Source organism: Ascidia mentula, chromosome 7 (assembly GCF_947561715.1).
Source record: "Ascidia mentula chromosome 7, kaAscMent1.1, whole genome shotgun sequence".
NCBI lineage: Eukaryota > Metazoa > Chordata > Ascidiacea > Phlebobranchia > Ascidiidae > Ascidia > Ascidia mentula.
The window spans coordinates 8,902,900-8,973,634 of record NC_138572.1 but is presented as its reverse complement, the minus strand read 5'-3'; the positions used below and the strand labels follow the sequence as shown (position 1 = coordinate 8,973,634).

At 39.0% G+C, this 70,735-nt stretch overlaps 6 protein-coding genes, 1 long non-coding RNA gene and 1 pseudogene across 11 annotated transcripts; 3 read left to right on the top strand and 5 right to left on the bottom strand.

Annotated features, from left to right (window-relative positions):
• Positions 1 to 3,798: 3,798 nt before the first annotated feature.
• Positions 3,799 to 7,710, bottom strand: LOC145907995 (uncharacterized). 5 transcript variants are annotated; one of them, XM_082995164.1, is made up of 10 exons: positions 7,599 to 7,710; positions 7,349 to 7,479; positions 6,961 to 7,194; positions 6,572 to 6,701; positions 6,256 to 6,357; positions 5,892 to 6,076; positions 5,471 to 5,593; positions 5,088 to 5,216; positions 4,566 to 4,708; positions 3,799 to 4,256 (listed from the first exon to the last, which is right to left on the bottom strand). In XM_082995164.1, the coding sequence occupies exons 7-10, from the start codon at positions 5,496 to 5,498 to the stop codon at positions 4,125 to 4,127; spliced, it is 432 nt and encodes a 143-aa protein (XP_082851290.1). In that variant the 5' UTR covers positions 5,499 to 5,593; positions 5,892 to 6,076; positions 6,256 to 6,357; positions 6,572 to 6,701; positions 6,961 to 7,194; positions 7,349 to 7,479; positions 7,599 to 7,710; the 3' UTR covers positions 3,799 to 4,124. The 5 variants fall into 5 exon arrangements, with proteins under 5 accessions (XP_082851290.1, XP_082851291.1, XP_082851288.1 ...); XM_082995165.1 differs by having other exon boundaries at positions 5,910 to 6,076; XM_082995162.1 differs by having other exon boundaries at positions 5,471 to 6,076; positions 6,572 to 6,715.
• A 5,438-nt stretch (positions 7,711 to 13,148) lies between these two features.
• LOC145909505 (coadhesin-like) lies at positions 13,149 to 17,117 on the top strand. Its single transcript, XM_082996893.1, has 2 exons — positions 13,149 to 13,158; positions 15,127 to 17,117. Exons 1-2 carry the CDS (start codon positions 13,149 to 13,151, stop codon positions 17,115 to 17,117), a joined length of 2,001 nt encoding a protein of 666 aa, XP_082853019.1.
• A 72-nt stretch (positions 17,118 to 17,189) lies between these two features.
• LOC145909504 (uncharacterized) lies at positions 17,190 to 21,460 on the top strand. The gene is made up of 10 exons (XM_082996892.1): positions 17,190 to 17,357; positions 17,423 to 17,517; positions 17,697 to 17,827; positions 17,953 to 18,186; positions 18,390 to 18,518; positions 18,711 to 18,833; positions 19,111 to 19,233; positions 19,474 to 19,596; positions 20,289 to 20,431; positions 20,878 to 21,460. The coding sequence occupies exons 1-10, from the start codon at positions 17,190 to 17,192 to the stop codon at positions 20,965 to 20,967; spliced, it is 1,359 nt and encodes a 452-aa protein (XP_082853018.1). The 3' UTR covers positions 20,968 to 21,460.
• On the bottom strand, positions 21,458 to 26,401 carry LOC145909502 (coadhesin-like; annotated as a pseudogene).
• A 4,361-nt stretch (positions 26,402 to 30,762) lies between these two features.
• LOC145907973 (SCO-spondin-like) lies at positions 30,763 to 37,398 on the top strand. Its single transcript, XM_082995120.1, has 10 exons — positions 30,763 to 30,885; positions 32,741 to 32,901; positions 33,488 to 34,970; positions 35,189 to 35,271; positions 35,341 to 35,485; positions 35,643 to 35,773; positions 36,052 to 36,285; positions 36,518 to 36,646; positions 36,879 to 36,994; positions 37,222 to 37,398. The coding sequence occupies exons 1-10, from the start codon at positions 30,818 to 30,820 to the stop codon at positions 37,324 to 37,326; spliced, it is 2,655 nt and encodes an 884-aa protein (XP_082851246.1). The 5' UTR covers positions 30,763 to 30,817; the 3' UTR covers positions 37,327 to 37,398.
• A 2,025-nt stretch (positions 37,399 to 39,423) lies between these two features.
• LOC145908012 (uncharacterized) lies at positions 39,424 to 40,910 on the bottom strand. Its single transcript, XR_014402910.1, has 3 exons — positions 40,810 to 40,910; positions 40,354 to 40,529; positions 39,424 to 39,919 (listed from the first exon to the last, which is right to left on the bottom strand). It is a non-coding gene; the product is annotated as an uncharacterized LOC145908012 (long non-coding RNA).
• A 4,798-nt stretch (positions 40,911 to 45,708) lies between these two features.
• On the bottom strand, positions 45,709 to 46,941 carry LOC145908013 (uncharacterized). The gene is made up of 3 exons (XM_082995183.1): positions 46,808 to 46,941; positions 46,255 to 46,430; positions 45,709 to 46,085 (listed from the first exon to the last, which is right to left on the bottom strand). Exons 1-3 carry the CDS (start codon positions 46,873 to 46,875, stop codon positions 46,063 to 46,065), a joined length of 267 nt encoding a protein of 88 aa, XP_082851309.1. The 5' UTR covers positions 46,876 to 46,941; the 3' UTR covers positions 45,709 to 46,062.
• A 4,786-nt stretch (positions 46,942 to 51,727) lies between these two features.
• On the bottom strand, positions 51,728 to 52,898 carry LOC145908005 (uncharacterized). Its single transcript, XM_082995177.1, has 3 exons — positions 52,771 to 52,898; positions 52,321 to 52,502; positions 51,728 to 51,889 (listed from the first exon to the last, which is right to left on the bottom strand). The coding sequence occupies exons 1-3, from the start codon at positions 52,875 to 52,877 to the stop codon at positions 51,828 to 51,830; spliced, it is 351 nt and encodes a 116-aa protein (XP_082851303.1). The 5' UTR covers positions 52,878 to 52,898; the 3' UTR covers positions 51,728 to 51,827.
• Positions 52,899 to 70,735: the final 17,837 nt, after the last annotated feature.

Below are 70,735 nucleotides of genomic sequence, written 5' to 3'. Positions count from 1 at the left end.
CATGTTGTTGTTGTTGTAACGAAACATCCGCATTGGATTCACTTCCAACTCGCATGTGACAAACTTTCGGTTCAGAACTTCCGCCATACTTTGTGTCGTGGATGAAGAGAAAAAGAAAGAACCGTTAGCGCCTGGCGGAACTAGGATTGAAATGTTGGCGCTTTACGTGCTTCCAGGAAGCGTGATATGAAGGTAAGTGGGGCAGTTTAAAGAATGATTGTACGGATTTCTTTAGTTGTCAATTGATTTAAACACTTAAATGACAAAGATTACAAGGACCTTAATTACGTAGTTATTATGGTTATTGTTTCAAACATTTATATTTTATACAAATTATAAATTCTATAAAAATCTTACATACATTTAGGCTAATAAAGCCCTCTATTTTGTTACTATCTATTCCAGTACCTTTTTTGCCGACTTTAACAGCTTGTAATTTTGTAGGCCAGGGTCATGTAGTAGTGCTTTTAATCAATATATTGTATAAGGTATCATAGGGCAAATTCAAAGACCGAAAGTTTGATAAATCCGTCTCACCATGAAGACGACGCGATAAACTTGAAATTCGAATACTCCGGTTTCGTTGCTAACGAAATTACTGACAATGATCTTTAACATCTGATTGGGATACTTCTGGCATTGAAATATTGCTTTACATGTGTTTGTTTGTCAATAAATCTTTGAATTTTTTTCGCCTATTTCGTCACTCTTTAGACTTTTTTATGTTTTCATATCAACCAGTTCCTTATCGACATTGACTGAAAGTTATAATGTGGTAAAATAATTTTCGCGAAAAATGTAACTTGATACGACCACTAGATTCTGAGATACAGCTGATCAAACTTACATTTAAACCGCTGTGATCGTGCAAAAGCTAGATAATTATTGTGTGACGTCATAAAATGCGCTATAGTTGTGTAGGAATGGGAGGAAGTGTGGGATTAACTAACAGTAAACAACAAGTGAACAGTGTAATGAACGTTGACATCATTAAATTTTGGAAATCGTGCACAAAGCTTGAAGTTCAACTTCCTGAAAATTTATGTACGTGACCCAAAATGATTAAATCGTTAAAATATTTCTGGCCCCTTGCTCGTCACGTTCAGGTCTCCATATTAACTTCGCTTGCTTCACTTGTAAGTTTACATGGAAAATATTCTGGCTCCACGCTCAATAGGCCAGGTACTCAGCCAGAAAAAATAGTGTTCGAAAACATTTTGGCAAGTTTGATCAGATAGATATGAGCAACAGCAATGCTAACGTTCAAAGCAGGTTTTCATTTGCTTAACGTCCATTATTCAAAGTGGATTTTCATGGTGTGCCTTCGATTGTTTTAACTCGTTGCTTCAAACGAAGTTACGACAAATCTGATTTGTTTTGTGTAGACTTACGCTTTAAACAGTCCTTTGGAAAGCTATGTTATCACGCGAACGTAAACTGAATACAATAAACGTAGGTTCATTAGGTTTGCAGGCTTGGCAGCCCAGGTATTGCAGCATAGCTGGATCAGCCACTGTTTTGTAGCGAGATCTGAAAAATCAAGCTTCCGGTGAGGTTTGAACTAACGACTCTGGGCTAACCAGGCCCAACGATCTACCAACAGAGCTACAGGAGCTTGCATAAATGGAAATGCAGCCACCTTGACCGCGCGGCTCCAGTTCTTCGCTGTAATCCGTTAGTGCTGAGTAACTTGTTTACCAAATTGGGGTTGGCGACCCTGCTTGGGTTATATTTCTCATTTGCTTCAGAAATACAAACACTTAGCCAAGATTTTATTAGCTTTGTATTTCCTTAAATATATGCTTCAAAAGAAAGAAAAAGTCCTTGAGAAGACCTGAAGTTAGACATACAAATTCCTGGAAACTTGCGTATATCCACTTCGTAAGCTACTATGGCTTTGCAACGTGACCAAAGAAAGAATAATTGCTGTCGCATCTCGTATGTCACGATTTTAACTTCACTGCTTTGTGTGCTAAATCCTGTGTGATTTTTGGAAAGTTCCTGGGTCATCGTCAAATGCCCGAATAAAAATAAAAAAAAACAATCGTCACCAACTAATATCTGTAAACATATGCGCATCGTTTAATAATTTTCTGTTGTCCCTAAATTGCGTTCTAGGTTTATTGTAGTAATATTTCATGCAATTACATGATTGGAAGGATTGCCCCAATGCGCAGGTCCTAACTTGGCGATATTAGCTATCGTATCAAGATCAACAGGTTTACAGGCTTTGCAGCCCAGGCATTGCAGACCACAGGGATAGCTCAGCTGGCCTGGCTAGCCTAGGGTCGTGAGTTCAAACCTCACCGGAAGCTTGACTTTTCAGATCTCGCAAATAAGTGACTGATCCAGCTATACTGCAATACCTGGGCTGCGAAGCCTGTTAACCTAATGAGCCTAAGTTTATTGTACTTAGTTTTCGTTCCACACGTTTAACCGCGTGATAATATAGCTTTCTGAACGACTGTTTAACTTTGACGTTTAAAACGTTGGCCAAAACAGAACAATTTTAATTTGTCGCAGCATTGGTTAAACAAACGATTTAAACCATCTAGGGCTCACAATGAAAATCCACTTTGAATAATGGACGTTAAGCAAATGCAAACCTGCTTTGAAAGTTAGCATTACTGTTGCTCATATCTTTGACTTACCATAATGTTTTCGAACACTATTTGATCTGGCCAAGTACGTGGTCTATTGATCGGTGAGTCTGAATATTGTCCAAAGAAACTTACACGAGAACAAATCACACAATCAAGCAAAGTTAAAATGGAGACTTGAACGTGACGCGCACGAGACCATAAAGTGACGATTTAATCATTTTTGGTCACGTACATAAATTTTCAGGAAATTAAACTTCAAGCTTTGTGCATGATTTCCATAGGTTATATTCTATGATGTCTTCAACAACATTCATTTCACTGGTTGAGAAAACAAAAATTTAAAAACACGCCTGCTGGTCCATTCAGGCCACAAACGTTCTTAGGACTTTGTAATTTGTTGCATCTGTATTATACAACAACCGATTTTGTGTAGGCGCTAAACCTACTTCCACGTTACCAAAAGTACGAAGTATGGAGCAAATAATATGAATTATGTGAGCTGTAGACAGATAGCCACTGTATCGACCTATTAGGTCCCATCATTACCAATATTTTGCCAGGAGTGGACAAAACGACAATCTTACTAAATGCGCGATGAACAAATAACTGTTTGTCTGCGTCTCTCTAAGTCGTAATCTTCGAATGCAATATGCGTGGCGTTAGCAATCATAACTGCCTAGACTAAAATCCACAAAAATACCCTATCCCAGTAACAATTTTATTATAAAGTAAGTAAACAATCATGATCCCTCTGCTACTCTTGTCCATGCAACGATCTACCAAGCTTAATTATAAAGTATATCCTGTGTCCCATGTGAATGGTTAAAAGCTGGTTCATGTGACAGCGTAATTTGTTTTCTCTTCTCTTGACTGTCTGCGTTGCAGTTGGTCATTCTAGTCTGACTACTATCGTGTGACAAGTGCACGGTGTGCCTCGGTCCACCGTAAGGGCCGGTGTAGGGCATTCTATTCTATACTCTATAGGTTGCCGCGCAAACTACTTATGTGAAAAGCATTGAAGTTAACATTGCTTGTCTTGTGTCTTCCTAATGGCAATTGGTAAGAATAAAATTGTATATACAAATTGGAAGATTGATTAGTTCGAAACCAGAAGAATAGAGATTGCCAAATTCTAGCCACAAGGCTCTTGTACTCACTAGTGGTGGTGTTTGTTTTATTGCAATAAAAATCTACTATGATCGCAACGGTTTGAACGTAACGTTGATCAGCTGTATCTTAGAAACAAGTGGCCGTATCAAGCTACTATTTTTGCGGTAAAAGTTATGATCGTTTAATAGTTTAATTATTTTTTGTTCAAAATTCCCATACCTTATGCACTTCAAACTTACAGTAATATTTTACCATGTTATATGTTTCAGTCAATGTCGATAAGGAACCGGTTGATATAAAAACAAAAAAAGGTAAAGGAGTGAGGCAATAGTTGAAAAAAATTCAAAGGTTCATTTACAAACAAACACATGTAAAGCAATATTTCAATGTCAGAAGTATCACAATCAGGCGTTAAAGATCTTTGTCAATAATTTCGTCAGCAACGAAACCGAAGTTATCGAATTCCAGGTTTATCGCGTCGTCTTGATGGTGAGATGGATTTATCAACAATTTGGTCTTTGAATTTGCCCATCTTTTGTACACCTTTTACAATATATTGGTTAAATACACTACACGACCCTGGCCTACAAAATTACAAGCTATTAAAGTCGTCAAAAAAGGTACTTGAATTTATAGTAACATAATAGAGGGCTTTATTAGCCGATATGTATGTAAGATTTGTATAGAATTTATGATTAGGGTAAAATATAAAGGTTTGAAACTATAACCATAATAACTATGTAATTCAGGTCCTTGTAATCCTTGTAATTAAAGTATTTAAATCAATTGACTCTTCAACAAATCCGTACAATCATTCAAGTACTATTTATGCCCTTAAAATACCCCATTTACCTTCACTGCAGCAAATACGAGCAGTAGGACTCCCACACTTCCTGAAAGCACGTAAAGCGCCAACATTTTAATTCTGGTTCCGCCAGACGCTGACGGTTCTTTCTTTTTCTCTTTTGTTCTCGACGCAAAGTTTGGCGGAAGTTCTAAACCGAAAGTTTGTCACATGCCAGTTGGGAGTGAATCCAATGCGGATGTTTCGTTGCAACAACAACAACATGTGATCCACATCAGTTCGGAATAACTCGGGTGTAGGCTAGTATTTAATTAAATTTGATAATTTTGAACAAGGTTGGAATAGGTTTAGGTTGCAAAATTGAACATTTGTAAAGCATACTAACCAATGGTAAATATATGCGTGTGACACAATTGAATTAATCATCAATGCTGTTTGATTTATACTCGTAATATCTCTAAAAATTTTAATCTATTTGCATTAGTTTATGTTAGCTTTGCTCCGTAAATTTTAACGTTCATGCCAAATTATTCACATATTTAAATGAAAATTTGCAAAGTAATTCTTACCAACGCAGTTTCCATCCTGGAGGCCCATATAGGAAGGACAAGTACATTGAAAACTTCCCACTGTGTTATGGCATTCCATGTAATCACCAGTGCAAGGTTTCTTCTGTGGGTCGCTACATTCGTCAATGTCTTAAAGGCAAAAGTGGTTGATTAAATTATAACTTAGGTCAAAGAGAAAAACCTTATTAAACCATTTTGAAAAAGACTGGTGCCATAGGTGTGACATACCAGACTCTATTTGCATAGAGTGATAACAACGTAATATATATATTTTTTGATGAAAGAACAAACGCAATCTAAACTCAAGGATAATGTGTGTTGTTGAGCATATGTTTACAATGTCAGTCACCGAACAAGCAAACACATGCAATTTTAATTCTTACCAACACAAGTCCTTCCGTCCCCGGACATTCCTTCATTGCACAAACATTTGTACGAACCGAAAGTGTTTTCGCAAGTTGCGTTGACAGCGCACCCGGCATTCGCTTGCTGGCACTCGTTAACATCTGTTGGATGAAAAAAACTATAGCAATAATTAACAAGCAAGTAGGCTGTCGTAGAATGCATACTTTTGTAAGCTACAATTGTGTCACCCACAAACGCTTTACTGCTTAGCCATGATTTGGCATGGCAGACAAGCTGATTGAAGACACTATATATATATATATATAAACACCGCATAAAAAAAATTAAATCCTGTTAATGTTCAAACCCCTACAACGCTACCGAAAAGTGCATTGAATGCTTTACACAGTTATAAATATTGTATTTATTCATATAATGGAACTACGACAAAAAGATTACCATTTTGCCAGTACAAACCAAGGCATTGTCCGTCTTCAGACGAGAATCCAGTTAGACAAGGACATGAATAATTTCCTTTAGTGTTAACACATATGCTGTTGTCTGGGCAGGTAGCAATGCACACTTCACACTCATTCACGTCCGCACGATAAAATATAATTCTCACCTTGTCTTGTAAACATAACCTATGAAATTATTTTGCATTAACTGTGGAGATATACCAACAAATTAAACCAAGTAGAAATGTTTGAATGAAGCATAGATTTCCCACTGACGAATTTGATCGAATCGTACACAAACAGTATTACAAAGCAATTAAAAATTATTTTATGGATGTCATAATGTTCTATCAGTTGTGATATACCTGAGCACACTGTTCCATTTCCTGAAAATCCATGCTCGCACATGCAAAGGAAGCTCCCCTCAGTGTCAACGCATCGACCGTTTTGATGGCAATTGGAAAAATCTGGCAAATTGAAAAAAATTTGTCATTAATTATTATTAACTTGACATAACATTAAACATAGAAAATGTTGGTTTATTTGTCGCACGTAGCACAAACAACACATTAAATTCCTAAGACACCAAGTAACAAACTGTAAAAATAAAATCTACTGTGATCAGTTCCAAAAGGTTCTGACCCTTCCTTTAAAGTATTGGAACACAAGCCAAAATCCTACTTTCACATTCCAAGTCGTTGTTATTCCTATAGCCAGACTGGCAATCGCAGCGATAACTTCCCTATTGTGCTGACGCAGTTCGACGTCTCCTGGCATGAAGTACTTCCTGGCTGGCTGCATTCGTCATCGTCTGCCAAAGCACGCCTGTCAAGTTTTCTCAGCATTGCATTGATACACTTGTTTTTATTTAGATATTTGCATTCCCTCTTCATTGTAATGAACGAACATGTTTATTTGCTCGATGAACCACGTAATATTCTACATAACTGGTGGCTATTAGTAACAAATCTTTGCATAAATGTATTTTCAGAAATATTTTAGCTTTTAGTAATATTTGGCTCAATGTAATTTACCTAAGTCACAGCTACCACCGTTGATTTTAAACTTACCTTGATCACAACATAGACCGCCCCACCCTGGTTGGCATAAACAACCTGTAGTAGTCGCAGTGGCTCCATTGTAGCAAACAACTTCACAACCCTGGAGTTCCTGTAGGTTTGGACACTCCTTCCCTCCACACGTGTTATTAGTGATCACTGATCTGTTCCTGACCATATTGTTCGTCACACCACATGTTTGTAGACAAGAGCTCCAGTTGCCCCATTTCGAAACAATGCAGTCCACTTAAAAATAAAAATTTATCCTTCAGGTTCAAGTTTCAAGTCAATCACGGTTTCTAACAGCAACTTTTAGACACAGTAAAATGTAATACGACATAACAATATACATTTAACACGAGATTCTGAGGTGCTATTTAAATATTCCGAGACAGCTTACCTGGGTAACACTGAGAGTTGCATTTTTGTTCATCCCAGTTATCACCAATGCAATCCGCCCCGTTGCAGGTCTTGTTCAAGTGAATATGTCTTTCCCGTACCTTAGAGCCCGTGCCGCAAGTTTGGCTGCATCTGGGCAAATTATCAATCAGTTTTAGCATAATTACCGTTAACTTATACATCGCCTCGGACGGAAAAAGAATCACTTTGATATCATTTTGATAGATACAACATCCAAAATCAATACTTACTCTCCCCAAGCTGACCACTGGCCCCACACACAATCTACAGGACAGCAAACATCATTGCACGTTCTCTCTTCCGTGAAGCTGCTAATGCAAGGGGAACCACCGCATATTTGCGACACGCTGACACTTCTAATTCTTGACTGCGTTCCTTCAAAAAATATTTTGTTTATTTTTAGTCGATACTAGGAATCATACCATATCACTACAAACCGTTTTCACACGTTTTGGAGCAGATTGTCCAAACACTCCAATTGTTCCAGACACAGTCGACTGGGCAACAATTTTAATTGCAGATTCTACAAAAAAACTTTTTTATTGTTACAGAAAGAAGCAATGAGCGATGAACTTTACTAGATTTACCGAACGTGGAACGGAAAATTTAAAGACTGAGAAAAAAACATGTTTAGTGGTATCTGGTGTCAACACAAAAATAAGCGAAATGAAATTATGTTGTTGGCAAATCACCACCTTCCCACTTAAATATGACAAGAACCAAACACCACAAACCTATTCAATAAATAAACACTTACTCTGACTCATATGATTGACCTTCACATTCGAATCTCCCATGCTGAGCTTCCACCTCAACCGTTCTTGATCTGAACCTGGATCCACCACCGCAGGTAACATTGCAGTTGCTCCACACACCCCAGTTACCCCAAACACAATCCACAGGACAAGGGTGTGTGTTACACGGTGATGAATCAATACCTGAACCATTGCAGGATTTTCCGCCACACGCGAGCTCCACGGAAACTTGTCGTTGACGGTGTTTTTTGTCACCACCACATTGCACAGAACACTCGTCATAGTAGCTCCACTCTCCCCATGTGCAGTCGACGGAACAGCAGTGAGTGTTACAGAATTGTGACGAGGTATCTTCGCCCATACATGGTTGACCACCACAAACAGCTGCAAACAGAATATGTCGATTGCGAAACTGTGTACCATTACCAAATTCAACAGGACAGTCGTTAAATTTACTCCACTGTCCCCACTGGCAGTCCACCGGACAACATTGGGTGTTGCATCTCTGCGACTCCTCGGTTGGTCCTGTGCAATTTAAACCTCCATGCCTTACGTATCGAACAATTTTCCTAAGTTTTGTTTGAGTTCCCGCACCACAACTTACAGAGCATTTATCGTAATTGCTCCATTCTCCCCATAAACAGTCAACAGGACAAGGCCGAGTGTTGCAAGATTGGGTAAAGGATGTCTTGCCCGCACATGTTGTGCCACCATGTTGTTCCTTTACTTGCACCGATCTTGTTTTCATCTTATATCCACCGCCACAACTCACAGAACATTTTCCAAATTCGCTCCACGTTCCCCAGATGCAGTGTATCGAACATGGGTGGGTTCTACAACTTCTTACGGATGTCGACAAGCCGGAGCAAGTTACTCCTCCGTGTCTAGCACCCAACGAGATGTTTCTTGATCTAACCTGTGTTCCCCCTCCGCAAGAGACAGTACATGTCCCGTATTCACCCCACGAGCTCCAGCGACAATCAATAGGACAAGGCTGAGAATTACAAGTACTTGAAGAAGTTGATGGCCCAGAACAAGCTATACCTCCATGTCTGGAACTCGCTGCAATCTTTCTTGATCTAATCTGTGTCCTACCTCCGCAAGAGACAGGACATGTCCCGTATTCACCGCACGAGCTCCAGCGACAATCGATAGGACAAGGCTGAGAGTTGCAACCACTTGAAGACGTTGACGGACCGTAACATGATACACCTCCGTGTCTAGCACTTACGGCGACAACCCTTGTTCTCCTCTGCGTTCCTCCACCACAAGTTGCTGAACAATTACCGAACTTACCCTATGAACCCCAACGGCAATTCACAGGGCAAGAGTGAGTATTACACGCGCGAGAAGAATACGAAGACCCAGAGCAAGAACCTCCGCAAGAATGAGATCTTGTTATAGAGCGAGATCTAGACTGCGTTCCTCCGCTGCAATTGGCGGAACATGATCCGTAACGGCCCCATGGTCACCAGGAGCAGTTCACCGATCAACATCTTGTGTTGCAAGGCTGTGACGATATTGAGCTACCGGGACACTGACTTACTCCGCAACTTGCACTCGGGCTGTGTACCCGGGTCCGTGTCCTGATTCCACTTCCACAGCTCACAGAGAATCCTCCCCAACTCTTCCATGATGCCCAATAGCAGTCCACTGAAACAACCATGATGTTAATAGTCGAAATGCGATATCTTCAAACACAGAGGTTGATTAAAATTTCATTACGGTACAATTCAATGTGCATTTATCCATTAAGAGTACTACTAACTTCCACTCGGAGTGTAGATTATACTTGTTATATTGACAACTACTCTATATTATGTACAAGCAATGAGCCAATGATGTTCGTGATACCAAGCCGACAACACTATTGGATGCTAAGCAGTTGCTTATGTTCCATAGAAGTTCGTCTCTGGTCGCTCGTATCTAGTTTAGCAACTAAAGCAACGACACCCAGTGCAATGAAACCGCAAAGTGAGATTCTTTCTATCAGCTGATAAGAATGTTGTCAGTCACCAACTGCACTGATGTGAATTGATAGTTCGAAGCAGTTCTCACAACGGTCTGCAGTTAATATCTGTATCTCTATGATTTATTCAAAAAGTGCCAACACTCTAAAATGATTTGGTAATCACGTTGATTAGTTTCATAAACTTCAAACAAACTTAACCACGATATCTACTCAACATCAAATAAGGAGAAGCCGGTTCTTTTTTTTACCTCGACAACAATGGGTATTGCAAGATCTCGGGCTTGGCAAGTTGCAGGAACCGCACTGTCCTTTTGCTGTTGTTACCCGGGGAGATTGGGTTCCACCACCGCAACTCCGTGAGCAGCTTCCCCAGGTCCATTGGCAAGACGCTGTGCTACATCTGCGTCTTCGTCGACGCCACCTGAAAAAAGTACGTCAATCAAATGCATATATTTCTCAAGCAAGAATGCTCATAACCGAACGTGTTATTTCAAACAGTGTCATCATTTAGCTAAAATTTTTACAAAATAAATACTAGCAACACAAATTCTGTCAACACTTAATATTGATAACAATCACATAAATTTATTCTACGTTTAACAGCTTTTACACATACAAACAAATGCATTGGTTTAATTTCACAAATTACCACTAAACACATCTAAATTCTAGCGTTATTGAAAATGTTCTCCAAAAAGGGTTGTCACTGACTTAACCAGCATGAATGCTTGGTTTTGCATCCTGGCCATTTAAAACATTCCAACCGAAAATCTGAAAACCATTTGCCGATAAAATCGGTTTATTATTTTGTTGAATTCAAAGAGGCAAAAAAACGTACCATGCCGAACCGCCTTGAATAATCGTGAGTAAACATATGCAAACGCAAACAACTCTGAAATTCAGCATAACTAATACTTAATTTTTCACACGGTTTGTCAATGTTTCCCACCAAATGTTCGGCTCAGTGTTTATGTGCCGATTTAAAACATTTCTAGATGGTGAGTCATACTTTCGGTCACGTTTCTTTTTTAAGAGAGATGTGTCATATGTTTGAGGAAGTAAAATGTAAGTAAGTTCCAGTCCACAAGACTGCGTTCGCTCTCGTTTTCTTTACGTTCCAAGTGCGCAGTGGTTTTCGACGGCTAAACATGTCATGTAACAAAAGCTGAAATAATCCCTAAAAAAAAATTGCAAAAAAAACAGCAGAAATTTTGTGTAGAACTATTTCGTGTCTTACCCGGAATTTCAACTTTGCCAGATAAATTAAATGATTTGTTGTTTCCAAAGATGCGTCATATTGGCTGCCTTTGAATTTCACTCCCTTGCTCTTAAATTTCGCTTCCTTCCCTAGGAAGATGCGTAAAATTCTTTGTTATGGTGTATATTAAACTTGATGCGAAATATCAGAATATTCCCTGATTTGAATGAGGACGATTCATGATTTGTAATGAACGCCTTGCAATACCACACTGCAGCTTTCAGTAAATGTCGAATGGACCGGTTGGTTTGTAAGAATAGTGTAAAAAAATGACGAAATGGGCGAAAAATATACCAAAGATTTATTTGCAAACAACACATGTTGGTTCATATTTCAATTGAATTTCAATTCAATTCAGTTTATTTTCGTCGTTATCCGAAAACAATAAAAACTCGGCACAGTTAAAGACGATAAATGGAACAGAAGGACCTTGGGCCGCTAAACTGACCCTTGATAGTTTTACAGTGTGTAGAAAAGAAAATCAACAATCACTATGCAATTAACGAAACAAATCAAACAAAAATAATAGCAAGAATTTCTTCGTTTGTTTTATGCAGCGAACGATTGTATTTTGGTAAATCGTTGTGAATTTAAGTTTGGCGAGTGCACGCACACACGAGGAGAGCAATTAGGTAGCAGGTCAAGTGTTGTTGTGATGTTGTGCAAAATTTCAATGTCAAAAGTTTCACTGTCAGACTTTTAAGATCTTTGTCATTAATTTCGTCCGGTTTTATCCCGTTGTCTGTACCGTGAGACGGATTTGTCAACTTTTCCGTCTTTGAATTTGCCAATCTTTTGTACACCTCATACAATGTATTGGTTAAAAGCACTACATATCATGGCTTACAAAATTACAAGCTGTTACAGTTGGCATACAAGGTAGTGGAATACACAATAACATAACAGAGGGCTACATGAACCTATGTAACTTGTATATGAAAGATTTCATATCATAGAAATCGTAATTTATGATAATATAAAATGTGTAAATACGCAATTAAGTCGTTTAAATCTTGTGATTTAACCACTATTTAATTTGAGCAAATCAATTGACCATTAAACAAATCCGAACAATCATTATCCATACAAATTCTAGTACCTGCACGGCAGCAAATAAAGCAGTAGGGCCATCCACGCTTCCTGAAAGCACGTAAAGCGCCAAAATTTCAATTCTGGTTTCTCCAGGCGCTAACGGTTCTTTCTTTTTCTCCTTCATCCTCGACGCAAAGTTTGGCGGAAGTTCTGAACCGAAAGTTTGTCACATGCCAGTTGGGAATGAATCCAATACGAATGTTGCTACAACAACATATGATTCACGTCAGTTTGGAATACGTGTAGGCTAATATATAACTAAGTTTGATCATTTTGAACAAGGTAGGTTGTTTTTAAGTTGCAAAATTGATCACTTCAAAAGCATACCAACCAATGGTAAATATATGCGTGCGACACAATTAAATTAATTATCAATGCTGTTTGATTTGTACTTGTAATTACACCATCAGGGTATGGGTTTATGTTAGCGTTGCTCCGTATACATTAACGTTAATGCCAAATTATTCAAATATTTAAATAAAATTTGCAAAGTAATTCTTTTCAACGCAGTTTCCATCCTGGTGGCCCATGTAGGAAGGACAAGTACATTGAAAACTACCGACTGTGTTTTTACATTCCATGTAATCACCGGTGCAAGGTTTCTTCTGTGGGTCGCTACATTCGTCAATGTCTTAAAGCTAAAAGCGGTTGAATAAATCTTAACAGAACATAGCCAGCAAAGCCTTAATATACTTTTTTGAAAATGAATGGTGGTATGTTTACATAACGGATAGTGCTTGCTTACAGTGATAACGTAATATATTTTTCTTGATGAAAGAACAAACGCAAACTAAACTTAACGCAGGAGGAACAGCAAAATTATATTCGCTTATCAGACACAAAATTAACCCATCAAAATATCTAAATGTCGTGAATAACGATTTCAATCTTTCGAGTACCGAAGACGCACTCAACCAAATTTTGTGACGATGCGCCTAAAGTTGGTCGGATTGCTTCATCTTGAGAGCCGGAATGTTACAGAGAATATTGGTAAACTAACTTGACCAGCATGACGAGGGTCGCACGTTCCTGAAAAATAATTGGTGCAGTTATTCCTATACAGCTCTCAAGGACATGGTGGCATTTGGTTTCCACTGTATACACAGAAATATCGGCTCTTCTGCGTACCAAAAATGTAATTCACACTCATCAGTACCATGTTTGCCATCAGCACTACATATTTTCAGATTCGCTCTAGTGCGGATGGTTCCACAGTTTAAGCAGCAGTGGCCCAGCGTGTTTACAGGGCGATCGCTTCGTTAATGCTTGCCTTTACATCATGTGACGACAAACGGTAATTGTAGCAAGTTTTGCAACGTGAAATTTGCGCAGTACTTTATCTTAATCTAGTTGATAAACAACGGTATATTGCTTATATTTTCGGTTGTTTTTTGCTGCTAAAATTATTCAAGTGCAAAAACAATAAGTAGTATATAGGTGACCACTAGGAGGCGATAGTGGTACAAAGAGGTTTGTCTGTTCTTGGTCATTTTGTTGCTAAACTACGATAAACACATTTCCCAAACTTTTCGTGCATCCGTGTTATTTAGAACTTCTGTACTGTTGACATTTTATCAGGAATCACAATCTTTTATTGTTCTTTTTGTAAAAAATCTGTAAAAAAAGTCCTCCGTTAAATTCTTCGACAAATCCTTTCCTCCATAAGCACCTGCACTTTGTTTGTTGCATGTACTTTGTAGTTTATTCGGTCATAATGGTCAACAAATGCTTCCATCCACCAAATTGGATGTCAAATCTTTCCTTCCGTTGAATTCTGCGACAAATTCTTCCCTTCATAAGAACCTGTGCATTGTTTGCTGCATGTACTTTGTAGTATATTCGGTCATAATAGTCACCAAATTCTTCCCTCCGTCGAATTGTGCGACAAACCTTTCCCTCCATAAACGCCAGTGCATTGTTTGTTGCATGTATTTTGTAATATATTCGGTCATAATGGTTTTTAGTTTCAGTGTTTGCTTAGATTGCTTACAGCACTTGACTGTGTTAAAAATTTACAAACGAAAATAACAAAAACGTTTTTTGCCGAAATGTTATTCTGTAAAATCTGGTTGTCGACACATTTCAAACCTTTGTTAAACATAGTAGACGTAGTTTTAACATTGTTGGTCAAATTTGTGTCGTAGAACATAAGAATAACGGAACATATACATTCAAAAATTAGAGTACAGGCATTCAACATACTGTAGAGGCGTATTCGAATAAAACAACGATGCGATTCCATGCCTTGTAAATGGACCTGGGAGAGCTGCTTCATTGCACCCGGAAAATGTAAAAACAATTGACTACTTAACGGCTGTTTTCAATCACCAAACGTGTTCGCTTAGGGTTTTCATCATATTAGTTGTGTTGTATTTGTTAGCATAAACATTTTCTCTGTTCGCTTGTGTTTGGTGTTTTTTAATTTAATTATTAACCTGCTGACAGCAGGTCTGTCTATTTTTTGTCTGTTGCGGGGCTTAAAGGGTTAAGCAGAAAACAGCCGTTTTTATATGCAGTGTTGCGCAAACTTTGTACACATTTAAATATATACTTAGTTTTGTACAGTGGTTAGTTGTTTTCGAATATTTCCTACTGTCAATAAATTTTCTGCATGCTTCTGTACGGCCTTTAAATACACTTTTCACATGAATTTTTTCACACAAAGATACTTCTGTACACAGTCAGCTGCGTTTGGGGATCGTGGGGAAATTGGGGGAAATGCTCAACAACATGCGGAAGCGGAACCAGGACACGAAGTCGCGGACACAGCAGGAGGGCTAGTTGTGGAGGCAGTGGTTGCTCTGGGCCTTCAACTTCGTCACAAAAGTGCGATATAGGATGCTGCCCAGTAAATTGCGACTGGGGTGTTTGGGGAAACTACGGATCCTGCTCCGCTAACTGCGATGGTGGAACACAATCAAGGTCCCGTTCAAAAACCAGATCTCATTCTTGCGGAGGTTCTTGTTCTGGCTCTTCAGCCTCGTCTCGCCCGTGCAATACTCACCATTGCCCCATAAATTGTCTTTGGAGTTCATGGGGTAAGTTTGGAAGCTGTTCCGCAGGTTGTGGTGGAGGAAAACAGACGAGGTCAAGGAGCATTGCAACTAACGCTCAGCACGGTGGTGCTGCTTGTTCCGGATCGATTTCTTCCTCAAGAGATTGCAACATACAACCTTGTCCGATTGATTGTCTCTGGAGCGACTGGGGCGGATTTGATTCGTGTTCCCTTCCATGTGGCGTAGGAACACAGCGACGATCAAGGAGTGTCACTGTTGAAGCTCAGCACGGAGGTGCGACTTGTTCCGGATCAGCCTTTTTCTCAAGAAATTGCAACACACAACCTTGTCCTATTGATTGTAGCTGGAGCGCCTGGAGCGGATATGAGTCATGTTCTCTTCCATGTGGCGGTGGAACGCAGCGAAGATCACGGAGTGTCACTGTTAAAGCTCAGCACGGAGGGGCAGAATGTTCAGGGTCTTCAACAAACTCACGAATTTGTAACTCTCAGCCATGTCCAATTAATTGTCGCTGGAATTCGTGGGGAGAATATGGTGGTTGCTCTCTCACATGTGGAAGTGGAACACAGGCAAGGACAAGGAGTGTTGCTGTACAATCCCAACACGGTGGCACTCCCTGCAGTGGTTCGACAACGTCATCGCGTACTTGCAACAGCCATCCTTGTCCTATAGACTGCGAGCTTGGAAACTGGAGCAAGTTTGGATTTTGCTCTGCTGTTTGTGGCATAGGTGGTCAGACACGCACACGCGAAGTTACCGTAATCGCGCAACACGGGGGAATAGCCTGCACTGGATCAAAGACCGATACAAGAAGTTGCAACACACATCCGTGCCCCATACATTGTTCGTGGGGACCGTGGAGTGAATTTGGGGGCTGTTCGGTGAGTTGTGGTGGAGGAAATGAGAGAAAAACAAGGTCGGTATTGGTAAATGCTCTGCATGGTGGCATTCCTTGCCCTGGCTCTTCGTCGTTTATACAGTCATGCAATACTCAGCCTTGCCCTGTTGATTGTGTATGGGGAGAATGGAGCGATTACAGCCAATGTTCTGTGAGTTGTGGTGGGGGAACTCAAACGAAATCTCGGAATATCTTTCGTAATTTAATGCACGGCGGATCAAATTGCATTGGACCTAATAATCAGACACAAACTTGCAACACCCAATGTTGTCCGGTTGACTGCCAGTGGGGACAGTGGAGCAAATTTAATGATTGTCCAGTTAACTGCGGGAGCGGTACACAGTTTCGCAATCGTCAGGTTTTGGTTGCAGCTGATTGTGGTGGGCTAGCATGCATGGGCGAAGATACCTCGTCACAATTCTGTAACACTCATTGTTGTCCCGTCGATTGTCAATGGGGAAAGTGGAGCTACTTCGGCGAGTGTTCTGTCCAATGCGGTGGAGGCGAAAAACACCGCCATCGCCAAGTTTCCATGGAGCTCGCGTGTGGCGGAAAAACCTGCAATGGTTCTGATATTGATTCAACACCGTGTAACACACACCCATGTCCTGTGGATTGTGTTTGGGGTAACTGGGGTGTGTGGGGTAACTGCAATGTCACCTGTGGCGGCGGAACGAAGAAAAGATCGAGGAAATTCGATGTGACCGCCCAACATGGCGGAGTCGAATGCACAGGCCAGATGGTGGAAACAGAGTAAGCGGTTATTTGCCACTTTTTTTACGCGAAGGTTTCGTTTGTTTTTTATTATTGAACTCGAATAAACTTGAGAATGTTTCTTGCATCAAGGAAGATAATATCATTTTTACAAAGGTTTAAATTCGAAACTTGTTATGTTTTCAACTTTCCTGCAGACCATGCAACGATAACTGTTGCCCTGTCGACTGTGTCTGGGAGAACTGGAGTGATTGGTCAAGCTGCTCAAAAACTTGCGAAAGGGGTTAGAAGCATAACAATATTGCCCATATCAAAATAAACACACAACTAATATAAATTTGTTTCCAGGTACGCAGTCCAGGTTCAGAAGCAAGAGCGTATTTGAATTTTGCGGTGGTTAACCTTGCAATGGCAGCTTCACGGAAGAGAGAACGTGCAATGATGTTTGCTGTCCTGCAGATTGTGTGTGGGGTCAATGGTCGGCTTGGGGAGAGTAAGTTGATTTTTCCGGGTTTGTTCAATTCCAATGCAAGTGGATATAATAAGAAAATTTGAGATTCACATGCTACTTAACCGCCAAAATGTTTCGACCATAGTCATTAACATTATACTGTACTTGCAGCTGCAGCAAATCGTGTGAAACTGGTTTAAAGGTAAGGACAAGAGATATTACTTCAAACAAAACTTGCAACGGGGCCGATTGCATTGGCGAACACAGGGAGAAACAACAGTGCAACACTCAATGTTGTCCTGGTTAGTTTAAATATAATCTAATTTCCTTAAACTTATTCAAATGTAATTTTCAATGTCGCTTAGGTTTTATTGCAATCGTCAAATGACCACAAAAATATGTTACTAAAACATCATTTTGTTTACAGTTGACTGTGCTGTTTCGGTTTGGAACAACTGGAGCGCTTGTCCACAAACATGTGGCGTTGCGAACAACAAAGTCAGGAACAGATCAGTGATCACTAATAACACGTGTGGAGGGAAGGAGTGTCCGACCCTGCAGGAAATTGAGAGTTGTGAAGTGGTTTGTTACAATGGAGCCACTGCGACTGCTATAGGATGTTTATGTGAACCAGGGTGGAGTGGTCTTTGTTGTGATCAAGGTACTTTTTTAAATTATTTCATTTGTTATCTGTACTACACAAAAGGTAATGTATTTGTGGTAATGTAATCTGTCGCTTTTAAAGCTTTTGGGAGTGTTTTATTCCCTTTTTACCCCAAAATCACAATTTTTCCAAAGCAAAGCCCTAAACAAGTAATCTGCAGCAATGAAGCAGGGTGAATACGTGACTGTCTGCATTTCCAGACGTTGACGAATGCACGCAACAAGGAAATAGTTCATGCCCCTTGAAGTCGGTCTGCGTCAACACAGAAGGAAGTTACCGCTGCGATTGCGACATAGGGTACCAGAAAAACGGCGACATGGGATGTGAAAGTAGGTTTCTGGCTAGTGTGGAAAACTTCGAAACTTGTGCACCCGAAACACTTTTTTTGAGAAAAACATGTTTACTTCCATATTGGTTACTCAGTGTATAAGCATACAGTTTGTTTTTGTTGTGCATGCAATAAAAATTTAGTATAACATACATTTGTTTCGAACAACAACATTTTATACCCTCTGTTACAGATGTTAATGAATGCACAAGTCTGATTTCGAATTGCCACCAAAACGGTCGATGCGTTGACACTGAGGGAAGTTTTCTTTGCGTGTGCAAGACTGGATATTCAGGAAATGGAACAGTCTGCTCAGGTGTGCCATTGCCTATTTTGTCCCTAATCTAATTTATATTGGCTACAGAAATATTGTCGGAATATGGTTTATTGATTATTGCTTTCAGTTGTTGTTAATTATCTCGTACTTTGTTCATGTTCCACATAGCACAATGAGGCTATAGAAAAAAATAGGTTGATGTTAACATTCAACATCAAGAATTCTTGACATTTTAATTAGTAGCAGAGTGTGTTTTTCTTGTTTCACATCATATCACACGACACAAATTTTGAATCACACGTTTTTCACCATGCAGAAATAAACGAGTGTGAAGTTGGCACTGCTACTTGCCCAGACAACACCGCATGCGTCAACACTCAAGGAAGTTATTCCTGCCCATGTCTGCCTGGCTTCATATTTAAGGATGGACAATGCTCTGGTTTGTTCTGTTGGAATTTTGTTTGTTTGTGATTCTTCTTGCAATACATTCGGTTGAAAACTATATTCAATAACAACAATCAGATTTCGAAAACATAAAGTTTTTAGCATCGGAATTAAATTACACATATTTGAAAACAAACATTTGTTAATCTGGTTGCTCTTTCAAATGACCTTGCGCACGAAACGTGTTCTTCATAAATAATTTGACTGATCATTGCTAAAACTTTTGAACCAACAGATGTCAACGAGTGCCAACAAGGGAATGCTGAATGCGATACCAATGCTATTTGCGAAAACAGCGTCGGTTCGTACAAATGCTTTTGCAATGAAGGGTTGTCAGGAGACGGAAAGACTTGTGTTGGTAAGAACTTAACGTAACAACTGAACATTAATAATTCTGGAATTGTATGTCGGGGCTTGGTTGGTGAGAATTCAGCTCACTACACCTATGACGGAAACGTTAGACAAGATCCGCATCAATAAAATATTATTCTGCGTGGCTACAATAACTTAAAGGGCTTAGAACGGTGCTGGTTAAGTTTGACTGAGATCTGCAAGGTTGAAAACAACACATGTTTCCTTCAAGACATCGACGAATGTAACGACCCACAGATGAAACCTTGCACCGGTGATTACATGGAATGCCATAACACAGTCGGTAGTTTTCAATGTACTTGTCCTTCCTACATGGGCCATCAAGATGGAAACTGCGTTGGTAAAACTGTCAGCGAATTTTCATTTAATCTTTGTAAATTATACTTGGAGTGATTGCGGGCGTTAACAGATCTAAAACAAATTAACATCTGTTATGCAAACAGCGTTAATTGAATATTGGATATTGCAAACAAAAAACACTGTCCACAACGTTGGTATTTAACAACACAAAGATAGTCGAAATGCAAGCATTTACTTTTCTGAATGCAAATTTTTATGCCTCAAATGTTGATTATTTTCCAACCTAAAATGACACATCCATTGTCATTCAGTTTCGGTTGCAGCAAAACAACCTAATTAGATTTCTTTCCAACAGACATGTGACAACTTTCATTTCAGAACTTCCTTCAACCTTTGGTTTGAGAATAGGGGAGGAAAAGAAGGAATCTTCAATGCTTGGAAGAATCAAAGTTCAGAAGTTGGCGCTTTACGTGCTTTCAGGAAGCGCAGCGGTTCTGTTGCTCGTCCTTTTTGCACTGCGGGTAAAGTATAGTTTTTAAAGTCTTTCTAAGTATCACTTATAGTAAGAATGTTATTTTTTGGACACAGACAATAATTGCACGTGTTTATGTGTTTGAAGTTGCGGTTTTAATGGAAGTATTTATGTTGAAGAGCAAATTATTTGTATTTTTAATCGATTGAGCATGTCCATAAGGGCTGAGCAATTGCAAACAGCATGTTAAAAGAACTTCTATTTAAAAAGGATTCGAATTTCGAACTTCAAGCTGAATGCCAGAAACTGAGCTTAACCCTCAATGTATTTGATGCCACCAATAGATATATCATCATACTACTGCCGAACAAACCAATTAACTGTGTAAGCTGCATACAGAAACAGTGGCCATCTGTTTCTGTATGCAGCTTACACAATGCATATTATTGGCTCCACTTTGCTTATCAGACCAATTAACATTAACTCTTTTTCCAGGTGTACAAAAGACGGACTAATGCTATATCAAACGATGGATTGACACAAAGGGACGAACAAGACCTCCGACAACGCCGGGTTTGTTGCTGACGAAATTGATGACAACGAACTTTAACGTCCGACTGTGATATTTTCAATTTTTCAAATATGCTTAACATGTGTTGTTTGTAACATACGTCCCATGCATGCAGTGTTATTCGTTTGGAATTGTGGTCATGTGTGGTCAACCGCCTTTGATGTGCGAGTAAATGTTTTGAGGGAGCAATTGCATCACAATGCCGCATGTGGGACAACGCCACAGCTGGAAGATGCTTTGATAAGAACTTTTTCCCGTGTTCCATCATTCGGGGAGTTTTTGTTTGACAGGGACACTTTATCTTAAATAATGCCCTAGAGACTTATCCACGTGGTATTTACGACCACACTGCCTTTCTCTTACAATATCGCATATCACGTGACTTACACTTTATATGGTAACGCTTTCGCCTTTCTGACCATTCTATTCCATTCGAATTGACTCTATTTTTAACAAGTCTAATTCTAAAGTCCATTCGATTCTATCAATAAACTATAATTGGAATTATTCTGTCTGCCCGAATCTCAGCCGAGAGCACAGGTGAACAGACAATTCAGTGGCAACTAGCAAACCGCTCAACCGAACTTCATTGAGACTCATTGCGCTAGCATCATCGAGACAAATTGTCAGGGAAGCCGCGTACCCTGCACGTACCAGTGTACCTTGGCCACAATATACCCGTGAAACCACTGAGCTCCTGTAGCTCAGTTGGTAGAGCGTTGGGCCGGGTTAGCCCAGGGTCCGACCTCAACGGGAGCATGATTTTTCAGATATCACTCCGACTTGTAATAAGTGGCTGATCCAGCTTGGCTGCAATGCCTTTGAACCTAATTAGCGTTAATAAACGGATGTATGTTTGTTTCTGATATTTGCATCACACTGAATCACATGAATTTGTAGTTGTTTACATTTTTGTTGTTGTGCGGAGTGAGGTTTATGATGTGTCTGTTAATCGAGTTTTGCTGTCAAAGAGGACTACAAACTTCAGCAAAAATTCCATGTACAATTTACTCCATGTACTATTGCAGGTTTTTTTAATGTAATAGCAGGTCCTGCCAATGGAGCTGGGCAAGCTGCTCACGACCTTGTGGAGGTGGAACGCAATCTCCAAGAATAACTCGGAATAAGGGAGAGTGCGGTTACTGCAGATTGCCAAGCTCGAGATCGTGCAACACCCAGTGTTGTCGAGGTAATGAAATAAAGAGCAGGTTTCTCCTCGTTTGTTGTTGAGTAGAAAATGAGATTAAGTTTGTTTTAAATTTATGAAACACATCGATGCGACTACAAAACCATGTTGTTGTATTGGTAGTTTCGGCAATAAGTTATAGCGATACAGATATTAGCAGAACATTGTGCGCACTGCTACGACCTATCAATACACATCAGTGCAACTGGTGACTGACAACGGTCTTGTTGGCTAAATAGCCAGAGAGAGACTATTCCACTTTGCACTGGGTGTCGTTCCGTTAGGTACCAAACTAAATATTTTTTTGAAGGAACGCAGTCAAGGTTTAGAAATGTGAGCGTTACGCAAATATGCGGTGGTTCCCCTTGCAATGGCAGCTTCACGGAAGAAAGAACGTGCAATGATGTTTGCTGTCCTGCAGATTGTGTGTGGGGCCAATGGTTAGCTGGCTTGTGTTCCAATACTTTAAAGGAAGGGTCTAACCTATTGCACTTATATAAAACAACAAATCTTTTTACAGTTTGTTGTTTGGTGTCTTAGAAATTTAGAGCGTTGGTTGTGCTATGCGTGATAAATAAAATCAATGAAAACTCTGATTTGTACTTCGATGAATGCACAGTGCAGATTACCAATTGCCACTTGAGCGGTCGATGTGTTGACACTGAGGGGAGTTTCCTTTGCGTATGCGAGCCTGGATTTTCAGGAAATGGAACAGTCTGCTCAGGTATGCCAATGGTCCTTTTTTCAATCCTCGAAATACAAATGGCTACCGAACCTTCACAAAAATATTAACACTAAAAGAAATTATTGTCCTTGTCTAACTGGCTTCGTGTCTCAATTGGGGCTATGTTCTGGTTCGTACTGACGAAATAGTGAACGTTATTTGATATTTAATGTTAGGTTTGTAAAAAACAGTTCACCTTTTTTAATAATGTAAAGCATTCAACAATTTTGGACACTGTTTTGTCAGCACATGCAAAGTAATAGCTGAAATCGCCAAGTTAAGCGTTTGTAAAGCGGGAGACTTTAGCATGGAAAAAGTTGGCATTATATCAGAAATATTTGCTAGTTCTATTTCGGTAAACAGATGTTAACGAGTGCCAACAAGGGAATGCTAAATGCGATATCAACGCAACTTGCGAAAACACCTTCGGTTCGTACAAATGTTTATGCAATGAAGGTATGTTCGGGGACGGAAGGACTTGTGTTGGTAAGAATTAAACTTGCTTATGTTTTCTTGTTCGGCAACTGATGTTGTTCAAACAAGTACACAAAATATCTTTTCTTCCGAAAAAACAATGGCAACTGTTTAGTGCGAAATTGCAAATATGCAAGTTTTCTTAACGTTCCAAGTGCACAGTGGTTTTCGAGACTTCACAGTTTAGGAAAGCAATTGACTATTTTGCTTTGTTCATATTTTTGGCCATTGTATCATGAGGGTGAGGTGCGCATGCGGTTGGGCTGCTCTGCTGAGGTATTTTCCAACTGCACAGGTTCTTCTATGTACAATATCTGTTGCATTAATATTTGGACGATGTCCAAGCTGAGGTTTATTGTATTGAAATTGTGAAATATCGTGTTTCTTGTAGTGTAGCACTGTAAATTCATTCACTATTCTGTTTATTTTATTTTTTACATAAAGCGGCAATTCAAAGTCATCCATTTAGTTCCCAAGTCGTAAAAGAAAGCTTTGAGCACAAAAAGAATATGTTTGGATGGATCTTTGTGCCATTCACAACTGGATCAAAACCATGTCTACCTCACACATCGGAGCAGAATAAATATTTTTCTCACCCTCAAAAATCTTCAAATTAACGAAGACAAGCTGGTGGTTCGTACATTTATTTTAGACCAAAGAGTGTTCAAACGTATATATTAGCAAGACTTTGCAGAAATTTTTAACAGCAATAGTTATGCTCTTTCCGTTTGCGTATGTTTGCTGCCAATTATTCACGGCGCATCGGCATGTTACGTACTTGTTCTAATCCAAAATTTTAAGTATGCATTTTCCGATGTTTTCGGACAACAACCAATCAATTTTTTAAAATTCATTGTAAAACATGTTTAATGGTGACAATAAACATGTAACAACAATAAAAACTGCTATTTAAATATTCCGAGACAGCATACCTGGGCAACACTGAGAGTTGCACTTTTGTTCATCTCTGTTATCACCAATGCAATCCGCTCCGTTACAATTCTTGATCAAGTGAATATCTCTTTCCCGTATCTTCAAGCCTGTGCCGCAAGTTTGGCTGCATCTGGACAAATTATCAAGCGGATTTTTAGCATCATTTAAACTTCATTACAGTTACTTTATACATCCTATGTAACAATACTGTGTCAAACCTCGGCTTCGGGGGAAAACGAATCATTATGGTATCAATTAGATGGTACAACAACTAAAATCATTACTTACTCTCCCCAAGCTAACCATTGGCCCCACACACAATCTGCAGGACAACAAACATCATTGCACGTTCTTTCTTCCTTTGAAACTGCCATTGCAAGGGGAACCACCGCATATTTGCGACACGCAGACACTTCTAAAACTTGACTGCGTTCCTTCAAATAAAATTTTTGTTATGTTTATTTTTAGTCGATACTAGGAATCATACCATATCATTACCAACCGTTTTCACACGTTTTGGAGCAGATTGTCCAAACACTCCAATTGTTCCAGACACAGTTGACAGGGCAACAATTTTGATTGCAGATTCTGCAAATATTTGTTTATAGTTGTAGAAAGAAGCAATGAGCAATAAACTTTACTAGATTTAGCGAATTTGGAACGGGGTTTAACGACTGGGAAAGAAACATGTTTAGTGGTATCTGGTGTCAACACCAAAATCAAAAAAATTGTATTGGAAAATCACCACCACCCACATATAAATATGACAATAACCAAACACCTTGCATTTCCATTCAAGAAATAAACACTTACTCTGACTCATCTGATTGGCCTTCACATTCGAATCCCCCGTACCGACCTTTCAGGTAAACCTTTCTTGATCTTAATCTAGATCCACCACCGCAGGAAACATTGCAGTTACCCCACACACCCCAGTTACCCCAAACACAATCCACAGGACATGGGTGTGTGTTACACGGTGTTGAGTCAATACCTAAACCATTGCAGGATTTTCCCCCACACGCGAGGTCCATGGAAATTTGGCGTTGACGGTGTTTTTCGCCTCCACCGCATGGGACAGAACACTCGCCGAAATCACTCCAGTCTCCCCATTGACAATCGACGGTCAGCAGTGAGTGTTACAGAATTGTGACGAGGTATCTTCGCCCATACATGGTTGACCACCACAATTAGCTGCAACCAGAGTCTGTCGGTTGCGAAATTGTGTACCGTTACCACATTCAACAGGACAGTCGTTAAATTTGCTCCACTGTCCCCACTGGCAGTTAACCAGGCAACATTGGGTGTTGCAACTTTGCGACTTCTCGTTTGGTCCTGTGCAATTTAAATCCCCGTGCCTTATGTATCGAGCTATTTACCTAAGTTTTGATTGAGTTCCCCCACCACAACTAACAGAACATCTTCCAAATTCGCTCCACGCTCCCCAGATGCAGTGTATTGGACAGGGGTGGGTGTTACAACTTCTTACGGATGTCGATAAACCGTTGCAAGTTAAACCTCCATGCCTGGAACTTACAGAGATATTTCTTGATCTAACCTGTGTTCCCACTCCGCAAGAGACAGAACACGTCTCGTATTCACCCCACGAGCTCCAACGACAATCAATAGGACAAGGCTGAAAGTTACAAGTTTGGAATGACGTTGGTGACCCAGAACAAGATGCACCTCCGTGCCTAGCACTTGCCTCGACAACCCTTGATCTTCTCTGCGTTCCACCGCCACAAGTTGCTGAACAATTACCAAACTTACCTCACGAACCCCAACGGCAATTTACAGGGCAAGAGTGAGTATTACACGAGCAAGAAGAACCAGAGCAAGAGCCTCCGCAAGAATGAGATCTTGTTGTAGAGCGAGATCTATACTGTGCTCCTCCGTTGCAATTGGCGGAGCATGATCCGTACCGCCACCATGGTCCCCAGGCGCAGTTCACCGGACAGCATCTTGTGTTGCAAGTCTGTCACGAAGTTGAGCCCCCGTAACACCGACTGCCTCCGCAACTTTCACTCCGGCCGTGCAACCGGGTCCGTGTTCTAATTCCACTTCCACAGCTCGCAGAGCATCCTCCCCAACTCCTCCAGAATGCCCAATAGCAGTTCCCTGAAACAACCATGATGATAGTAGTGGAAATGCGATATCTTTGAAAACAGAGATTGAATAAAATTTCTTTACGGTACAATTCAATGTACATATGTTCTCAAACAGAACTACTAACTTCCAACTTAGAGTGTAGAATACAATTGTTATATTGACAATTACTTGTTATCATGTACAAGCAATGAGCCAATGATATTCGTGATACCAAGCCGACAACACTATTGGTATCCAAGAAGTTGTTTGACGATGGTATGTTTCATAGCAGTTCGTCTCCGGTCTTTCGTACCTAGTTTGGTACCTAATGGAACGAATCCCAGTGCAAAGTCACCGCAAAGTGGAATAGTCTCTGTCTTGGCTAAATAGCCGACAAGACTGTTGTCAGTCACCAGTTGCACTGATGTGAATTGATAGGTCGAAGCAGTGCGCACAACAATCTGCAGCTAATGTCTGTATCGCTATAACTGGCGAAAATACCAACACAACAACATGGTTTTGTAGTCGCATCGATGTGATTCATGAGTTTAAATCAAACTTAAACTTATTTTCTACTGAACAACAAACAAGGAGAAATCGGCTCTTTATTTTATTACCTGGACAACATTGGTTGCTGCACGATCTCGAATTCGGCAATCCAAAGTTACGACACTGTCCCCTACTCCGAGTTATTCTTGGAGATTGCGTTCCACCTCCACAAGGTCGTGAGCAACTTGCCCAGCACCATTCAGTGGGCGTGGTGCCACATATCCAAAACCCGCAATGGGACCTGGAGTAAATCGTGCATGGAATTTTTGCTGCAATTTGTATTTCTTTTTGACGGCAAAATTTGATAAATGGAAACTTCACCAATCTCACTGCGCACAACAACTATATTGTTAAACAACTACAAATTCGTGTAATTCAGTGTGATGCATTTGTTAGAACCAAACATACACCCATATATTTACGCGATTTATAAACGCCTTTAAAGGAGTACAACTTATAACACCAAAAAGTTATTTGTTTTTGCCAGGATGTATACATCCTAAAACGATGCACAAATAATATCATTGAAATTTTGGATTTGAACAAGTACGTACCATGCCGATGCGCCGTGAATAATTGCCAGCGAACATACGCAAAGGCAAAGAGTTTTCAGCATAACTAATGCTGCTATAAATTTCTGCAAAGTTTTGCTAAAATAAACGTTCGAACACTCAAATAAATGTCAGACCACCATGTTGCCCTTGCTAATTTAAAGTTTAAATGATGAGTCACGCTTCTTCCTATTCGTAAGAAAAATGCGTGACTTGAGTCAAGAAGGGAATTTCAATTGAAGCCAAACTTATGACACATCTCTGGAAACAACGTCGCATCTTATTTCTCTGGCATCGTTGAAATTCCGGGTAAGACACTGAACAAGTTTTACACAAAATTTCCGGTATTATTTATTTTTATGCAACCACATTTTTAGGGATTTTACCGCTTTGGTTACATAATACGTTTTTAGCCGTTTTTTGATTTCAAAAAGATTTGTTTTGCTTCCATATATGAGGTAAAAGTGGTTTCGATCCAGTTGTTGATGCCAACAATGACCACCAGCTGGGACATTGCCCAGATTTTAATGCAACGGAATTTTTACATTGAAATCCAAGAACTTTATCACCGACCGCATGAAGGAGCTATAGCTCTATAGATATGAAAAATATATACGGTCGCAGACTATTAACATAGGTTAAGCGCCTTTCGTGGCAATTGGCAACATAGGTTTATTCCCTTACTTTTTTGGTTTGTTGTCCAGTTAAATAAACAAATACTTTAGAACAAAACCGATCAAAATACTTCAGGACGCCCTTACATAAGTTTGATACACGATATCCAGGAAAACAGAACAGTGATATTGGGACGAAATAGACCAATTCCTTGCCTTGCATTCCGCTTTTATAACCCTAGTACCAATTATATGCCATGTCGTTATTATTATTCTGCCTTGGTTTCACCATTGTGTTCGTAAAATTCTGATCGAAAAAATCTTTGTTGCCCATAACACTATTTGGCAATTCCGATACTTATTTAAAGTTCCATCTTTTTAAGATAAGGTATATATATATATTACCGGCAGGCTTGGCAGCCCAGGCAATGCAGCCTAGCTGGATGAGCCACTTTTTCCTGACCAGTCGGAGCAAGATTTGGATAATCAAGCTCCCGGTGAGGTTTGAACTCAAGACCTTGGGCTAACCAGGCCCAACGCTTCACCAACTGAGCTACAGGAGCTCAGTGGTGTCACGTGGTATATTGTGGCCAAGGTAAACTGGCCAGGCAACCTTCACATATACGTAGGGGATCTCTACCATCATATCAGACAACGCAGTTATATTCCATGCAAAGGCATGATTGGCAGTATCGCCCCAATGCTCAGGTCCTTGCTTGGCGATCACAGCTAACGTATCGTGATCATTAGGTTTGCAGGCTTGGCAGCCCAGGCAATGCAGCCTCGCTGGAACAGCCACTTTTTCCTGACAAGTCGGCCGGAAACACGTTTAGATTTGCCAGAGAGTCTTATTTGGATGTTTTAATACATATTGTCATTAGGGTGCATGTAGTTCAAACGCAAGTCTTCATTATTGTTTGGTTTTAATTCAAAAAAATTAATTCGCAGGGCAAATAGAACAGAAGACAGTGACATTTGTTTGACTTTTCAAGTTACATCAGTTCAAATTGTCACTACCCACGTTTTGGCTGACATTCTTGCCAGATGAGGAACATTTTACGTAGACAAGACATTACAGTAACTGTCATTCTGGATTGATACCAAATAAGATGATGTTCTTTGGAAATTTCTTGAATCTTCTACGTCGTGCCAGCCAAATTAGAACTCTGCAATATCATTTTCAACTGTTCGATCCGCATGAATTTTTCTATTGCTTTTTTATGATGGTTTGTTTGAAGTCGACTGGGAATGATCAAAATCCAATATAGTGGTGTTCAACCTACGGTTGGCGGACACAGAGGGCTCTGTTGGATGACTGAGGGTATTCGTGATCAATGAGCAGCATATTATTAAAATTTACATATATTTTTGTTATGAATGCAAAAACTTGTTGTAACTCTCAAACATGAGTGCTTTAAATTGCACAGCTTTTTTTACCACACCGGGATTTGAACCCAGGATATCCTCGCCACGAATCCCGATCAGGTTTACTTCTTGGTATATTTTTTTTTAATTTTTTTTTTCTTTTTTTTTGACCATACCGGGATTTGAACCAAGGACATCCTGGGCACGAATCCCCGATCAGGTTTTCTTCTTGGTATATGGGTCGGGCGCTTTTGTGCTGCTAACGGGGCGACACCTTGCGATAAATAACACAAACACACATAGCAGAATGTTATCCATTTTCTGTTCAACCGTTTGGTTGTTTTTTGATTTCCTGTCGGGTGCTAAATTAACCGTTGTGTGTAAGCCATAGAACAAACATTGTTTTGTTTGCGCTTTTATCGTTTTTATCCTCTTATATGTGTAAGTGTCCTTTTTCAAATACAAATGTAGCCACATTGAACACGCGGATTCAGGTCTTTGCTGTAAGCCGTCAGTGCAGAGTAACCTGGACGTTTACCAAGTTGGGGTTTGCGACCCTGCTTGGGTTATATTTCTCATTTGCTTTAGAAAAAAACACACATAGTTAATTGTCAATAAAAAAACGACTTGCGGATTTACAAATTTCTAAGGTGTCCTTCCACCAACCATCAGAAACCATGCGCTTAAAAAATGAGATTATATGCATTCAATATACTTTTGCAGGTGGCGTCGTCGAAGAAAACGATGATGCGATTCCACGCCTTGTGAATGGACCTGGGAGAGCTGCTTTATTGCACTCGGAAATTGTAAATACAATTAAGTACTTTACGGCTGTTTTCTATTTACAGATGTGCCAATACGCACACTCATCGAAAAATTTGGCTTTGAAGTAACGTTCAACGAAATGACCGTGAAGAACGAGTTGGGGTTATTTGAAAGTTTGTGGAAGATTAAAAAAAATCACATACTTGCGGTTTCGCTGCCGCAAAAGAAGGTGAAATAAAAAATTTCAATATTTCTCAAACGTCATAACTTCCTTCACGGTGAATGTGGAAACTCCAAGATTGAATCAATCTGTGCGTTCTGTGGTACAGTGACGTAATACAGTCTCTGGGAAAGTTTGTGTCCACGCACTAGCAAATATATTGAGGCAGAAGTGAGTCGAATGCCCCGTTTGCTTAACCGACTCCGCTGTTTCGATTGGCACAAGATTGCAAAGAAACTTATAACAATACATCACGCGCATGAAATGGCATGACATGACTCATTGGCCAAATGGTATTTGAAATAAGCCCTAGTAAGGTGATGAGTTTACTATTGGATGAGAGTGCAGCAAAGGACCAACTTTGCAAAGCCTACTGTAGTTTCTGCAAGGTCGTTATGTTGGCTTTAAAAGTTCTTTGCTTTGTTCTTTGCTTTTTGGCATTTATCAACAGTGGAGCTTCATGGTAAGATTGTTTTTTATTTCTTAAATTCGTAATTTAATGGAAATTCTCTTAATGTGCAAGTGTGCAAACTTTGAAAAGGAAAGCCTAAGCTAGGATGCTGTTAATCATATTCTATCATAATCATATAAGTAAACGTTTCGAACTCATACTGGGTTCATCATCAGTACTACTACAATGAACTGGTTGCAGAAAAGCGTCGGGTGTGCAAACTCTCTTTTTTAATTTGAAAATTTGCACCATCGTTAATAAAAAAATTAATGAATTGTTTAAAACAAAAATACCGTTACAATGTTCCATAGATAACATACACAACAGTAGTGATGCTACAAACGAAGTTACGACAAACTATTTTTTTTAAATTAGGCTTACGCCTTAAACATTAAAGTTAGACACTGATCTAGAAGGCTATGTTTACATATCGAGCTCCCTCGTGAGTTCGGTTTATTTTTTACTGTAAGTCGATTTTTTGCATCTGATTTAAAAATATGATTTGTTTGCCTGTTCTCCCACAACCTCGAGCGCTTGGTGCTTGGTGCTTGATGTTACCATACCAGACCAAATGTTGTTTGGTGGCAATTTATTGACTATGTTAGCTGTTCATATTTGGCCATTGTATCATGAGGTTGGGGTAAGTTTGCGGATGGGCTGCTCTACTGAGGTATATTCTACTGAGGTATAACTCCTTAGGTTCTTGAATTTCTATGTACAACATCCGTTGCATAAATATTTAAACGATGTCCAAGCTACGGTTTATTCTATTAAAATTGTGAATTATCTTCCTTCACACTTTCTTGCACTCTGGCACTGCAAAATCATTCACTTCTGTTTATCAGTTTTTTTTCACATAATGTGACCATCAAAAGTTTTTGTTTAGTTACAAAGTCGTAAAAGAAACATTTGATCGCAAAAAGAAATTTGATGGATGAATCATTCACGTTTAAATCCAAAATTTTATTCATATTATTTGTGCATTGTTTTAGGATGTATACGTACATGGGCAAAAACAAATCATGTTTTGGTGTTGTAAGCTGGACTTCCCTAAAACCGTTTAATTAGCGTTAAAGTATTTCGCATAGCAAGGCAGGATCGCTTTGAACCTAATGATCAAAATACGAGACCTGAGATCGCCAAATATAAAGGGACTGCGCAGAGGGTCGGGCCTGTCTAGTATGGCAGTAGTTCTGTATTGTCTGATTGCGGTGGTGGAGATCCCCTACGTACGTGATGGTCGCCTGGCAAGTTGTGCGCTTGCTCATGCAGCGTCATTCGTTTGGAATTGTGGTCGTGTGTGGTCCTTTGATGTGCGAGTAAGTGTTTTGAGGGAGCAATGGCATTACAATGCCGCATGTGGGACAACGCCACAACTGGAAGCTGCTTTGATAAGACACTTTATCTTAAATGATGCCCTAGAGACTTATCCACGTGGTATTTACGACCACACTGCCTTTCTCTCACAATATCGCATATCACGTGACTTCCAGTTTATAAGGTAATGCTTTCGCCTTTCTGACCATTCTATTCTATTCTATTTGATTCTGTCAATAACCTATAATTTGAATTATTCTGTATCAGCCGAGAGCACAGGTGAATAGAATACTCAGTGGCAACTAGCAAACCGCTCGACCGACCTTCATTGAGACTCATTGCGCTAGCATCAAGCTGATCCAGCTTGGCTGCAATGCCTTTGAACGTAATTAGCGTAAATAAACGGGTGTTTGTTTCTGATATATGCATCACACTGAATCACATGAATTTGTAGTTGATTACATTTTTTATTGTTGTGCGGAGTGAGGTTTATGATGTTTTTGCAAAAGAGAACTACAAACTTCAGCAAAAACTCTATGTACGATTGCAGGTTTTTTGAATGTGATAGCAGGGACTGCCTATGGATCTGGGCAAGCTGCTCACGAGCTTGTGGAGGTGGAAGACAATATCCAAGAATAACTCGGAGTAGAGGAGAGTGCGGTTACTGCAGATTGCCAAGCTCGAGATCGTGCAACACCCAGTGTTGTAGAGGTAATGAAATAAAGAACAGGTTTCTCCTCGTTTGTTGTTGAGTAGAAAATGAGGTTAAGTTTGTTTTAAATTTATGAAACTCATTGATGCGACTACAAAACCATATTGCTGTATTGATACTTTCGCCAATAAGTTATAGCGACACAGATATTAGCAGACCATTGTGCGCACTGCTTCGACCTGTTAATTCACATCAGTGAAACTGGTGACTGACAACAGTCTTATCGGCTAACTAGCCATAGAGAAATTATTCCACTTTGCGGTGACTTTGCACTGGGTGTCGTTCCGTTAGGTACTAAACTAGGTACGAACGACCGGAGACGAACCACAGCAGAACACACTACGGCCAAGCAACTGCTTGGGAACCAATAGGGTTGTCGGTTTGGTATCAAAAACATCATTGGCTCATTGCTTGTACCTGATATAAAGTAGTTGTGAAAATGATAGTTATAGTATAGACTCCTATTGGAAGTTAGTAGTACTGCTTGACAACATATGTACATTGAATTGTACCGCAATGAAATTTTATTCCACCTATTTATTTATAGAGATCGCATTTCGACTATTAATATCACGGATGTTTCAGTGAACTGCCATTGGGGATCATGGAGGAGTTGGGGAGGATGCTCTACGAGCTGTGGAAGTGGAATCAGGACACGGACCCGGGTACACAGTCCGAGTGCTAGTTGCGGAGGCCGACAGTGCTCTGGGAGCTCAACTACGTCGCAGACTTGCAACACAACATGTTGTCCGGTGAACTGCACCTGGGGACCATGGGGGAGTTACGGATCATGTTCCGCCAATTGTGGCGGAGGAACGCAGTCTAGATCTCGCTTTAAAACAAGATCTCATTCTTGCGGAGGTTCTTGCTCTGGATCTTCGTCTTCGTCTCGCTCGTGTAATACTCACCCCTGTCCTGTAAATTGCCTTTGGGGTTCATGGGGTAAGTTCGGTAATTGTTCAGCAATTTGTGGTGGTGGAACGCAGAGGAGATCAAGGGTTGTCGCCGTAAGTGCTAGGAACGGAGGTGCATCTTGCTCTGGGTCGCCAACGTTATTCCAAACTTGTAACTCTCAGCCTTGTCCTATTGATTGTCGTTGGAGTTCGTGGGGTGAATACGGGACATGTTCTGTCTCTTGCGGAGGAGGAACACAGGTGAGGTCAAGAAACATCTCTGTAAGTTCCAGGCATGGAGGAGTAACTTGTTTCGGCTTGTCGACATCCGTACGAGGTTGTAGCACCCACCCCTGTCCAATACACTGCATCTGGGGAGCGTGGAGCGAATTTGGAAAATGTTCTGTGAGTTGTGGCGGTGGAAATGAGATGAAAACAAGATCGGTGCAAGTAAAGGAACAACATGGTGGCTCAACATGTGCGGGCGAGACATCCTTTAACCAATCCTGCAACACTCGGCCTTGTCCTGTTGATTGTTTATGGGGAGAATGGAGCAATTACGGCAAATGCTCTGTAAGTTGTGGTCGGGGAGCTCAAACAAAATTTAGGAACATTGCTCGATTCCCAAGGTATGGGGGTTTAAATTGCACAGGAACAACCGAGGAGTCGCAAAGATGCAACACCCATTGTTGCCCGGTTAACTGCCAGTGGGGAAAGTGGAGCAAATTTAACGATTGTCCTGTTGAATGTGGTAATGGTACACAGTTTCGCAATCGACAGGTTTTGGTTGCAGCTGATTGCAGTGGTCAAGCATGTATGGGCGAAGATACCTCGTCACAATTCTGTAACACTCACTGCTGTCCCATCGATTGTCAATGGGGAGAGTGGAGCTACTTCGGCGAGTGTTCTGTCCAATGCGGTGGAGGCGAAAAACATCGTCAACGCCAAATTTCCATGGAGCTCGAGTGTGGGGGAAAATCCTGCAATGGTTCTGATATTGATTCAACACCGTGTAACACACACCCATGTCCTGTGGATTGTGTCTGGGGTAACTGGGGTGTGTGGAGCAACTGCAATGTTACCTGCGGTGGTGGATCTAGATCAAGATCAAGAAAGGTTGACCTAAAACCTCAGTATGGGGGATTCGAATGTGAAGGCCATTCAGACGAGTCAGAGTAAGTATTTATTTAATCGAAATGCAAGAAGTTTGGTTTTTGTCATATTTCTAAGTGGGGAGGTGGTGATTTGCCACATAATATAATTTCGTGTTGACACCAGATATCACTAAACATGTTTCTTTCCCAGTCGCTAAATTCCCCGTTCCTAATTCGCTAAATCTAGTAAAGTTCATTGCTCATTGCTTCTTTCTACAACTATAAACAATTATTTGCAGAATCTGCAATCAAAATTGTTGCCCAGTCGACTGTGTCTGGACCAATTGGAGTGTTTGGACAATGCCCAAAACGTGCGAAAACGGTTGGTTGTGCTTCGGTGTGCTTCCTAGTATCTACTAAAAATATACCTAATAAAATATTTTGTTTCAAGGAACACAATCAAGGTTTAGAAATGTCAGCGTGACGCAAACTTGCGGTGGTTCTCCTTGCAATGGCAGCTTCACGGAAGAAAGAACGTGCAATGATGTTTGCTGTCCTGCAGATTGTGTGTGGGGCCAATGGTTAGCTTGGGGAGAGTAAGTAATGGTTTTGGTTGTTGTACCATCTAATTGATACCATAATGATTCGTTTTTCCCCGAAGCCCAAGTTTGACACAGCATTGTTACATAGGATGTATAAAATAACTGTAATGAAGTTGAAGTTATGCTAAAAACTGGATGATAATTTGTCCAGATGCAGCAAAACTTGCGGCACTGGCTTGAAGGTGCGGGAAAGAGATATTCACTTGAACATGACTTGCAACGGAGAGGATTGCATTGGTGATAACTTGGAGGAAAGAGAATGCAACTCTCAGTGTTGCCAAGGTATGCTGTCTCGGAATATTTAAATGGCAGTTCAGAATCTCGTGCTAAATGCTTAGCAATTAAACATGTTCACTCTTGTTTTAAAGATATGACCAATGACGTGATACGATTTTCGGTGTTATGCCGTATAATCTAAAAGTGTTTCCCTCAGAAAAACATTGCAACAATTCTTTGAGTACGATTTTCTTTTAAAAACCTTGTGTGATAGACTAGTCCGATTATTGTAACTTAATTAACCACCTCGCTTTAAAAAATCTGCTGGGCAAATTTTTGTTTAGTCGATTGCACTGTATCGGATTGGGAAAACTGGAGCGTTTGCCCACAAACATGTGGTGTGACGAACAACAAAGTCAGGAACAGATCAGTGATCACTAATAACACGTGTGGAGGGGAGGAGTGTCCGACCCTGCAGGAAGTTGAGAGTTGTGAAGTGATTTGTTACAATGGAGCCATTGCGAATGCTACAGGTTGTTTATGTCAACCAGGGTGGAGGGGTCTGTGTTGTAACAAAGGTAAATTATTTAATCTAGGCATTGAGCCAACTGGCAAAATACTTCTTCGAGGGTTTGAATACAAAAATATTTCTGAAAATAGAATTTTGCAATAATTTGTAACTAATACCATGGAGCAAACAAACATGTTCGGTCATTGCAATGAAGAGTGCTGAAGAATAGGGCATACATTTGGCTAAATAAAGGCTAGTGGATCAATGCAATCGTGCAATTGACAGAATTGCTTTGGCAGACGTTGACGAATGCAGTCATCCAGGAAGTAGTTCCTGCCCAACCAGCTCAATCTGCACCAACACAAATGGAAGTTACCGCTGCAATTGCGAGCCTGGATATACGAAAAACAACAACTTGGAATGTGAAAGTAGGATTTTGGCTTGTGTTCCAATACTTTAAAGGAAGGGTCTAAACCTATTGAACTTATAGAAAACAACAAGTCTTTTTACAGTTTGTTGTTTGGTGTCTTAGAAATTTAGAGCGTTGTTTGTGCTATGCGCGATAAATAAAATGACATTTTTTTGTAAGCTACAAAGTGGTTTATTAAGGTTTTGCTAGTTGACATTAGTTAACATTTAATCATCCGCTTCTGGTTTAAGATATTAAGAAAAAGAAAGAACCGTCATCGTCTGGCGGAACCAGAATTGAAATGTTGGCGCTTTACGTGCTTTCAGGAAGCGCGGCGGTCCTACTGCTCGTATTTGTTGCAGTGAAGGTAAAAAAGCATTTTTATTTCAGCAGAATGATTGTGCGGATTTCTTTAAGAGTTAATTGATTTACGCAAATTAAATATTGGGTAAATCACAAGGATTAAATCTTAATTTTAGAGTTACATATTTTAGCAAATTTCTATTGATGAAATCTTGCATGTATATAGTTGCCAAATGTTGTAATTTTGTAGGCCAGAGTAATTTAGTGCTTTTAATCAATATATTGTATAAGGTGTACAAAAGATGGGCAAATTCAAAGACCGAAAGTTTGACAAATCCGTCTCACGATGAAGACAACGCGATAAAGCCGGACGAAATTAATGACAAAGATCTTTAACGTCAGACTGTGACACTTTTGACATTGAAATATGACCTAACATGTGCTGTTTACAAATAAAGCTTTGGTATATTGTCGTCTATTTCGTCGTCGGGAAATGTAACCCACAGAATTCTAGAAGTAACTCAGGCACAAAGCTTGAAAGTCAACATCCTGGAAATTTTTCTTTGTAAAAAAGGTGGCTCATCAGGCACCCAGCTAGACCAAGTGCTGTTCGAAAATTTTTTGGCAAGTCGGAGTAGAAGTATATGAGCAACAGTAATGCTAAATTTCAAAGCAGTTTACGTTTACATTTGCTTTCCGTCCATATTCAAGGTTTTTCATGGTATGTCTTTTATCGTTTGAAATCGATGGTTAAAAACTTTAATCAAAGTTTGACAAGTGTTTGAATTACTATTTAGACTTGCACTTCAAACGTTAAAAATGGCAAGATATTCAGAAAGCTACCATTCGTTTAAAACTATAAAGTAAAATTCGATGCAATAAACCTAGGACGCTATATAAAGGACTGTGGTTCCTTAATTTGGCCAGAATTTAGTTCTGTACTGAGCATTGTCTTCCCACCTGCAACACCAACCTATATCAGGATCATAAATTAAAATAATCTTAAACGTTTTGTTTTATATTATTTACGCAATATGTTGCTAACACAAATTTACTAAAGCACCAAACCATGAGCATTTCATCAACTATTACAGGTGGCGTCAAACGTCTGGGATATGAGACAAAACAAGGGGATTTGAAAAGTGGCAAACACTGTAGCCTACGATGCAAGCGATAGTTGTCAATATATGATGATTAATATTCTACACGTGGTGTGGACGTAATGACTATGCTCAGCATTTGTTGAACTATTTTGTTAAGCAATGGCAATCCTATGTAGGTTTATCGTTGTCTAGAAGTCTGTTATACATTTGTGTTCCAGTCGAAAGTGTTTGGAGCTCTTGGAATAGTTGGGGACAATGCTCCAAGACCTGTGGATGGGGAACACAGACATGGACTCGTATTAGAACCCGATCCTTTTCTTGCGGAGGCAGATATTGCACTGAATCTTGAGATTCGTCGCAAAGCTGTAAAATGAGCTGCTTTCCAGTCGACTGTGTGTCTCGTTCTTCGTTCAGCGTTGGAGCATGTTCATTAAGTTGCGGCGCAGAACACAGCTATATGACATCGAATGAAACTGACATAGGAATCCTGTAGGGGCTATTGTTTTAGCTTTTCATGTTCCTATTATTCGTGCAATACGCGTCCGTTTCGTATAGAGTTTGGTAGTTGTTCAGCAACCTGTGGTGGAGGAAAGAAATGGAGAACAAGGAATGTGGATGTCAAAACTGCATCCAAAATTGCCAAAAATGCCAAAAAATTGCAAATTTAATATGTGAGGTAGATGTGGTTTAGATCGAGTTGTTGATGCCACAATGACCCATCCAAACAAATTCTTTGTGTGCTCATGGGTTTCTTTTACGACTTGAGAACTAAATGGATGACTTTGAATTGCCGCTTTTTGTAACCAAAAATAATAAACAATTTAACCTCAGCTTGGACATCGCCCAAATATAAATGCAACAGATCTTGTACATAGAAATTCAACAACCTGAGCAGTTGGAAAATACCTCAGCAGAGCAGTCCAACCGCAAGCGCACCTCACCCTCATGACAATGACCAAAAAGTAACAAAGCATCTAATAACAGGAAACATTCGTTCTAATGTGGTCACAGAAATCACCTAAACTTGTGGAAATCCAAGCGCTCGAGGTTGTGGGAGAAAATCTGTCAGACATATCATATTTTATGCTCTGATGCAAAATTGCCGACATATTGTCAAAAATAAACCGACCGCATGAAGGAGCTATAGCTCTATGGATATGTAAAAGAACATTAACATCGGTTAAGTGCACGACCCATATACGTAGAAAAAAACCTGATCGGGATTTGGGGCCAGGATATCCTGGGTCTCTGTACGATGAGAAAAATTTATATTATGTCCGCTTTTTCATACTCAACAAACTTTTCTAAACTGCGAAGCCTCAAAAACCAAAGCACACTTGGACGTTGGTTTGCGAACTTTAGGGCATTTTTTTGGCAAACTCGCACTAAACAGTTGTCATTGTTTTTCGGAAAAAAGTTCATAGTTCCAAAGCAGCGAACTGTGTTTCAACTTTTCTCGGGCAACCAACATTTTCGTAGAAAAAAAATTCTCCGCAAAATTTTTTACATTTCCAGCATATTCATCACCGAGTTTAACCTCATCACAATGAATCACGATTAAAATTGTGTCACGGCGATATATGAACTGTGAAATGAGAGAGCTGAAATTTTGTAACAATCAGTTGGATGCTCATAAAATATCAATCTTCCGAGAATTAGACCACAGCCTGCGCAGAGTTCAAGTTTGTCAATTGACTTAATAGTTTTTTATAAACTAAAATCGATAGATTGATAATGGCACGCTTCATTAAAATGTATTAATATATGATAAATCATTTAAGATGCAATGATGAAAAAAAAACAAGGGTCTTTCCGGGTTGTCATTTAACGGCCAGACTTCACCAAATCCTTCTCTATCATTAGGTCATGTAAGTCAGGCAGAAGTTCTGAAAAGAAAATCGTGAGTTTACCCAACAAGGAAACACTGAGATTGTTTTCAGTCGAATCGAAACAATGTTAAGTTCTGTTGTTTATGTTGCCATAGTGTGTTCTGTTGTTATTCGTCTCCGGAAGTTCCCACTTAGTTTGGTACCTAACGTAACCATGTCCACTGCAAAGTCACCACAAAGTGAAATAGTCTGGTCAGTTAACGACAAGACTGTGGTCAGTCACCGGCTGCACTGATGTGAACTGATACGTCGTGACAGTGCGTTGAACGGACTGCAGCTAATATCTGTATCGCTGCAACTTATTGGCGAAAGTACCAACACAACAACATAGTTTTGTAGTCGCATCGATGAGTTTCATAAGTTTATAACAAACTTAACCTTATTTTCTACTCAACAGCAAACAAGGAGAAACCGGCTCTTTATTTCATTACCTGGACAACTTTGTTTGTTGCATGATATCGGGCTCGGCAAGTTGCAGGAACCGCACCGTCCCAAACTCCGAGTTATTTTGGGATATTGCCATCCACCTCCACAAGGTCGTGAGCAGCTTGTCCACCTCCATAGGCAGGGAGTGGTATTACATTCCGGCATTTTTCCACTAGCGTACCTGCAAATGAACATTTTGTTGAAATTTGCATTTCTATTTGAAGACAAAATTAGATGTACGGAAACATCACTAACCTCACTCCGTACAACTACAAAATTACGTAATTGAGTTCGATATTTATGCCAGTAACAATCAAACTTTCTTCATCCGGTTTATTTACGCTAATTATAAGCGGCTTTAGGAGAGTACAACTTATAAAACCCAAAGGTGATTTTTATTTGCATCTATACGTATTAAAATAATCTGCAAATAATATCAATACAATTTTGGAAGTACTTACCATACCGATGTCCCGTGAATAATTGCAAGCAAACATAGGCAAACGCAAAGAGTTCTCAACATAACTTTTGCTGCTTGTAATTTGTGGAAAGTCTTGCTCAAAAACATGTACTAACCATCAAATTGTCCGCGTTAGTTTTTAAAGAGTTTAAACATTGAGTCACAATTTCTTCGAATCTTCTTTGTCAAAGAAAAAAGACGGAATTGAGTTATGAATTGCAACTCAAGCCAAACCATATGACTCATCTGTGGAAACAACGACGCGTTGAATTTTTCTGGCAACATGTCACGAACCAAGTTCTACAAAAGTCACGATCCAAGTTCTACAAAAATTCTGGATGTTATTTAATTGAATGCAACCACATTTTGGGGAATTTTACCCCTTTTGTTACATAATATGTTTAGGAGTTTGTTGATATTTAATTTGCTCCGCTTTGTGAAGGTAGGAAGTGGTTTGGATCCACTTGTTGATGCCATCAATGATCCATTCTTAAAAATTATTTGTGTGTTCAAATGTTTCTTTTCCGACTTGGGAACTTAAGTTACGAAAATAAAGTGTATATCGTTGCTACAAGACGCTGAGGAAGTCTCGCCGGATGGTGGACGAAACGTCGGTTACAGTAGCAATAATAACGTTATTTTTTTCACATAAGGCGGCATACTGACGTCATCCATTAAATCACAAGAAATTTCTTCTTTTTCGGTTTTGCTTTGGTCCCGACACTTGTCTGCACACTGGGGTTAAAATTATGGAGAGTTCACTGCTCTAACTGTTAGACCGGAGGCATTTGCCCACAAGTTTGAAACTTTGTCGACTTTAAAAGCAGCAAAAAATTTAGTTTGGTTTGCACAATAAGTTTGCAATTCGGTGTCGGCCTCAAACAGTTTCTACGCGATAACAACAAAATTAATCCAGCGGATTTTATTCAACACGAAATCAAAGCTACGTAAAATCGAGAAGAATAAAATCAAGATTAGAAACTTGGCCCCTAATGTGTTCTGCTTCTCCATCAAAACTAAAGTCAACAAGATGGTAAGATGCCAAAACTCCTTTGCATATATACTTGTTTGTGGTGGATAAATCATATTTTAACAAAAAGTTAAATATGTAGCTTGTTGTGAAATTTCAAAAATAAATCTTTTTGTAACTTATTGGCATCTATACCATGTTTTTGCTTTAGTCTATTAGTGACAGTTGGCAACGAGGGCATGCTGGCACCAAAACGCAGTCTTGTGAACAGGAACGCGAACTTAATTAAATTTACTTCCTTGAAGATATCACTCGCGAAAGCTCGTGCAAATAGAGTTGCTTAACATACAGTCTCTTATCAAAACAGTTCACCAGCAAGTACCATATATATATACAAAATTTACCAGAAGTTCCAACTTCAAAGTATTTCAACTTTAACACAAGTGACACTTAACGTTGAACGGTATCCCTAAATTTGTTTTTGGTTTTAGTGAACTGCACTGTATCGGATTGGGAAAACTGGGGCACTTGTCCACAAACATGTGGTGTGACGATCAACAAAGTCAGGAACAGATCAGTGATCACTAATAACACGTGTGGAGGGGAGGATTGTCCTATCCTGCAGGAATACAGAGTTGTAAAGTGATTTGTTACAATGGAGCCACTGCGGCTTCTACAGGTTTTTTATGCCAACCAGGGTGGAGCGGTCTGTGTTGTGATCAAGGTACATATTTTCTGTAGCAAAATCGTATCTCCTTAGCCATTTCTTGGTGGTTATCAACAGTGAAATACAAAAACGTCACTGTTTGCTTTTCCAGACGTTGACGAGTGCACCCAACAAGGAAGTAGTTCATGCCCCTTGAATTCAGTCTGTTCCAACACACGTTATAGATGTGATTGCGACCCAGGCTTCAATAAAAACAGCAACATGGAATGAGGTAGTAGGTTTTTGGCTCGTGTTGCATTTCATTGTGAAAAACACCGAAACTTTTTGAAAAAATATGTTTACTTCCAAATTAGTTATTTAGTGTTTAAGCATTCACTATGAGGCTTGTTCGTAGCGTCCATGCAATAAAACTTTAGTTTAACAAACACATTTGTCTCGAACAACCACAAATTCAAAAAAGTATGATACAGATGTAGATAAATGCACAAACCATATTTCAAATTGCCACCAAAACGGTCGATGTGTTGACACTGAAGGAGGTTTTCTTTGCTTATGCGAGCCTGTATTTTTAAAAATCGGAACAGTCTGCTCAGGTGTGCCACTGGTCCTTCCTTCAATGAATACAAAACCCTTACAAAATGTTTACAGCAATTTTAAGTTAGATGACAAAAAAGAGCAAGAATTCATGATATAAGTTCCTTATTTTTAATTGTAGGTCACCACAGATAATGATACTAGTTCAAAATTATATATTTTTTCGTGCAGATATTAACGAGTGTGAAGTAAACACTGCTACCTGCCCAGACAACACCATATGTGTCAACACTAAAGGAAATTATTCATGTCCATGTCTAACTGGCTTCGTGTCTCAATTGGGGCTTTTTTCTGGTTCGTACTGACAAAATAGTGATCGTTCATGGTCGGTATGAAAAATACAGTTCAACTTTTTCAATGATGTAAATAATTTAACAATTTTGGACGCTGTTTTGACAGCCCCAAAGTAATAGCTAAAATCGCTATGTTAAGCATTTGTAAAGAAATTGTATACATTATTTCAGAAATATTTGCTCGCTCCATTTTGTTGAACAGATGTTAACAAGTGCCAGCAAGGAAATGCCAGGTGCGCTGTCAACGCAACTTGCGAAAATACCGTAGGTTCGCAAAAATGCTTTTCGTCGTTTTGTCTATTTCGTCGTCGGAAAATGTAACCCAGAGAACTCTAGAAGAACCTCGGGCAAGCTCTGGAAATGTTTCTTTGGAAAAAGGGTGGCTCATCAATCACCCAGCTAGACCAAGTAGTGTTCCAAAAATATTTTGGCAAGTCGGAGCAGAAATATATGAACAGTAATGCTAAATTTCAAAGCAGTTTACGTTTACATTTGCTTTCCTTCCTTTATTCAAGGTTTTTCATGGTATGTCTTCCATCGTTTGAAATCGTTGATTAAAAACTTACGTGGAAGTTTGACAAATTTTTCAATGATTATTTACACTTCAAACGTGAAAAATGGCAAGACATTTAGAACGCTATGCTATTACACGTTTAAACCTATGAACTAAAAATCGATATAATAAACCTAGGAAGGACTTGTTCCTTAATTTTGCCAGAATGTAGCCCTGTACTAAGCATTGTCTTCCCACCTGCAACACCAACCTACATCAGGATCATAAGTTGATAATCTAGAAAGGTTCTACTTTATTTTATAAACGCAATATGAAGTGATGCTAACACACATTTACTAAAGCACCCAACCATGAGCATTTCATCAACTATTACAGGTGGCTTCAAACTTCTGGGATATGTGATACCTCATCATGTGAATGGAACTGGAAAGCTGCTCACGAACATGTAATGGAATCCAATATTCTGGTATGACAAGGAGGAGTGGAGCGTGGAGTTTGTAAATTGCAGGGCCCGAGCCACAATCATTGTTGTTGCACTATAAATTAAAGTCGTTGTCAACATGTTGGTGTCTAACAAGAAAGACAAAACAAAACTTATTGACAGACAAAACAAGGGGATTTGATTAGTGGCAAACACTGTAGCCGTAGATGCAGCGATAGTTGTCAATACATAATGATTAATATTCTACACGTGGTGTGGACGTAATGACTATATAATGTTTCTGTTGCTGCCAGGCATATTGTAATTTAATAATCTGTTCTTCTAGCACAATAAAAAACGTAACTTTATTCACCGATTAATTCACCATTTACCCTGAGGAAGCCTTGTTGGATAACAGGCGAAACGTCGGTGAATAAAGTTAAGTTGTTTATTGTGCCAGAAGAACAGATTATTAAATTGTAATGACTATACTTAGTATTTGTTGAACTATTTTGTTAAGAAATTATAATCCTCTGTAGGTTTATCGTTGTCTAGAAGTCTGTTATACATTTGTGTTCCAGTGTTTGGAGCTCTTGGAATAGTTGGGGACAATGCTTCAAGACCTGCGGATGAAGAACACAGACATCGTATTAGATCTGTCCAGTCGACTGTGTGGCGTTCTTCGTTCAGCGTTGGAGCTCATTAAGTTGCGGCAGAGTACACAGCTATGACATCGAATGAAACTGACAAAGCAACCTGTAGTGGGGGAAAGAAATAGAGAACAAGGAATGTGGATTTCAAAAATGCAGCCAAAATTGCCAAAAGAAATGCAGATTTGATATGTGAGGTAGATGTGGTTTTGATCCAGTTGTTGATGCCACAATGACCCATCCAAACAAATTTCTTTGTGTGTTCAAAGGTTTCTTTTACGACTTGAGAATGAAATGGATGACTTCGAATTGCCACTTTATGTAAACAAAAATAATAAATAATAAACCTCAGCTTGGACATCGTCCAAATATTAATGCAACGGATCTTGTACACAGAAATTCAAGAACCTGAGCATTTGAAAAATACCTCAGCCCAATCGCATACGCACCACACCCCCACGACAATGGGTAAAAATCAACCAAGAAAAAGGTAGATGTTACATAGTTGTTACACATCTAAAAACACGATACATTTGTTCTAATGTGGTCACAGAAAACACCTAAACTTGTCGAAATCCAAGCACTTGAGTTTGTGGGAGAAAACATGTCAGATATATCTCATTTTGAGCTCTGATGTAAAATTACCGACATATTGTCAAAAATAAACCGACCGCATGAAAGAGCTATAGACCTATGGATATGTAAAAGATCAACAGTCGCTGATCATTAACATCGTTTAAGGCCCCAACCCATATACGTAGAAGAAAACCTGATTGCCATACGTGGCCAGGATATCCTGGGTTCCAGCAAAATTTATTACCGAGTTTAACATCATCACAATGAATTACGATTAAAACCGTGTCACGGCGATATATGAACTGTGAAATGATAGAGCTGAAATTTTGTTACAATCAGGTACGTTTATAAAATATCAATCTTCTGAGAATTAGACCACAGCTTGCGCAGAGTTCGAGTTTGCCATTTGACTTAATAAGTTTTTATAAACAAAAATCGATAGATTGATAATGGCACGCTTCATTAAAATGTATTGATAGATGATAAATCTTATAAGATGCAATGATGAAAATAAAATTAGGGTCTCTCCGGGTTGTCATTTAAAGGCCAGACTTCACATCACACGTTCTCTAAAGTAAGTCAGGTGGAAGTTCTGAAAAGAAAATCGTGAGTTTACCCACAAGGAAACACTGAGCTTATTTCAGTCGAATCGAAACAATGTTAAGTTCTGTTGTTCGATGAGTTTCATAAATTTAAAACAAACTTAATCTTATTTTCAAATCAACAGCAAACCAGGAGAAACCTGCTCTTTATTTCATTACCTGAACAACTCTGGTTGTTGCATGATCTCGGGCTCGACAATCTGCAGGAACCGCACCGTCCCTTTCTCCGAGTTATTGTTGGAGATTGCAATCCACCTCCACAAGGTCGTGAGCAGCTTCCCCACCTCCACAGACAGGGAGTGGTATCACATTCCGATCTTTTTCTTCCAACCAACCTGCAAATAAACATTTTGCTGAAAATTTTATTTCTATTTGAGTCGAAATTCGTTATACAGAAACATTACTTAACTCACTCCGCACAACTACAAAATCAGGTAATTAAGTTCGATGAATATGCCAGTAACAACCAAACTTTCCTCATCCGATTTATTTGAGTTAATTATAAGCGGCTTTAGGGGAGTACAGCTTATAAAACCCAGAGATAATTTTTATTGTGTATAGCAATTTTAAACGAAAATTAAACCGACTAAATCGTTTTTTGGTTAGAAAATTTCATGACCAAATATTGCTTTGATTTTGCCTTTTGGTCATTTATTAATTAAAAATTTTAAAAGGTTATAAAATTTGACAAAACAAGGGCAAAAAAGCATACCTTGCCGACGCGCCATGAAGAATAACCAGCATACAAATGCAAACGCAGACCGATCTTAAATTCAGCATAATTATTGATTGTAAATGTCCACGTAAGGTATTTGGTCTTCGGCAAATGAACGAATCACGACAAAGCAGTTCCTATTTAAATAAGACTATTTATCGGTGAGCCAGGTTTTATAAAATCAACAAGATTTTTACACACAAGTAATGAAGTTGAAATCGTGCTTAAACGTGACGCACACCAGGCGACAGAAAGGCAATTAATCTTCCTTTAGTCATGTTGCAAGTCTTTCTCAGACACCAAACTCGTGCAGATAATTTTCCTGGAAATCGTGTGATAAGCTTATGTAAGGGCACCCTGAAGTATTTTGTTCGGTTTTGTTTAACAGTATTTGTTTATTTCACTTGACAACAAATGAAAAAAAAATAAGGGGTTAACGATTCCATTATTGTGATACCAAGTATGAGGTGGAATTTGTTACGGCAATTGCATTTGAATTGGGAATAATTGCTAGACTCGATTTAAAACACATTGTTTTTTGCAGTTTCTGTTGTAACAATATTTTGGGCATTAGAAAACGGAACGCTACAGAGAAATGTTTAAATGAGCTATGTTTTGTTGCTACTGCGAATGTTAATCAAGTGTTAATCAATTGTGTATTACTGTTCGTCTTAATAATTAAAATAACCTGTGTAGTAAATGATAAATAATCCTAAGTCGTCTGTCTGTTTCAAGTTCTTACGACATAAATATTTCGCCTGTCTGTGCAGGCATCATCGGTATCGCTAAAAAACAACACAACAACGGAGTTAATCAACAGTAATGCAAATGTAAAAATACCTTACAAACTAACAATCGGATTTCACCATTAGGTAAGGTGCGACTGAACTGTCGGGTTTGGCTTGTTTGTGGGGACGCACGATAAAACATAAAATCAAAGAAAAAAGGAAAAAACAGCAAGCTGCAAACGATAGCGGTAAAAAATGCCGGCGGTGATCTGGCTTTACGTCATTGATAAGCTTAGAAACCGTGAGTGAACCATGAAAAGACAATCAAACGTTGCTCGTGACGTCACTTTTTTGGATAAGTTCAACAAGGTCGGTTCCAAGAACATGCATGGCCCCAGTCTGTCCCGAAGCTTGTACACAACATGCGGTAAGAATTCGAAATGACAATGGAGTCTCCAAAACGTGAAATGGTCTTTGTTTCGCCAAGTAAAACGTGAACTGTCACATTGAACTAATGTGAACTAGCCGCCAAAACCACAAAACGGACACATCTGCATTGTCACCACTATTGTATATTGCATCAATACTTACAAATGCTTCTTAATTCATCCACGAAATTGTTTCAAAACATCTCGAAAATACATCAGTTCTGAAACCTCCATTCTTGTACAGTAAGTTAGGAGATGGAAAATATCGTTTTTACCCATTAGGAAACACTAGGTCTGTTTCGGATTACCAACTAAAAAATTCCAAACATCAGTTCAGCATTACTCATCGCATTAAGGAATGATTGATTTACAACCTGGGATTCGAAACCATATCAATTAACGGATTTGTTCTTTAGTGTTGTATGTTATTGGACAACAAATGTAAGCGAATACTACATTTCATATTTTAAGACCTATTTTGTAGCACGTGTAATAATGAATGCCAAAACAGTGAGGCATCCTTGGTCACAAGACTTAAACTTGTTTTTTCACAATGAAATTGCTTTCAAGTCACTAAGGAGTTGCACACAAAATTTATTTAGCGTTCTTAATCCAAATATGCAGCAGCCATATGCAATACAAGGCTTTATGCGTAATTCTCAGAGGTAAAAAAGATGCACAAAATTCTGGATCATGTGGGTCCAAATCTTACCGGTAACAGACCAAATTTTGCTTCATTTTGTGATGTTAAATAATAATAGATTATCTATATCAAATTGGAAGAAATTGGTGACTAAAGAAATTTGATTCCATGTATAACTGCACTGCAAACTTTAACAGATTCTAATTTCAGCCTAAGCAAATGAATGCACTATATTTGGATGAGTGCACTATCTTCCAAATACAGCCGGAAACAAAATGCTCTGTAGCGACACCTTCCGACAACTTTACTTTCTTCTGTTGTTGGAAAAACAGCGACTAAATTTTTATTAAGACAGAGGATCCATGTGAATCTTTTACCGACCTGTTTTGGTTGCATAGGTATACGGCAAGCTCATTATAAACAATACCGAAATGTGCACAAACATGCAGCACTTAACATTTTCGGTATCATGAGCGCAACTTGTGATCATTCAACCCCCAAAGCGATCCCTCATTATGGATAATAATGTGAATAAGTATCCAACACTAATTACTTTCGGTGCGCTTAACCTGCACGATGTGTAAAAACTACAGTGATTCAGAATATCAGTGATTTGGTGGTGACCATAACAATCCCCACTAATTAATATCCGTAAACAAACATGCGCTATGTTTAATAATTTTGTGTTGTACTTAAATTGCAAATAGCATCACTTTCATTTGCGTCCTAGGTTTATTGTAGTAATATTTCATGCAATGGCATGATTGGAAGGATTGCCCCATTGCGCAGATCCTTACTTGGCGATCTCAGTTATCGTATCAAAATCATTAGGTTTACAGGCTTCGTAGTCCAGGCATTGCAGACTACAGGGATAGCTCAGCTGGTAGAGCGTTGGGCCTGATTAGGCCACGGTCGTGAGTTCAAACTTCACCGGAAGCTTCATTTTTTTCAGATCTCGCTCTAAAAAAGTAGCTGATCCAACTAGGCCACAATGCTTGGGCTGCGAAGCCTGTAAGCCTGATGAACCTAAGTTTATTGTATTGTACACGTTTAACCGCGTAATAATATAGCTTTCTCAATGACTGTTTAACTTTAACGTTTAAAATTAAGCCAAAACAATACAAAAAATTCAAATTTGTCGTAACATTGGTTGAAACAACGATTCAAACCATCGAGGGCTCACCATGAAAATCCACTTTGAATAATGGACGGTAAGCAAATGTAAACCTGCTTTGAAAATTAGCATTACAGTTGCTCATATCTTTCTGCACCTACTTGCAAAAATACTATCGAACACTATTTGTTCTGGCTGAGAACCTGGTCTATTGAGCGGGGAACCAGAATGTTTTCCAAATAAACTTACACGACAATCAAGCCAAGTTAAAATGGAGACTTGAACGTGACGCGCACGAAACCAGAAAGTGACGATTTAATCAATTTTGGTCAAGTACATAAATGTTCAGGAAGTTGAACTTCAAGCTTTGTGCATGATTTCCGAAGGTTATATTCCATGATGTCTTTAAGCAATGGCAATCCTTTGTAGGTTTCTCGTTGTCTAGAATTTGTGTTCCTGTCGAAAGTGCTTGGAGCTCTTGAAATAGTTGGGGACAATGCTCCAAGACTTGTGGATAGGAACACAGACATGGACCCGTATTACTACCCAATCCTCTTCTTGCGGAGGCAGATATTGCACAGGATCTTGGGATTCGTCGCAAAGCTGTAAAATGAGCTGCTTTCCAGTCGACTGGGTGGCGTTCTTCGTTCAGCGTTGGAGAGCTCATGAAATTGCGGCGGAGAACACAGCTATGACATCGAATGAAACTGACACAGGAATCCTGTAAGGGCTATTGTTTTGGCTTTCCAAGTTCCTATTATTCGTGAAATACACGTCCGTGTCCTATAGATTGCAGATTTGGTTTAAGGGGTGAGATTGGTAGTTGTCCAGCAACCTGTAGTGGTGGAAAGAAATGAAGAACAAGGAATGTGGATTTTAAAAATGCGGCCAAAATTGCCAAAAAAATGAAGATTTGATATGTGAGGTAGATGTGGTTTTGATCCAGTTGTTGATACCACAATGACCCATCCAAATAAATTTCTATGTGTGTGTTCAAAGGTTTCATTTCCGATATGAGAACTAAACGGATGACTTTGATTTGTCGCTTTATGTAAACAAAAATAATAAACAATTTAACCTCAGCTTAAACATCGTCCAAATATTAATGCAAGAGATGTTGTACAAAGAAATTCAAGAACCTGAGGCAGGGAAAATACATCAGCAGAGCAGCCCAACCTCAAACGCACATCACCCTCATGACATTGGCCAAAAACTTAACAAAGCAAAACGTAGTTCTCACATTGCTATCTAATAACACGATACATTCGTTCTAATGTGGTCACAGCAAGCACCTAAACTTGTGGAAATCCAAGCGCTTGAGGTTGTTGGAGAAAACCTGTCAGACATATCATATTTTTAGCTCTGATGCAAAATTGCCGACATAGTGTCAAAAATAAACCGACCGCATGGAGGAGCTATAGCTCTATGGTATGTAAATAATCAACGGTCGTAGACTATTAACATCGGTTGAGTGCACGACCCATGTACGTAGAAGGAAACCTGATCGGGATTCGTGACCAGGATATCCTGGGTTCCGGTACGATGAGAAATATTTATATTATGTCCGCTTTTTTATACTCAACAAATTATCCTAAACTTCGAAGTCTCAAAAACTACTGCACATTTGAACGTTGGTTTACGAACTTTAGGGCATTTTTTGCAAACTCGCTCTATACAGTTGTCATTGTTTTTCGGAAAAAGTTCATAGTTCCAAAGCAGCGTAGTATGTTTCAACTTTTCTTGGGCAACCAATCTTTTAGATAAAAAAATTCTCCGTAAAAATTGTTACATTTCCAGCGAATTTATTACCGAGTTTAACCTCATCACAATGAATTACGATTAAAATTGTGTCACGGCGATATATGAACTGTGAAATGATAGAGCTGAAATTTTGTTACCATAAGTTACGTTTATAAAATATCAATCTTCTGAGAATTAGACAACAGCCTGCGCAGAGTTTGAATTGGTCAATTGACTCAATAGGTTTTCAAAAACTAAAATCGATAGATTGATAAAGGCACGCTTCATTAAAATGTATTGATAGATGATAAATCGTATGAGATGCAATGACGAAAACAAATTTAGGGTCTTTCCGGGTTGTCATTTAAACGCCAGATTTCACATTACCCTTCTCTAGCAGTAGGTCACGTAAGTCAGGCGAAAGTTCTGAAAAGAAAATCGTGAGTTTACTCACAAGGAAACACTGAGTTTGTTTTCAGTTGAATCGAAACAATATTAAGTTCTGTTACGTTGCCATAGTGTGTTCTGCTGTTATTCGTCTCCGGAAGTTCCCACTTAGTTTGGTACCTAACGGCACCATGTCCACTGCAAAGTCACCACAAAGTGAAATAGTCTGGCCAGTTAGCGACAAGACTATTGTCAGTCACCAGCTGCACTGATGTGAACTGATACGTCGTGACAATGCGATCCACAGACTACAGCTAATATCTGTATTGCTGTATAACTTATTCGCGAAAGTACCAATACAACAATATGGTTTGGTAAACGCAATGATCAGTTTCATCAATTAAAAACAAACCTAACCGTATTTTCTACTGAACAGTAAATAAGGAGAAACCGGTTCTTTATTTCATTACCTGGACAACTCTGGTTGTTGCATGATCTCGGGCTCGGCAAGTTGCAGGAACCGCACTCTCCACTACGTCGAGTTACTTTTGGGGATTGCCATCCACCTCCACAAGGTCGTGAGCAGCTTGGCCAGCTCCATAGACAGGAAGTGGTATCACATTCCTGTATTTTTCCTCTTCTCGACAGAAGCCTGCAAATGTACGTTTTGCTGAAATTTCTAATTGAAGACAAAATTAGATGTACAGAAACATCATTAACCTCAACTACAAAATTACGTAATTGAGTTCGATATTTATGCCAGTAACAACCAAACTTTCTTCATCCGGTTTATTTACTCTAATTATAAGCGGCTTTAGGAGAGTACAACTTATAAAACCCAGAGCTTATTTTTATTTGCTTCTATGCGTAGGGTTGAAACAATGTACAAATAATACCAATAAAATTTTGTATGTACTTACCATGCCGATGTCCCGTGAATAGTTACAAGCAAACATAGACAAAAGCAAAGAGTTCTCCACATAACTTTCGCTGCTTGTAATTTGTGAAAAGTCTTGCTAAAGCACATGAACTAACCTCCAACTTGCCCGCGTTGGTTTTTTAAGTGTTTCAACAATGAGTCACAATTCCTTCGCATCTACTTTGTCAAAGAAAGAAGACGGAATTTGAGTTATGAATTGCAACTCAACTGAAGCCAAACAAATGACACATCTCAGGATATCACGACGCATTGAATTTTTCAGGCAACGTGTCACGAACCAAATTCTACATAAGTCACGAACCAAGTTCTACACAAAATTCTAGATGTTATTTAATTGAATGCAACCACATTTTAGGGATTTTTACCGCTTTTGTTACATAATATGTTTAGGCGTTGGTTGATATTTAATTTGCTTTCTATTGTGAAGGTAGGAAGACGTTTGGATCCACTTGTTGATGCCATCAATGATCCAGTCTAACGAATTCATTTCTGTGTTCAAAACCACCAACTTGCCCGCGTTAGTTTTTAAAGAGTTTCAACGATGAGTCACAATTTCTTCGAATGCTCTCTGTCAAAGAAAAAACACGGAATTTGAGTGATGAATTGCAACTCAAATGAAGCCAAACAAATGACACATCTCAGGAAACCACGACGCTTTGAATTTTTCAGGCAACGTGTCACGAACCAAGTTCTACGCAAGTCATGAACCAAGTTCTGCACAAAATTCTGGGAAGGTAATTACTCCTTCTTTGGTCACGTTGCAAAGTCCTTGCAGACTCCAAAATCGTGTAGATAATGGCTTACACACAGCGGTTAATCTAGCGCCCAACAGGATATGTTAAAACAGCCAAATGGGTGAACAAAAATGGTTAAATATCTGCTATGTGTGTTTGTGTTATTTATCGCAAGGTGTCGCCCCGGTAGCAGAACAAAATATTAGTGCTGATGATTCGTGCAATTTACATCACTCATGTTTGAGAGTTACAACAAGTTTTTGCTGTCAAAAGAAAAACATATGCATCTTTTATGCTGCTCTTGATCACGAATACCTGAGTTATGCAACGGAACACCCTGTGTCCGCCAACCATAGGTCCGCCAACATACCACTATATTGGATATTGATCATTCTCAATCGACTTTAAACAACACAGCATAAAAAGCGATAGAAAACTTCATGCAGATCGAATAGTTGAAGATTACATTGCAGAGTTGCGGTTGGTTGCACGGTATGACTGGCAAGACGTCGAAGATTCAAAGAAATCACCAAAGAACATCATCTTGCTTGGTATCAATCCAGAATGAAAGTTACTGTAATGTCATGTCTACGTAAATGTTCCTCGTCTGGCAAGAAGTTAAGCCAAAACGTGAGTAGAGACAATTTGAACTGATATAACATGAAAGGTCGAACAAATGTCACTGTCTTCTGTTCTTCTTGCCATGCGAATTTAACACTGAATCAAAAATGTATCTAAGACTCTGGTGACAATATATATTAAAACATTCAACTGAATCTTTCTGATAAATCTAAACGTTTTTCAGGTAATATATATATACTTCGCTTGAAAATATAGTCTTTAAGTAAGTATCAGAATTGCCAAATAGTCTTTTGGGAAACAAAGACCTTTTTTTCGATCATATTTTCACATAAACTATGGTGAAAGCAAAGGCAGAACACACTTCGTATATCTAGCGTTATGAAACTTAGCAGGATGGAGGTTAAATCTAAAGTGTCGAAAGCAAGGCATGGAATTGGTCTATTTTGTCCCAATATCACCTTTATGTGCACGGGTCGACAAAACTAATAGTAAATAAGTCTAAAGTAAATAAGTTTCAGGTATTAATCCCAAGAACAACGCAGTATTAATACCTTTTATACACTATTTGCGCCTTAATCAACATTTTCTATCGCAAAGTGTCACTCTGTTTATTTGCGGTGTGCGCAATAAGTTCAACTGCATTTCATTCCCGGTGTCAGTCGAATATGACCCGCGAGTCGCACTCATGATCAGAGCACTTTGGAAGACATAAAATCTGTCGATGCGGAGACCTATTTAGGGATCACCCAAGTTGACAATGCTTTGTGGTTGTGGGCGGTTTGTAACGTAGTAGTAACGATTTGTTTGGGTGATATTTTAGCAAACGTAAAGTAAACCAAAGAGTAATTAATGTTCCTTTTTATCACGCTATCTGAAGTCATATGCTTGAAATTATAAACTCATCGAATAGTGGTAACATGTTTCTAGGGGACTGATCGCTGAAACTAAAAACGCAAATAAAGATAGCGGATTTGAATGTGGTTTGGAATTGCTCCACTGACGTATAATCGCCCGTGGTTGAATGAAAAAGTAGACTGCATGGTTTAATGATGGCTTATAACTTGACAAAAGAACAATTGTTGTATTTGCGTGAGCGAAAAAATCCCAAAACACTTTTACATATAGTACAAGCGTTATTGTCTTATACTGTGTGACTAGAATGATGCTGCCAAAAGTTTAATAATGGTGTAACGTAATCACAAAGAAAAACATATGCTTATGAAATGTGAAGCATTCAGTGATATGAAGAAAATTTTAATACAATCGTTTACTTGAAAAAACTGCTGAGAAATGTAACTGATTTTTCATGTTTATTGCTTAGAGTTCAATTAGTAATCCTTTCTAAACATGGGTACATAATGGCACGATAATTTTAACCCATCATCAAAATGTTTAAATGCATGAATGATGAAGGGGTGTTGTATCAAGAACATTCCGGGGAGAACATTTGAACATCAGCCTTGAGATGCTGCAAAGAAAATTGAGTGTGTTTAATGAAATGTTTTGGTCGACATGGTAGTGTCAATAATGTATTGTACGAAGTTATGTTTTTGGAAATTCATGATAACACAATTTTGCACACTTGTCAATTCCTCAGAAAAATGAAGTTCAAAATGTATTCCAATTCCGTTTCATGTTTACGTGTGCTAATCTATTGCAAGACAAAGGTTGTTCTATAGGTGGGAGGGTTTGGAAATCCGATACATGAAAGTTAGTTAAAGCATGGACTTTTGTGTTTCAGTTGTTTAGTAACCTTGTGTGTCCAATCGTTTCTACATGTAATCATAGTCACAGGAATGAACAAAAATCAAAGCTGGAAATCGATTACAACTAAAAGATACAAGATGTACCAAGCAGTATCTATGATAATCTATAATATTGTATTGTATGGTCGATCATACATCAAACCGCTGTAAAGTCGGTTATGTTCTATGAATCATGACCAGTAAAAAATGTTTTGTTAGGTTCATTTCTAATCGATACTAGGAAACATACCAAAGCACTACCAACCGTTTTCACACGTTTTGAAGCAGATTGTCGCAAGACTCCGGTTGTTCCAGACGCAGTCGACTGGGCAACAATTTTGATTGCAGATTCTGCAAATAATTGTTTATTATGACAGAAGAAGCAATGAGCAATAATTATTAGGAAATTTGGAAATTTTTCGATGGGACAGCAGTGAGTGTTACAGAATTGTGACGAGGTATCTTCGCCCATACATGCTTGACCACCACAATTAGCTGCAACCAAAACCTGTCGATTGCGAAACAGTGTACCGTTACCACATTCAACAAGACAATCGTTTAATTTGCTCCACTGTCCCCACTGGCAGTTAACCGGGCCACCTTGGGTGTTGCATCTTTGCGACTGCTCGGTTGGTCCTGTGCAATTTAAACCCCCATACCTTACGTATCGAGCGGTTTTCCTAAGTTTTGTTTGAGTTCCCCCACCACAACTTACGGAGCATTTGCCGTAATTGCTCCATTCTCCCCACAAACAATCAACAGGGCAAGGCCGAGTGTTGCCGGATTGGTTAAAGGATGTCTTGCCCACACATGCGGTGCCACCATGTTGTTCCTTTACTTGCACCGATCTTGTTTTCATCTCATTTCCTCCTCAACAATTCACAGAACAGTTTGCAAATTCGCTCCACGCTCCCCAGATGCAGTGTATTGCACAGGGCGTGGTTGTTACAACTTCTTACGGATGTCGACGAACCGGAGCAAGTTACTCTTCTATGCCTGGAACTTATGGAGATCTTTCTTGATCTAACCTGTGTTCCCCCTCCGCAAGAGACAGAACATGTCCCATATTCACCCCACGAACTCCAACGACAATCGATCGGACAAGGCGACGAGAGTTACAAGATTGGAATAACGTTGACGACCCAGAACAAGATACACCTCTGTGGCTAGAACTTACGGTGACGGGCAAGAGTGTTCTTGGGAGGAGACCCTTGATCTCCTCTGCGTTCCACCATCACAAGTTGCTGAACAATTACCGAACTTACCCCATGAACTTCAACGGCAATTTACAGGGCGATAGTATATATTACACGAGCGATAGTATATATTACACGAGCGATATGAAGACGAAGACCCAAAGCAGGAACCTCCGCAAGAGTGGGATCTAGTTTTAGAGCGAAATCTATGCTGTGTTCCTCCGTTTCAATTGGCGGAGCATGATCCGTAACGCCCCCATGGTCCCCACGTGCAATTTACTGAAACAATCGTGAGAATAATAGTCGAAATGCGATATCTTGAAACAAAGACTTAAATAACAAGCACACTACGAAACAATTTAATGTACAGAAGTTGTCAAGCTGTGTAACTTACGTCCACTCAGAATGTGGAGTATATTCACTGAATACACTATTGGTTCCAATGTTCTACCATTAGTTCGCATCTAGTTTGGTATCGATCGAACGGATCGACGTCGACTCCGAAGTCACCACAAGTGGAATATTTTCTATCCGGTTATACTTAAAGACTGATTAGTTTGATTGGTTTCATAATTAACTCACTCGGGGAGATTGCCTTCCACCTCCACAAGGTCGTGAACAGCTTGCCCCGCACCATAGACAGGACGTGGTGCTACATACACTCATTCGATTCTTCCAAATCAGCCTGCAATAATACAAGGAGTTTTTACCGGGATTTGTATTTCTGTTTATCGGAAAAACTCGATTTACAGAAACATCATCAACCTCACTCCGTGCAACAACAAAAAATGTAAACAACTACAAAATCCTGTAATTCAGTTTGAAGCACATGTCAGTAACATCATGCACCCGTCACTTAGTTTATTTATGCTAATTATAAACGACTACACGGAAGTACAAACACCACACAAAAGTGATCAGTTGTTACCCATGAACGTATACATCCGAAAAAAATGCACAAATATTATCATTAAAGTTTTGGATTTAGACAAGTACGTACCATGTCGATGTGTCGTGAATAATTGGCAGTAAACATATGCAAACGCAAATAGTTTTCAGCATAACTATTGCTGATATATATTTCTGCTACGTTTTCCTAAAATAAACGTTCGAACACTCAAATAAATGTCAGACAACCACGTTGCCCTTGTTAATTTGAAGTTTAAATGATAAGTCATAAAAGAAAAATGCGTGACTTGAGCAAGGAAGCGAATTTTAAATGAAGCCCAACTCGTGACACATCTCTGGAAACAACGTTTCTGGCATGGTTTTTCGGGTACTGAACAAGTTCTACACAAAATCTCCAGGAATTATTTTTATGCAACTTTTGTTTACGGATTTTTGTCGCTTTTGTTACATAATACCTTTTCAGTCGTTTTAAACAATAATTGTTTTGCTCGGATATATGAGGAAGAAGCGGTTTTGATCCAGTTGTTGATGCCAACAATGATCCATCCAAACTAATTCTTTGAGTGCTCAAGGGTTTCTTTTACGACTTGAGAATTAAATGGATGACTTTGGATTGCCGCTTTATGAAAATAAATAACTTTGTCGCCAAATAATCCACAGATCATATATTTTTTTTTACACTGCAACCTGCAAAAGACGATATTTTACGATATAATATATCAGGTTTTCTTCTTTTTATATGGGTCTGGCGCTTGACCAATGCTGCCAATTGGTCGGGGGCTTTTGTGCTGCTACCGGGGCGACATCTTGCGACAAATAACACAAACACACATAGCAGAATCTTATCTATTTTCAGTTCATCTGTTTGGTTGTTTTTTGATTTTCTGTCGGGTGCTAAATTAATCGTTGTGTGTAAGCCATGGAACAAACGTTGTTTTGTTTGCGCTTTTATCTTTTTATCCTTTTATATGTGTAAGTTGTGGCGACCGAACTGTAGTGTTCGCCTGTGCATTGAAGCGTGATATTGCCTTTTTCTCGTGTCGCGATTGTCGCCTTATATACTCGTGTTTTTTTGTGTTGCTCGCTCTTCTAATTCTCGCAATAAAGCATCAACCGCTTTATTGGTGACCCCGAGGCTCCAAAATCGTTATATGGAGGTCATGGAGACTGAACACGCTGTCGCGTTGAAGCTCCTCACGTTCTGGCCCACCCAACCACGTGTTTGGTTGCAACAAGCCGAGGCGCAGTTTGCGCTAAAGAAGATCACAGCAGACGAAACGAAGTACAGCGCCTTTGACCGCGAGTTTCTTGCGCTGCATCTGGCTATCAGGCACTTCCGCTATTTTCTGGAAGGGCGCAAGTTTACTGCGTACACCGACCACAAACCCCTTACTTTCGCATTCAGGAAGGCTGCCGACCCTTGGTCTGCTCGCCAGCAGCGTCAACTTTCAGAGTTCAACATTAAACACCTGGTGAGGTGTTGAACTCATGACCCTGGGCTAACCAGGCCCAACGCTCTACCAACTGAGCAACTCAGGGGTTTCACGGGGTATATACTGGCCAAGGCACACTGGAAGCGCAAGCGCACAACTTGCCAGGCAACCTTCACACGTACGTTAGCTGTGATCGCCAACCAAGGACCTGCGCAGTGGGGCGATCCTGCCAATCATGCCATTGCATGAAATATTACTCATAACTATTAAAAAAATTTGGCGATAAAAAGCTCGTTGCGGGCACGCACAGGTTTTTGAGATACAGCCGATCACAGTTACGTTTTAACCGTTGCGAACGCAAAGAATATAGTTACGTGACGTCATAGAAGGCACTTTAGTCGTTTCAGATCTGCCAACGAAGCTTATTGCAACAAACGGATTTTGATTGTTTATTTGGGCTTCAGACAGATATGACCAATGTCCCTTAACTATTACTGCGACAAGGTGTTTTTGTGGTCAAAGCATTTATGATTATATATTTTTCCACTCTTTTAAAGTCAAGACATGATTGCTAAATGTATAAACTTTTCAAAAACACGACTAAGACAAACCATTATTGGTTTATTTTGTCGTTTTGTCTACTCCCGGCAAAAGATAAGTAATTAAATTTTGACGCTCATATCTACAGTAAAAGGCGCTTTGCTTGTATGACGTCCAAATCGCAACAGCGAAAAAGGTTTACGATTATTTGTCGACTTTTAATGCTGTTTTCTCCTTTCTTTAACGTAGAACCGAAAAACTTTGGAAATATGTTTGATGTAAATGTACCTTTCATTTTATGCATGCACTTGCCGCAAACTGCTTGCCTTTTCGCCGAAAACGAGAGGGTCTGTCTTAAAACCGTTATGTAAACGGGGTTAAATTGATTCACCGACTTCAGCTAATATATCTTTCAGATTGTGCAGTAAATCCCTCTTGTATCTTCTCAATTCGCCGCTTTAACAACTATATTTTTAGTAGTGTGTGTATTATATTGAAATTACTAATTTCCTGAAAACTAGAAATGAAGCTACATTCGAAACAAGAATTAGACTTAAACCACTGAAGTTTAATTGATAAGTGGGATATTTTTTTGAATATACGCCAAGATTGCCACGTTTGAAACTATGCTATTTGCCTTCGCAACTAAAAACGTTCAAACAGAGCCGATGTGGTTGTCATATGAAGGAAACTATGCTAGTTTTGACACTATCCTATTAACCAGGGGAAATTTTGGGGGTTACGGCACACCAGACTTTAAAGTTTTAAATTACGCTATAGGTGCAACAACCGTTACATACTTTATTTAGACATCTATTTTTCTCCTCTCGTGTTCGTGGTTGAATGTGTGGCAGTAACGCTGCTGGTAAGGAAAGTTAAAAAATTAACTTCATGTGTTATGCTTTTTGTCATATTGACGTCAGACAGTTTATTCCTTACATTATAACTGCTTAAAACAATTAGTCACTTTTAGGCGTAATTCGGACGACGAAAATGAACGGGTTCGACTACGTTAGCATTATGTATCGAAATGTTTTGTTGTATTTAATGCACAACACGAAACGTACTTACAAAGATTGTAAATTTGTGGTCACCGCAACAATTATTGTAACGTGGTTGATACACATTAGCCTGTTCTCGAAGTGGATTGAAAGCGAAGCTAATTTAGTCGGTTGGAGCGCGAGAGCGATTAGGCGCTCTGGCACTCCTCCTGCGCAAAATAGTTCCAAATAATAACAGGAAAGAAGTGTGATGCTGAAAAGAGCTGCGCCAACGCTTCAGAGACAGTGCACTGCAGGACGACGAGCTAGATTTGTTATTAGTTTATTCAATTGATAGCCTCATATCTATCACCGTTCTTAGTTTAACGCTTCAATTGACTACTGTTTAGTGATGGTCAGAGCAGTCAAAAGTGTTTTAATTAAGCCAAGAAAAAAATTTTTGTATTGTGATTCAGTGTACTTTTAAACGTGTATATTTTGCAAGTAATTTTTTATGTTTAATCATTTCTTTCGAACTGACTTTCGCTTGACGCTAGTTCTGCATCACATTACATATTATTATTATGTTTATAGACCGATGAAGTTTAATGAAGCATTCCAATGTACATATATATATCTCTGTCGCTATACTTTGTTGCAGCAGGAAAATGTCCCGATTCCGTGTTGCTATTTTGAAGTGATCAGTCTTTAAACCCACATTTACTATAAAATTGGAAAGTTAAAAGGAACACAATAAAAATGGAAGGAGACGATTTAGGTAAGACGAATCGAAAATGATATACGTCACCTATTTGTGAGAATACGAACTAAATGAATTATTGTGTTCCTTTCAAAAATTAGTAGAATAACAACCGAAACGTCGACCGAACAAGTTTTTCTTTTTGCTAAAAGAGCCTTACATTACCAAGTGATATGCCTGGCAGCATCAGCAACAAACTAATGAATTATATTTGGCCAGGTGGTAATTTTTGCACTTGTACATGTATTTTAGATTCCCATGAACTCAAACTTGTACTTAAGTTGAAAGCTTCCTGTGGCGACGATGGAAGAGAAATTGGAATTGATCAATCAGCTTTCACTATACACAAACTGGGAGACATTTATTTTGAGAAGTTCCAGAAAGCCTTTCGTAACCAACAAGTTCTACAATCGAGGTTTGATGCGTTGAAAAGTGCTGCGTTATACCAAGCTGCCATGGAAAGGTTTAACATACTGAAAAAATATTATTGCATTACACAAGCACAAGCAAAGTTACAGAGTCTTTACAAAGCTATATTTGAAAATTTCAAAATAATTGAAAATCCTTTAATATTGTTTTCCATGATTGAAAAAACTAAACAACTTGTGCAAAACCTGAGGAATGAAACTCAGACAGATTTTAATTTAATTAAAAATCCGTTTATTGCGGAAGGAAAAAATACTACAAAAAATGTTCAAGCAACATTTTACAACCTGATGGAAAAGTATCAAATTTCAGTGACATCTAAGTTCACAGATTTAGTGAGAAGTATCTTTTCTGAATGTTCCGCAAAAGTTTTAGGCTGCGAACCACCTTGTTCATTTGCACTGGTGGGTTTGGGATCTTTGGCTCGATTTGAAGTGACGCCCTACTCTGATTTTGAAAGTATTATTGTGCTAGAAAACCAAAGTGATTTAAACGAGTCAGATATGGAGTATTTTCGGAATTATGCAATGCTAGCCCAGCTTGTTGTAATCGGATTGGGGGAAACTATTCTTCCGTCAATGGCGATCAAGTCATTGAACGATTTTGAAAAAGAAGGAGGTGATTGGTTTGTGGATGTAATCACAAAACGCGGTATTTCATTTGACGGCCTGATTCCACATGCTTGTAAAAATCCTCTTGGCAGAATGCCAACTGAAAAGAAACCGTGGAGCACAGAACTCATTCAAACAGTTGATAATATGTTGCGTTTTGTCGATGAGGATCTCGAGCTAAAGGAAGGATATCACTTGGCTGAAATAATTGTTCAGTCGATTTTTGTCGCGGGTGGAAATAGGGAAGGACAACCAAATGGTAAAAGTGTGGGAACAAAATTTCAAGATATTGTGTGGGAGAAGATTCGTACCAAAATGAGGTTGCAAAGCTACAAACAAAAAGCAGTTGAAGGCCTATTGGAAGACATTAGGACATACAGCTATCTTTCGTTAGAGCACGGCAAAGCTGTTCACGTGAAAAAGAATTTATATCGTGGCATCACAATTTTGCTTCCTTCGTTGGCGATGCTGATGTCAGACCGGCCTCTTAGATCCTCCTACGACATTGTTCGCCAGTTTGCGGATTTCCGTGCAATCGACCAAAGTTTTTATCATGATCTCATGACTGCCGTCGCGATTGCAAATTACGCTAGATCTAAAACCTACTTCGAAAAAGGTGCACAATGGGACACAGTAGCTGGAGGAATTTCTCTTACACGTTCGGATAATCAAACCTCCATCCTGGACACTTTGTCCATGCCTGCAATTCAACATTTGTATCGTGTAGGATTTGAGTTTCACGAATCGATACGTAATAGCAATTTAATGAATGAAAAAGAACATTTTATTCTGGAACGAAGTAGCAATGAGTTTTCACTGGGAAATTTACTGTTTCGTTTTGAGCAGTATGATGAAGCGATTAGACATTTCCTAGAAGAACTGAAAAATACAGTAGAAGAGGATGATAATGATCTGAAGAAAATATCTCATACACACCTAATGCTTGGCAGATGTTACTATAGCTTGGGAACATTTGATAAAGCTTGCTTTCATATTGCAGAAGCTCAGCACTTTTGTCAAAGTGGAGGTTTTTCTCGAGGAAGAATATTGCTTTTTCGAGCTTTAGCCGAGAGAAAGTTGAAAGGAGTGGACACTGAACATTTATTAAAAGAAGCCCAACAATGTTTTAAAGTATCTGATAGTGACCCAAAAAATAAAGATGAATACTACATACAATCATTTGCTGGAATGCTGCAACAAGTTTGCCAGGAAGATTCAGGTTTGGTGCCGGAATTGATTGAAGTTATGGTTATCACCGGGGATCGTTTGTTAAAAGAAGCCAAGCTTCCGTTTGTTGCTCTTCAGCAATACCGAAACGCACTCTACCAGATGGACAAATATTACAAAGACGAAAGACACGTAATACTTTATTTCTATGTCATGGAATCTGTCGCCATTTGCGAAGGAAAAATGGGCCATTTTGATACGGCTGTTGATTTGTGGTTCGAGTTATTGCAAAGATTGAAAACGATGTCAATCGATGAAACAATAAATATTTCGGTTCAAAGGGAATATAGTCCGCTATCATCAGTGAGAAAAAATATTTGTGAAATTAAGGCGGCTGTATACGGGGTAAAGAACCTTGGCACCAGGATTAGTATTTGTGAGAAACTGGTTTGCTTTTTTGAATCATGGAATTTAAACGAAAAAAATCGTGTTCTGCGGGACAGAATTTTGGCAAATTTTTGTTCAATTTTGGGTAAGGTGTATGAAGAAGCCAACTTGTACAGCAAAGCATACGTTAGCTTTTTGAAAGAAAGGTTTATTTATGGTAAAATTTATCACACCTCTTCAATGCTAAACAAAGACTGTAAACGTTGTTGTCCAAAATTATTTTGTGATACAAATGGGATCGAAACTAATGACATTGACAAAGCTGTCGATGTAGTTTCCATTTTAAGACAATCAACGAAGTTTTGTGGGTTATTAACATCTGAAGATCTATTGAAACTCTTCATGAAAGTGTTGGAATTTTCAAACAAACTCTACGACAGAAGTGAGTTTCATGACTTGCTCTTTAGTCTTTTGATTGAAACTCTGATGAAAAATGACAAGAACATGTTTTCCATGTATGTTTTACAAATTATGTTGATGTCATTATGCAGGATCACATGTGTTGAAAATTACGACAAACTGCTCGAAGCAAGTTTCTGTTTTGCTGTAAACCTCAGTGATCTTGATAAAGCTTCTGTATCAGACAGAAAACTCAATTTAGCTGGTTTGATGGAAACATGCGGAAGATTTTGGAGAGAACAAAACGTAACGATTTACGCAAAACTTGCGTATCAACATGGTCTGGGCTACCTTGAAACCTTGCATGAAATTTCAGTAACAACCACGTTTAGCAAATATAGCTCAGTACTTTTGGGAATTGCATTGGGATTGGAATATTTTGAAATTTCATATGATCTACGGATTCAAAAGAACATTTTGGTAAACCATCCCAGTTTCGTTGTTCCGCTTGATATCCGTTACACATATGTTCTTCTCCGACTTATTAGTCCACCTTGCGATGATATAGCAGAATGCCTATCCAGGATTTTATTCCAAATAAGTTTGTCACCTGCACTTGAAAGTTGGATAAAAGACGAAAGTGACACCGCAATCACCAGAGACGTTATTACCTTACTGATCAAAATAATATTTATGTTTCCTCAAGAAAATGTGCAAAAAATGGATTTTGTACCTTTAGGGGCAGCCCTGCAGAAAATATGCCAACATCCTCTAATTTCATTGACAATTGTTCCGAAAGTTGAAATTGCACTGGTAAGTCACATTTGCAAACAAATTGTTTGTCACTCAAAATTACCTAAATAAATCAATGGCGCATTGTAATGTGTTGTGGGAGTCAATTTAAATGCTAAATTTTATCCACTCTTTCTAAACAACCTTTTTACAATTAAACATCCATAGAGCTGTCTGGTTGGTCATACTTTCAGCATTTTCAGCTTATCACTGTTTGCAATGTAAATGCCTTTACTGATCAATTTTTCAGGCGTTTGTGTCATTTATGAAACGCCGTGTAATCGTGCTGGACATTCTTTTGGCTATAGCGACGATGTACGAGAGTATGAAATTTTATGCCGATGCTGAGAGTTGCCTGAATTTTGCTTTGTGGCGATTAATAGACGAAGAGGAATCTGTGGTGTCAAACGTCAACTGGCAAGTATTATTGGAACTGAGCAAATTTGTAAAATTGGCTGCGATTTTAGGCAACATGATGCAAATGCTGTATTTACCAGTTAAAAGTGCATTACAAAAATCCAAACAGTCGTGAAAGGTCTAACATTGGGTATAAAGACGGAAAAATATTTTCATTTTAGGAATAAAGCGTGGTGCTTAAAGAACCTTAGTCAGTGCTGCATGATGGAAATGAAACCAGAGAAAGCCTGGCTTTATCTTGAACAGGCGATGGATTTTTGCCCTTACTTCGAACGATATCGAAAACTCATGCAAGAATGCCAATCTCAACCTTGCAAAGAAGAAGCATGTCGTGACTTCTTGATAATTTTGACAGAATGCCTTGAACAAACGCTGAGTGCAATTACATGGAAAGAAAATCTTACTGATCACATTTACGATACACCTGAACGCATTTGCGATATCCATTGTGAGGATAATCCTTACAATGAACCTGATAGTGGAATACCACATTCATTTTATGAACTAGTCAATGAGCAATCTACATAGATTGATGTGTTTGTGTGAATTTGTTTAACTGTTTACTTTGTATGCTCGAGTTTTCGTGCCTGTGTGACAGATGTGTGATGCGCTGATCGGTTGTTTTCAACAACTAACATCCGTCCGTGAGATTCAATGGAAACCCCAGGGAGTGCTTCCCAGAACACTACGTTTTCGCGGAACCCTGGTTGATAAGCTCTGATCTACACTCCTATTCTAAAATCAACAAAATAACTGTGTGTGTATTTAAATGATATTTTTTACCATTCGTCCTATATATATTATTTTAACACGAATTCTCTTGATGCGGTGTGCAATTTTGAGTTTTTTTGTTTAAATGTTCCCTTTGGTGCATTTTAACTTTGATTTAATAAACCTCCGGGGCCGCAAAAGCAATTTTTAAAACATTAACGATGCAAAAAGTAAGTGCAAAAAGTTTGAGAACCACAGGAATAAGACATGTCCATTGAACCAGATACCTCATATTTTGTGTTCTTCACACAAACCTTTAAATATGGTGACAAAATCATAACTGCGTTTTACTCATGCTGTATTCAAACGTTTTGAGCTGTTTTTTATTGTGTTTTAATGAATGCAATTTTACATGGAAGAATTAAAAATGGGCTACTGTAAATACATTTTTAGAGCAAAGTTGTTGATAAAAGAGTGAAAGGCTTCAAGGCACTCCATTTGTTTGCTGATTCCGATAATAAGACTTTGTAAAAATTTTCATATGCTTTAATTCTTCCAAATTAGTGTATACTGCAGTATGACAATTATTGTAGTTAATTAACTCCCTATTTTTTGATGGAGTTCTAGTAGCACACCGGTATGGACGATTACTAAACGCTTTACCCCACCTCACAAATAATCTCAATTATTTTGCTTGCTACTATGTAACACCATTAAGTAGTGTAAGTGGAAATTAGCATCATTGATGATTGGTGCCTTGTAGTGACAAGGATTCTATGACCATATGTTACCTGTCAATCAATGAAATATTTGAAAAAACGTGTTTATAGCTCATCGTTTGCCTCTCTTTAAAGGATCATGTAAGTGCTTTTCATTCTGTCTTTTTTGTCGTAGTATGTCCTCAGCCATGTATTAATGTGCTAAAACAAAAAAGATTCAGATTCGGCCGAATCCGAATACCTGCACCCAATATTCGGCCGAATCAGAATATTCAATGACGTCATAAGTTTACATCCTGGTCGCATGCGTCGTTTATGATTCCGCTTAATTTTATATCAAAATTATTTATGCGTTAAATTTGCCAGTCTTTGCTTCACATAATCCCATTAATGTGTTTAAATCCCAACGACAAAGCGCGATTCTAAGTATTCTTGTTTAAATTTGAATAAACACAATAATGTAGAATTCGACGTTGGATATTAAAAAACGAATACTATTCGGCCTAATCCGAATATTCGGAATCGGTCCGGTATATCCTACCCCCGACACAGACAGCCGATTAATGTCACTGTTTTTGTGCTAAGTTCTGAGGGAGTTATGTTATTTCAATGTTACGTCAAGGTATATAGAAAACCCTACAGCAGTGATTCTCAACCGTGGTCCTCTCTACAGCAGAGCTGAACCATATGGCACCCTGAACATCCATAAAAAGGATTTTTAATAGAGAATGGGCACCTTCCGTGGCCCCCTTAAAAACGATCCGTGGCTCCACAAATTGGCCGTAGACCACCGTTAAGATACCCTATGGCCTACAGACAAACGTTGCACAGAATATAACTAATTGTCTTTTAACGCGGAATATACCGTGAAGTAGGGCAATAAAATAACATTCGAAAATGATTGAAAAAATTCATGGACAGTATTGCAGATAAAAAACATAGTTGTAAATGGCACAAACGAATATTTAGGAGCACACACTACTCCTGTGTAAATTAAAACCTAATATAGTTCAAAACATGGGGCCCATCTGAAGCTCCCGTAAACATTATTAACTCTATAATTAATTTTAATTATAAAATCTGTTGCGTTCCCCAATATACTGAACGTTTTATTTTGCACTGCCAAAGACCCTGTGAAAAGCATTTAAAACATTCGATCGTTGTTGTAACGTTGTTAGTGCGCTATCTGTCAAGCTCACTCCATTCGACTCAAAATAAGACGGAAATATAGTTCAATTTTTTAACGACTAGCACAAATGCACTAAGACTTCAGAAGTTCCCCTGCAACATAGCTGTAATGTTTGAAACTATTGAAAACATCCTACAAAACTCAGGAAACAATCAGGGCATAAACAACGTATATACGTACTGCAACGCATGCATCGACCGATTAGTGCACTACACTACTTTGGTGTGCTTTTTCCTTGTGTACACCTACACCCCCCTTCGGACGGCTTTAAAATTAATGACTACAGTTCCATGTACGTGCGAAACCACCGAAAGTTTGCTCTGAGTGGTTACAGTGGGTTTGTCACTATGACCATATAAGGACATTTTGCGCTGTGGCCTGATGCATACAATGCTGCCGCACCTAGTGTATACGGAAGAGATTTACTACGCGGTATCCTGGAAAACAGAAATAGAATGTTTGTCATTGCAATAAAACCTAACATACAAGGTTGTGTTGTTGCGCAGTGTGATTAAAAGCAGTTTGATACTGATTGTACCATGCGCTGCCCAATTTACGATATCTCGAAAAATGAATTCAAATGCTTGATTGTAGGCAATAATTTGTCGTTACGCCTTAATGTATATTTGGTCAAGTAATGTTTAATGGGTGACTGTCGCAAATAAACTTGCACGTATCAAACGTACCTCAGTCCAAATACGCTGCTCATGTTTGGAACTTTAATAGATGACTTTGGTTTTCCGCATTATGTGAACAAAAATAACGTTATTATTGCTATAGCAACAGACGTTTCGTCCACCATCCGGCGAGACGTCTTGTGGCAACGCATATATTTATTTTCGTAACTTAAATTCCCAAGTCGTAAAAGAAACCTTTGACCACACAAATAAACTTTTAGGGATGGGTCAACAAGTCGATCCAAACCACTTCCTATCTTCACAAATCAAAGCAAATTAAATCTTTTTTCTTTGACAATAAAGATTCAAAGGAATTGTGACTCATTGTTTAAACTCGGAATGTGATATCACTTCCTGCCTGTGGAGCTGAACAAGCGGAGTGGTTGGCAATCACCAAGAATAACCCGGAGTAGGGAAGCGTGCGGTTACTGCGTATTGCCGAGGCCGAGATCGTGCAACAACCAGTGTTGCCCTGGTAATGAAATAAAGAGCTGGTTTCTCCTTATTTGTTGTTGAGTAGAAAATAAAGTTAAGTTTGCTTTTAATTGATGAAACTGATCGATGTGATTACCAAACCATGTTGGTACTTTCGCCAATAAGCTACAGCGATACAAATATTAGCTGTATTTCATTGAACGCACTGTCACGACAAATCAGTTCACATCTGTGCAGCTGGTGACTGACAATTGTCTTTTCGCTAACTGGCCAGACTATTTCACTTTCTGGTGACTTTGCAGTGGACATGGTTAGGTACCAAACTAAGTGGGAACTTCCCGAGATGAAAACAACAGAACACACTATGGTAACGTAAACAACAGGATTGTTTCGATTCGACTGAAAACAAACTCAGTGTTTATTTGTGGGTAAACTCACGATTTTCTTTTCAGAACTTTGTGACCTACTGCTAGAGAAGGGTGATGTGAAGCCTGGCCTTTAAATGACAACCCGGAAAGACCTTAATTTGTTTTTCATCATTGCATCTTGTATGATTTATCATCTATTAATACATTTTAATGAAGCGTGTCATTATCAATCTATCGATTTTAGTTTATAAAAACCTATCAAGTCAATTGACAAACTCGAACTCTGCGCTGGCTGTGGTCTAACTCTCAGAAGATTAAAATTTTGTGAGCATCCAACTTATTGTAACAAAATTTCAGCTCTCTCATTTCATTCATATATCGCGGAGACACAGTTTTAAGTCTGTATAAATATGCTGGAAATGTAATAATCTTCCCTAAAATTCGCAAACCAAAAAAATGCCCTAAAGTTCGCAAACCAACGTCCAAGTGTGCAGTGGTAGTGGAGATTTCGCAGTTTGGGAAAGTTTGTTGAGTATGAAAAAGCGGACGTAATATAAATTTTCTCATCGCACCGGAAACCAGGATATCCTGGCCACAAATCCCGATCAGGTATTCTTCTTCGTACATATGGGTCGTGGCTTAACTGATGCTAATGGTCTGCGATCGTTAATCTTTTACATATCTATAGTGCTGTACCCGGTACAAGCTGTCGGTTTATTCCACATTTAAATGTTTTGTCTTATTAGAAGACAATTTAAGAACTACGTT

What these genes read in the sequence shown, in the direction of transcription:
- LOC145907995 (XM_082995162.1), bottom strand. Translation starts at nt 5,768, where the DNA reads ATGCGGTGTTTATATATATATATATATAGTGTCTTCAATCAGCTTGTC. An exon ending in GGACGGAAGGACTTGTGTTG is followed by an intron (nt 5,217 to 5,470) that starts GTAAGAATTAAA and finishes TTTGCCTTTAAG; the next exon opens with ACATTGACGAATGTAGCGAC. An exon ending in CCAGGATGGAAACTGCGTTG is followed by an intron (nt 4,709 to 5,087) that starts GTAAGAATTACT and finishes CTTTCGGTTTAG; the next exon opens with AACTTCCGCCAAACTTTGCG.
- LOC145909504 (XM_082996892.1), top strand. Translation starts at nt 17,190, where the DNA reads ATGTTTCTTGCATCAAGGAAGATAATATCATTTTTACAAAGGTTTAAA. An exon ending in CGGCGACATGGGATGTGAAA is followed by an intron (nt 18,519 to 18,710) that starts GTAGGTTTCTGG and finishes CCTCTGTTACAG; the next exon opens with ATGTTAATGAATGCACAAGT. An exon ending in TAAGGATGGACAATGCTCTG is followed by an intron (nt 19,234 to 19,473) that starts GTTTGTTCTGTT and finishes TTGAACCAACAG; the next exon opens with ATGTCAACGAGTGCCAACAA.
- LOC145907973 (XM_082995120.1), top strand. Translation starts at nt 30,818, where the DNA reads ATGTTGGCTTTAAAAGTTCTTTGCTTTGTTCTTTGCTTTTTGGCATTT. An exon ending in GGGTCTGTGTTGTAACAAAG is followed by an intron (nt 36,286 to 36,517) that starts GTAAATTATTTA and finishes TTGCTTTGGCAG; the next exon opens with ACGTTGACGAATGCAGTCAT. An exon ending in TCGTATTTGTTGCAGTGAAG is followed by an intron (nt 36,995 to 37,221) that starts GTAAAAAAGCAT and finishes ATATTGTATAAG; the next exon opens with GTGTACAAAAGATGGGCAAA.
- LOC145908013 (XM_082995183.1), bottom strand. Translation starts at nt 46,875, where the DNA reads ATGCTGAATTTAAGATCGGTCTGCGTTTGCATTTGTATGCTGGTTATT. An exon ending in CTTCATGGCGCGTCGGCAAG is followed by an intron (nt 46,431 to 46,807) that starts GTATGCTTTTTT and finishes GTTTATTTGCAG; the next exon opens with GTTGGTTGGAAGAAAAAGAT. An exon ending in CAACAACCAGAGTTGTTCAG is followed by an intron (nt 46,086 to 46,254) that starts GTAATGAAATAA and finishes TTTTCTTTTCAG; the next exon opens with AACTTCCACCTGACTTACTT.
- LOC145908005 (XM_082995177.1), bottom strand. Translation starts at nt 52,877, where the DNA reads ATGTGCTTTAGCAAGACTTTTCACAAATTACAAGCAGCGAAAGTTATG. An exon ending in ATTCACGGGACATCGGCATG is followed by an intron (nt 52,503 to 52,770) that starts GTAAGTACATAC and finishes GTACATTTGCAG; the next exon opens with GCTTCTGTCGAGAAGAGGAA. An exon ending in CAACAACCAGAGTTGTCCAG is followed by an intron (nt 51,890 to 52,320) that starts GTAATGAAATAA and finishes TTTTCTTTTCAG; the next exon opens with AACTTTCGCCTGACTTACGT.